Source organism: Cyrtonyx montezumae, unplaced genomic scaffold (assembly GCF_038088225.1).
Source record: "Cyrtonyx montezumae isolate F1298 unplaced genomic scaffold, pur_monq_1.0 scaffold_17, whole genome shotgun sequence".
Lineage (NCBI taxonomy): Eukaryota > Metazoa > Chordata > Aves > Galliformes > Odontophoridae > Cyrtonyx > Cyrtonyx montezumae.
This window is the reverse complement of record NW_027071903.1, coordinates 8,971,147-9,043,235: the sequence shown is the minus strand read 5'-3', so window position 1 is coordinate 9,043,235 and position 72,089 is coordinate 8,971,147. Positions and strand designations below refer to the sequence as shown.

General features: G+C 38.9%; 1 protein-coding gene across 1 annotated transcript in view; it reads right to left on the bottom strand.

Annotated features, from left to right (window-relative positions):
* LOC136046595 (cytochrome b-c1 complex subunit Rieske, mitochondrial) overlaps nucleotides 1-1,879 on the bottom strand; it is a 3,766-nt gene extending 1,887 nt beyond the window's left edge. The window contains exon 1 of the mRNA XM_065733203.1: nucleotides 1,612-1,879. Within this exon, the coding sequence (XP_065589275.1) occupies nucleotides 1,612-1,819 (208 nt within the window). The 5' untranslated portion in view covers nucleotides 1,820-1,879. The remainder of the gene's footprint in view (nucleotides 1-1,611) is intronic.
* Nucleotides 1,880-72,089: the final 70,210 nt, after the last annotated feature.

Here is a 72,089-nt window from a genome sequence, read left to right as displayed (position 1 = left end):
CACATTTCTCATTTATTAACAAGCTAGTAAGCATTACAGTTAACCTACTTTGAAAATTCTCTGTCACACTTCCCATTGAATAATACTTATTTAAGCTATGAATAAGACTACATGTCAACTACATTAATTATAGGTCTGTAGAATTTACATCTGGATGTATCCTTTATAGCAGACGGTCAGGTGAAGAGTGTAGTTCTAAGCAGTATGGAGCATCTGTCACAAGGCACAGCCATCTCCAAGACTTACATAAATACCCTGTTTAACAGTAACATGCTAACTGCTGCTTCGTGCCCACCACCAGAGATAAGGAAGCTTATTTTCACTCCAGTAGATACGTCTTTCTTATCAGATGTGCTAATATAAAAAAGTCTTGAGGTTTAAATACACTCTTTTTTAATACTGAAATAGGATCCTAGTTCTAAATTACAGATTTTCACACATGCCTCAAAAAACAACCCAGCTTGTAGCACTGTCATCAAAGTGATTGTCATTTCCTGTGTTCCTGGGGAAAAAAAAAAGAAAAAAAAAAGGCACCAACGAACAGATAAATGTGCTTTAAAATATCACTGTTCAGCAATTACTTCAGATTTTAAGAATAACGCAGGGCTGCTGATGCAGAATATCAAAAATTAGAAACAGCCCTCTACTTCTACCCATTTTCTTTGTTTTTGGAGCAGGTAATATCATTTAAAATGGTACATACAGCGGGTATAAAAGACTCACTGTTTTGCAAGTAAAGTAACATTTCAGAAATGTTTCTAGTATTTCATACCAAGTCCACAATAATTGCAGATCCTTCGTTCCTCTAATGTGCCTGTAGGCCTAACACAGCTCACTGGGGTCAGGATGTGCACACACACTAAAGGCTGCTGCTTTTGGTGTGTGGGCAACATTACATACCTTAGTATATAAAGTACATAGCATTAGGCACAATCTTGAACCCTTGCCTAACTGGCTGCTGTCAGATACATCTCGAGGCCAGGAGCTGGGTGTCCCGCTTGGTGGATATCTGTAACCTTGTCAGCAAACCACTTTCATTGCAGTGAGAAAAGATGCAATGTGCAACTGATGAAAAGACGTAGATGTAGGAGTAAGGAGTTTGACAGTGTGTGCCCTGAGAGTGCCACTGTCCTTCTGCAAGAACTACTGAGTGACTTTATCTGGTGTATGCTGTCAGAACAGTGCACAAACCAGGGGGAGAAAACAGTGACTGTTCCAACAGTTCTTTCTTAGAGCCTCTTCTTATGCACCTGAAAAACACATCTGTCTTCAGACCTCTGGCTTACACCAGTTAAAAGGTAAGACTCACTGAATAATACAGAATTCTCCGGAATCTCACCAAACGCAGAACGAATCAAATGCCCGCCTAAGAGTCATCACAAAGAAGCAAGCCTTCAACGCTCTTAGCTGCACCCTCAGAAACGTGCGTTACCAGGGCGGCTGGGAGCACAGCACTGCGCGCAGGACGCAGCAAACCATACCGCCCGGCCCGAGCGGCGCCCGCGGGGACGGAAAGGGCGAGGGGGCACCGCCGCTCCCCGCCCAGCCCCGGGCCCGGCTCCCGCCCGCCGCATCCCCCCCCCCGGCTGCCACCCCCGGCCCGGCCCGCACCGTTGAGGCTGGCGCCGGCGACGAGATCCCGCCGGGCCGAGCGGCCGCTCATCGACTCCCGGCACAGCAGCGGCCGCTTCAGGTCCAGCACCACCTTCTCGGCCCGCAGCGCTGCCGGCGCCAGCGCCTTGAGCGGGCCGGGCACAGCGTGCGCCGCGGCCGACAGGTAGAGAGCGAAGGGCCCGGAGCGGGCGGCCACGGACAACATGGCGGGTGCGGGTGCGCCGGTCACCGCCGCGACCTTCCCGGCCGCTGCGGCTGCGTGATGACGTCACCCGCGGGAAGGTGGGCGCGCCGCCGTCGCTCAGCGATGACGTCACGACGCCGGCGCGGGGCGCGGCAAACAGACCCAGCCCTGAGGGCGGGGTGCCGGCTGTGACGCCGGGTTGGGTGGCTGGGTGGCTCTGGTGCTGCCTTCGGCGGCGGGGGACGTTGGCAGGCGTGTACTCAGTCACAGCGTTTTCCCTAACGCGGTTATTGCGTGCCCCCGTGTCAGGAACTGCGAGAATTAATCTGAAATTATTGCTCGAAGTACATCTCTCTCCACGTCCCAAATTGTCCTTGTAACGTGGGCTAGGATGCAACCACAGCAATCCCATTTCCACCTTCACTCGGGCTGCTTTCATTCAGCCGTACAGAGGCATGGGACGCTGCTGCTCCGCAGCACCCGCAGGCCTGCACAGACAGCTTAAAGAGACGAACACTTGGACTGCACTGAAAAGTAATCAGAAACAAAACAGTGCTGCTGTCAGCTTCTTTCCCCTTATGCCGGTACATGGCATCCTCCCGGTGAGTTAAAAGCAAACCCACTCCAAGGGCCGTGCTGGAGATGGGCATTGACCAGATGAGCCTTGGCAGCTGCGGGCTGTGCACACTGAGTATGGGTGTGACCGTGGTCTCCTTTTGCGACCTCCAGGGAAGCTGTGGCTGGCTGTGGTCACAGGGCTGCAGCTGGGCTGTGCCCCGGTACTGCTCACTGATTTGGAATGTATTCTCACCCAAAGCTTGTTGGGATTAATTGCATGGAGAAGAGGAAGATAAAAAGTAATTTGAGCTAAAGCATTTTGTAGATGCACAAAAAAAAAATCTCTCTAACCACAGTTTCTCACCTACCCTGGATGGTCCATTCATAGCATCACAGGATCATTAAGGTTGGAAAAGGCCACTGAGGTCATCTAGTCCAACTGTCAACCCATCACCGCCATACCACTGAACTCTGTCCCTCAGTGCCACATCTGTCCTTTTCTTGAAAGTCTCCAGGGACGGTGGCTCCACCACCTTGTAGGGCATCCTGTTCCAGTGCTGTACCAGTTTTTCTGAGAAGAAATGTTTCCTAATATTCAACTTGAAATGTTCATGCAAGGTTGTGAAACACCTTCTGAGGTTTTATCAGGAAATTCTGTTCAGAAATTCTACTGTTGCTAACAGTGCTATGGCTAAATTACTTTATGATTGTGCGTTTTAAAAACTGTCTGGGTGGACTGGTAGTTTAGGGACTGGCTCTGCTGAGATTTATGTAAGGGTGTGACTTTTTCATACAAGTAATTCACTGAGTCTTTTTAACTGGTGTCTGAAATGTACTGAAATATGGTTGTTCTAATTAAGTGGGATGGATCATTCCTGTTCCAGTAGTATTGATCTATAATTTATTTCTTTCCCAGCAAGTTTTTCATAGCAAAGCCCAGGTATATAATGATTTGCCCAGCTAAGTGCACTCTACTGTTCGTAACTGTTGTGAAACAGTAATTATAGAACAGTGTAGTATTCTGGAGGAAAGGTAATATGTAGAAACCACTGGGGCTGTGAATCAATGTACAAGTGGAAGTAAATGATTTTCAAACAGGAAAGAGAAAATTAGAAGACCCATATGTCTGCCATTTTAACAGAACAAGTTTTAGAAGCATCGTTTCACAGGAAAAGACCAACAGAGACATGACCTTATTTTCTGTTCTCTATCAGGTTACAAAGTTATCATAATCATAATAAATACCTGATCAGAACCACACTAATAATAACAGAGCATAACATAGTTCTTCTAAGGCCGTCAGATTTTAGTGTACTCTCTAGATAACTGCTTTTTCACCATGAGATTGCTGGTCTGACCTAGTGCTTGCAGAAGGGTTTCTTACCAGTTGTGAGGTTTACTGTGTTTTTGTTTGTTTTGTGCATCTTTGTTTCTAAAGCATTCAAGGTTTTGACAGAGATGGAAACTTGGAAGTGCTAATTCAGCTCAGCTGTTTGGGGTGTGGCAGAGGGGGCTTCTCAGCATGTTATTCAGTCTGGGTGCTGCTCTGAGAGATTTCTGGTAGAATGTGTTTGCTGTTTCTAGAGACTTCTGGCAAAACGAGGTAGCTGTGGTGTGTTTGGAAAACGTGGCTATGAGTGTTTTAAGGACTTGAGATTGATTTTAAAATATTGTGTGATCAGAAGATGATTAAAACATGAACGTTTTTCAGCAAGAAGGCAACCTGTTCTCTTACCTGTGTCCAAAAAGGGGAAGTTAAACTTCCAAATGACTAAGCATATTCCTGTGCGTAGGTGTTTCTTTGAGAAGTGCTGCTAGGATTATGTTCCCAAGCAGCAATACCGAGTGAGTGTTTGCCAGCAAATCTGAAAGTTAAATGTCTGTGTGGTTTTGTGTAAACCCTCTAAATAGACTTCTGTGATTGCATTTGTGTATTCACAAATGTGTCAGACTTATGAAAATGTATTCTGCTTAATGCTTCTGTCATTCTAAAGTAAGTTAAAAACTCTTTTGCATTAATACAAATGCTATGATCTATCAAAGCTTTGGTATTATGCAATAGCTGCAGCAAATTATCATAATGATGATTTTGGGGATGTGTAGTTGTTTTAGTTGGTTTGGGTAGCTTTTTTACAGTGTATTTTATTCTTACACTTATGTGTTTTTCAGATATTAACTGCAGAATTTGATTGGCTATTTGCTAAAGGGTTGATCACCTTGGGCAATCTGATCTTACCAGGAGGTTATGTTTCTTTGAGTTTTTTCCTATACTGCATTATTTTTATGCTCTGAAAAGTCAGTGCTACCGAACTGGAGACTGCAGGATTTGCATTTGCTTTTTGGTTTTGCATTGATGATCATTTCATTTTTTTCTGAATAAGATTATTCGCAAAGAAAAGATAAAAAAAAAAAAAAAAAGCCCTCTTGTTGTGCATTGCTAGCAAAGCAGAAGGTACGTCCTGCTTCATCACACTGAAAGATGAGTTTTTTCACGCTGTACTGCAGAGGATGACCACAAACAAGTGCCTTATGGCCTAAGCAATTTACTCTTTTTTCGTAGTTGTGTTGCATCGTCTCACATCTGTAAGATGGAGAGTGCAGATGATGTAGCAAGTCCCACTGCATCCAAGAGCAGGCTGCTCAGAGACTCTGTGAAGTCTCCATCTGCAGAGATACTCAGAACCCACCTGGACACAGTGCAGGACAGCTTTCTCTCACTGGCCCTGCTTGTTGGACTTGATCTCGAAAAGTGCCTTCCAACTGAAATGAGTCTTTCAGACTTCTGTGCTAGTGGTTTATTAAACAGCAAGAGAAAGCTGATTACTCAGAAGCTTTTTGACATTCTTGTGAGATCTAGTGCAGACATTGCTGCCCTGACCTGCGGAGTGGGGCTGATGGCAAAGCCCTGCTCTGGTGTCCTCATGGTGCCATTGCTGAGCATGTGTTGACGATCTGGGAGCACACTGCGAATGAATAGTTTCAGGAAGTTATGATGCTTTCTTTCCACTAGATAGCCTTTCCTTTAGAGGCTACTTCTTGCAAGAATACTTTTTTATTATTATTATTTCAAAATAATGTTTCTTTGCACAGCTGAGTTGTAATTTTCTTCTGAAAACTTTCCAAGACAAGGGTCATGTCTTCAGTGTGTGCTGGGGTCTACGGCCTGTCAGCATTAGATGTGGAGCCATCTAGTTCATTCACAGTGCTGATGGAGTGGCTTCCCGTGTCTGCAGTGAGCTCCTCTGCCAAGTGTTCTTCACAGTGATGTCTTGTGCTGTGGTACTAGGGGAACTGTTAGATCAATACATTTGTGTACAGCTCTCTTTAAAAAGTAAAGTTAAGAAGATCTTTCAATAATTATATGCAATTTTTCTTTGAGTTGGTCTGTCACTGGAAAGTCAGAAAATGCAGTCCAAAGGAAAGTACACAAAAAATGAGGAAAAATGGACTGTGAAAGTAAGTAAAAAATGTACTATCAGTCAGGTGGTCCAACAGTCTTCTGCCACTGCCCCACTGAGTTGAAATAATAACACCTCGCTCTCTCTGTTTAAATCTGAATTCATTTTTTTTTTCTGGTGAAGGAAGAAATAATTTCAAGCATCAAGAGTAAAGAAGATGTCTGGCAGCAGGTTTTTATTACTTTCTGTTAATACAGAAGTAATAGGCAGGAGTTTGCAGTTTCAGTACCCATCTTACTCTAAATCTCTTCCATCTCTGTTTGACAATGCTGAGATACATTGCCTTGAGCAGGAGGGTGTGGAATGTCCAGCTCTGGCAGAGAAGCTTTCAACTTTTTGAGTATAAAATGAGATAAAAAGGAAGAAAGCATACTTGCCATTTCCCCTCCACCTTTCTCAAAAATAAGTAAATAAATAGAAAAAATCAAAGCAGATGAGGTTTTCCACTGAGCAAGTAGAATGAGATTTTCTGAGTCCATTGTGGAGAGGAAAGAAAGTAAAACCATTAAAGTGAATAAAATAAAAGCAAAAATTCCAAGCCTAGGCTTACGTCAAAGCTTTATATAATTGTCCAGATGGAGAAAAAGAGTCATATGTATATGAAATTGATAAAATCTGATCACAGGAATCAGAAATGGCAACAAAAGGTGTCCAACCAAGCAGAAGTCAATGGCAGTAATTGCCTGGGGTAGCATCAAGGGCTGCAAAGCAAGACAGCAGCCAGAGGCTGAGGATATTGCTGGGAGCTCATTGAAGGGCACTTGGTCTGAGGAGAAATATCTTCTCTATTTTGCTTTATCCTCACATTTCATGAAAAATCCTTCATACTTTGACCTCTGGAAGGGCATGGATTTGACTCACATGTGGCTCCACTTCTAATATTCTTTGCTTTTCACAACGTGGCACTGCCACAGTTTTATTGGCCAAACAAGCAAACAAAAAATGGTGTAGACCTTGGCTGTAAGTGCTGGGACAGATCATTATTCTGCCATCACCAGCAAATCGCTCACACTGGATAGTTAAGCATAAATTTTGCAAAAATGTAACATCTGTAACATGTCAGGGAGCCTTAAATTATTGATAATTGAAATAGACATCTCCGTAGTTCTTAGCAGTAGAGAAAGGAAACAGTAGCAGCAGAGCTAAGCATGCTGCTTGATGCAGGGCTGCAAAATCTCACCTACCACTGTATGTGCATTTATGCCACTATGAAACTAATGTTGGTTGAAGAAGCAGAACAAGAAGAATGAAGTAAAAAAGATGACAAAGGAACTCTTTTCTCAGTTTCATGGTGTATATTACAGCTCTTGATCAACATCAGATGCTCTTGTAAGCCTCTCTCTAATGCAGAGTTGCTGGACCTTGGCTTCTCACCGGGATAAAACCAGCAAGAGGCAGAAAAGGGCAAAGAGCTTTTTCATTTCCCCTTTCTATTCCCTTATAATAGGCATACAGAGACCTCATCTGTAGCCTTTTCTTCTTTGAGTGTTTAATTTGAATTATAGGACTTGATTTTAAGATAAATTATGACTAGTTTGTAACCTGTGTATCTCTCTTGCTTTCTGCTGGGTTGTTTCAGATCTGTATTCCTGTGAGGAACATCTCAATTAAAAATATCATGCTGAAAATAAATAAAAGCTGCCCTTGGCCTTAAACAGTAGTATTGATCTGTGCGTGCCTCGGGGAGTAGGGAACAATACATGTGTGATGCGTGCTCAAGTTGAGCTAAATGCATAGCGTAGTCTTAATTATATAAATGTTATTGGAACTATTACTACCCATTGCTTTGATAGTAGATTATGGAAATTGCCTATTATACAAAAGGTTTTTATTTGCTACACATTGTTTTCTAAATGTCATACTTATTTCTCTGTCCTCAGTGTGAAAATGACAAAGAAGAGGCCTTTCCTGTCCTTTTATGCATAGTTAGGAGAATCACTGTGCTTCTGTGGCCGCTCCTAGTGGTCCCCAGTGGAGTTCCTCTGAGTTCTCCAGTTGGTCATATTTTATATTTTTGTATTTAGTGAGCTCTCGTGCAATAAGTAGACGTGCAAATGAAAACTGCTGGGACAAACTTGGGAAGTGTTTCCTTCTAATGGGAAAATGAGCATGTAAAATGGAAAAAATTAGAAAACTTCAAAAGCTAGAGAGAGACTCAGTGCAATGAAGCACAAGATCGTGCAAGGTCATTTAGAGACTCATACCAAACATTTTTACCATGGCTTTTAGATTTCCCATAGGAAATGATAGGAGAAGGGAGAAGATCTACATATGTAGTGGTTGTTAAGATTATAACTGTGCTGTGTCTGCTAAGCAGATCAGTGGGATGCAGAAGTGTGTGAAGTTTTTCAGTAGGTGCATGTAATATTAATTTTATTATACATTAAGGTCACTGCACATCCCAGTGCATTGCACTTTGTGCTGATGATTAAATGTATTGAGAAAGGTTAAGCTAAACTTTAACAAATGATGAGGAGAGCTGCTAGGACACTAGGGGTGAGGCAGTGCAGTGCAGCACTATTTCTGAGAGCAGCCAGCCCACTCGGAGCAAGCTGCATTAACGGGCTGGGCAGCGCCAGCACAGCTTGCTCCCCAAATGCTGAGCTGCTTTCCTGCTGTGGGCCAGGCCCCGTGCTGCTTCTGGGTGGTTGCACATTGCCTAGTTTTGAAGCAAGCTATTTTGGTACTTGTTCTGGGGTCTCTGCTCAGTGCTCTGTATGAACATGCTGTATGGATATGCTCTATAAAATGCTCTTTTTGTCTAGAAAAACTAAGCACAGGAGCTAATGGGATTGTTTATGGTAACTGTGGTCCATTCAGTGTGAACTTGTGGAGAGGAAAAGCTGTATGGACAGAAGATGGTAATATGGTATGCATTGAAAGTGAACTTAATTGCATTTAGGCTGGGAATTAATGTGATTTTAGAGGTGATAATAAGGGGTCAAGACACTGAACTGTTTTGAAAGTTGAGTTTGGCAAAGTGAGAAACATACTTGCAGATTCAGTGGCATAGGATGTGCATATCTACTCACATATTACCTTGAGATCTCATGGGTTGTGTGTTTATTTGTGCTACAGTGGCTCTCTTTCATTTCTCTCTCTTTAGGATGCGTTTTGCCATGGCAGTGTTGTGAAGACATACTTTCTGAGGAGAGATCTGAATTTACCTCATCTCTCAGTTTGTGTCATTTTAGACACTGCTCTGTCACAGTTGGGAACTATGCTATGCTTTTTCTGCTTCTCTACACATTTACTTAATCACATGTATATTTCTATAGGACAGTTTCCTATGTTTAAAAATTGATGAGCATTGGAATTTTTATCCGGTCCCTCACTATAAGCACTGTAAACCAAATTAATCTGACCTTCAGTTCTTCAGGAAACTGTATCTTACTCCCAGCATTTCTTTAAGAGTTTCCTAAAAATGACAAGGTCCTTGCTTGTTAATTTTCTTGCTTTGAACGTCTGAGATGTGAGATCCTTGATGTCTTTAAACTTAACATAGTCTCCTGGGCAGCCTTCATATTACTCGTCTTCATTTTACTTCCCATAACAGCTGCAGATATTTCCTGTATTTGATTTTAGTGTCTTGTTACACTTAGCTGATTTTGCCTGATGGAACTTTCCCAAAGCTATGTCTATTTATGAAAATTTTAATTGCTATAGCAACTTGACTTACTGTGGGAGAAGTGTTCGCTGACTTTTGGACTGGATAATAATTGTGTGTTTATTGGCATGTACTCTCATTGAGAATTTTAAAGGGCTGTTGGGCTCTCTTGCTTATTCTTCCAGCTATTCACTTACACCTAAAGGACTAGGCAGCCACAATGTCCAGTTCCATATGTTTCCTGATGAGTAATCCCTTAGAGTACACTAATTTCAGTTACCTGAGTACGTCTGGTGCAGATAACCGATACTTCGACTCGAAATGATCTATTCCTGTCTGTTCTACTGATCAACTCGAAATGATCTCCTGTTCCTATCTGTTCTACTGATTAATTTAGTGATGGAGCCTTGTTTGCTTTCTTTATGAAAGACTGAGATGTAATCAAGCTATCAGGTGATCATATCGAAGCAGGTTGTTCATGCTTTCCTGTGCAGCCTACTCTACGCAAACTGCTTTAGCAGGAGTTGGATTAGATGATCTCCAGAGGTCCCATCTAACCTCACTGATTCTGTACTGACAGTGCACTGATTCAGTCTAGTTACCAAAGTATCCGTCATTGAGGACAACGGTATATCATGGTATTACCTTGCAAAAAGTTGCTGGTGTTCTTTATAAGAAGGGGTCCATGCACTCTGAAGTTGCCTTGCTGTGTAAAATGGATAACATGATCTAAGAGAAATGTTATTAGATGATGCTGAGCCATTTTTTCTTGAGTTTTATGTGGAGTAAAGGTTTTCTCAAAAAGCAGATAGAACAAGCTGTGGCGTGTTTCCAAATGGTTATAATAGTACCTGTTCTGAAAACTAAAGAGTATAAAGAGGTGCCAAAGGAGCAGGCAAAATGTTGGCTGACATTTTACAGTCCAGAATGAAAGCAGTGTAGGGTTAAGGCTGTCAGTTCCATTAATCTCAAACTGATATGTTCCTTTGCCATCATTAGCTTATGTGAGGTGCCTTCATGTCTCCCATCTAGAATTTCCAAAAAATAACACCAGCCCTGTTTGCTTCAAGAATGGAATGAAAATAGAGCATGAACGTAGTGTAGCAGGATTAGCAATAATTAATTCTTTGTCTAAATTTAAAATAAACAGTACTTTGGAACAAAAAAGTTACCTTGTATTCGGTCTAGGTCATTTCAGCCAATGTTATGACAGACACAGGAAGTATGTGTGGAGATGGTGAGTACAGGAAAATCTGGTGATGGAAAAATGCTGCTTTATATTTCCAGAATTTCACTCTGGAGGCACTATAAGCAGAGTGCTTTTATAAGAGCGACGTAAGACACTTTAAGAGCAACATAAGCCTCACTGACATGATTTTCAGGGTTTGTCTTTGCAGCAGAATTGACTACACTGCCATAATGGAATATATCTCCAACATAAGCTACAGCTCCTTGTGGCTACATTAGTGCTTTGTCAGCCACAGTGGAATCAGCTCTGACACTCAGCATGGTGGTAAAGATTGACGCCTTTCTGCAAGGTCAGACCATGAGACAAAAACCTGTGAATGAAAGAGGAAATAAGTTCAACTGACAGTGCAGAGTTGGTAACAACAACAACAAAAAAAAGTCATATTACTCTGCAATAATGAGTGAACTAGTTATTAAAATAATAGTAATTTTTTTAAGAGAGACCTCTGGCTCAAAGTTATCTTGGGGTATTTAGGAGATGAGCCTATTTTTTCAGCGGTTGTTTTGGTCAGTTCCTTTGTGTGGACATAAAACACAGTGGGTATAAGATCAGTGGATCACATTACAAAGCAATTCTGGGCTGGCTTTTTCTCAGTACTTTTCTTCTTAGCAGAAGATGCTATAAATCGGTTTATGGATAATTTGAGCTCTCTCCTATTATCCATGTAATAAATGTGTAGGATTGAGAACTAGGATGGAGAATGGAGCTTTTTTCTAGGGTTTTTGCATGTATGTTCTTCAAATTTAGTAATAAAAATGGAGGAAATAACAGTGAGCATTGACTTGCACCTAGTGAAATTCGCAGATGATACAATTGATACTACTGGGTTTAGGGTCTTCTACTTTATTTTGAATGGAGTACTTTATGAAATGTGAAGGAATGGACAAATAGATTTGGATTAACTAGAGTTCAACATTCAGCAGATCTTACTATGATCTTTGTTTTCATATAGATCTTTCTGTGTCACTTTGCAGATTTTTTTCCCTTTTTTCTTATAACTCTAGCTGTGTTTTCTTTTTTGTCTTGAAAATAAGGGACCTCAGTAGCTCTGAGGTCTTATATGTCCATCTCCATGTGGTTATATTTGTCTGGGAGAGAGTCTGTTGGAAAAATATTAGCTGGTATAAATTCATTTGCTTGAGAACACTCGAGTCTCTAAGATGCCTCTTGTTGGTTTGGTTTTGTTTTATTTCAGGTAAATACTGATAAATAATTGATCTCTCTGTCTATCTGGACTTCTCCTTCCATCAGAACAGAAGTGATTTTCCATATAACTTTTTAAAAAAGATTAAAGGAATGCACACAGTAAATGTGGACACACTGATGGCAGCATCCTGACCTAAGGAAGCAATTAAAAAATAAATCACCAATCTCAAGAAAGGTAAAAATCATTCTCAAAAGGAGTTGCTTCCAGAGCTTGAGACAGAGAATAAATTTCTTCAAGTAAAGTAAGTTAAGTACTCATTTGTGTGGAAGGAGGAAGGAGGGACCTTAAAATACTTAACGCACTGAATAAACAAGAGCAAATGCTGAAATAGCAAAATCCTTTCCTCTTCAAAAAAGATGGAAATAGGAAAGAACAGAGTAGGGAAATAGACCTTTAAATATTGTAATTTATTATCTTGAAGGAATTGCTCTGAAAGAAGCACATTCATTGTGCTAATGCTGATAGGAGACTATCTATGTGGGAGCATAGGATGAATATTCTCTGACTAAATCGTAGTGATCACTTGCCCACATAACGTTCCCTTTAAACTTACACAGAAGTGTATGAGCAGTGATGCAGTTGTCCTTGTGCCATCCGGTACGGTGACCTGCCTTTATTGTTAAGAATGTTTGAGCTGAAATACCAACTCCCTTCCTACTGTAAGTACTGTGTAACCATCCTGCATGATTTTAGGCCCTGACCCAGCTCTCACTGAAGTCTACTTTTTACTTTAATGCCAAGTGAATGGGACCAGCCATAGTTACTTACAATTTCTGTCAAAAAAGAAGTGTCAGTTTCAGTTAACCGGTGATGTCATTTCAGTTTGTAAAGTGGTCTGGCACTGTAATAGAGCCTATAAATACCAGATTGTATTGCTGTGGCAGTGCAAGAATCAATTTTTTTTCAACACCTAGAAGAATGGGGTCAGCCTGTGAGCCACAGCTGGCTTGGAAATGAAATGGCACCTGAGCTGGTCAGGGAGAAAGGAACAGACTGCTTATTAGAAGCACTGGAGAGTGGAGCTCGAGGCAGTAGGTCAAAGCTGAAATACAGCCACTATTGAGCTCATTGAGTTGTATGCTGACCTCACTGGAGGCAGAATTTCACTTGAGATATACCTGAATAAGGGAAACGCTTTTGAACAGTTGACATGTGTCCACCCTCTTGTCATCTCTCCTTCATTCTTCTCCCTCCTCCTCACATTTCATTATTAGAAATTGTTGGATAATTTATCAGTTCTGCTTGAGGCATGAAAAAACTTGGCAGTAACTCATTCCGTAATAGTTTCAAATCTGTGCTAATCATTAATTTTGAGTACAGATGATTTTCTTTTCAGCTGCATATCAGAAGAGTATCTTTCTGTATGACTAACAGGACTCATGGACATGACAAGCTGGGAAACCTCAGGGAGACGAGCAGTGTCACTGCATGTAACAGTCATCCAGGGGAATCTCTTTTTTTTCCTATTGTCTTCAGAACTTGTGTAGAACATTTTGGTCTGATTGCAAGACCACGTGAAAGCATCACAGAATGTGAGATCTAGATCTAGATGTTACTAGATCTAACAGACCCATTCTATTGTAATAGCAGAAGAGATCTGTCAAGCAGTAGAGTACATGTATGACTTGATGTTTTCATTTTCCAGTTCCATGTAGATTTGCACAAACAGCTAGAGAATTATAGATTGGAGTTTAAAGACAACTGTTAGTTACATTTTCTCAATACTCATATTGAAGATTTTATTCTAAGTGGTTCACAAAATGCATTTTCAAATTTTTAAATTGCTTCAAGAGTGTGAATCAATCAGCAAAATATAGCAATAATGAGTTCCTTTAAATAGTAAAAAGCTCACTAATTATAAAACTGATTACATAAAACAAGCTTTTTAGCCAACGAAAAGTCTCCTGCAGGCAGTGTCCTTCTACCTGCTCAGGAGCAGACGATTCTTATTAAAACAAAAAATAGGACAAAACTTTTTAATCTTTTTTAAGTTGTAGGAGAGAAACATGTGAGCTCACTCATGTTCCGTATTTAACATCATCTTAAACAGTAGATGATTCTATGGGTCTTTGTAATGACTGCTGCCATCAAAAATTACAAAAGAAATAGCTTACTGCAGACAGTACGTTTTTCCATCCAAAAGGAGGTCTTTCAGTTCTGAGTTTTAATCAGGGACCTGCGAGTGAACATGTATTTGCCATTGATTTTGTGATTGCTGGGATACATTTTCTGTTTTATTTTGCTACCTATCTGGCAGCAGGTGATGAACGCCATGCACCAGTGCCCAGCAGAGAGCCCCCAGTTCTCTGCAGGCTGAATATCAGAGGGCACTCGAGAGATTTCATCAACTGATTCTGCTCAGCAGAAACTACCAATGATCACACACAGAATGTGTTCTCTTTTAGTCAGATCTAACTGTGCTAAAACCAAACTTAAAATGAACATCTGAAAATTGCTCTGGATAGCTATTGAAAGGCCAGGAGATGATCTATTATTTATGGCACTGGGCTGAAGTTTGAGAAACCTATGGGCTTCTGGGCAGGTTGGGCTAATTCTTTTGTCTTTTGATCCCTCGTCTGGACTGTGCCTGGTTCATACATGAAAAACCATGAGGTGCCATGAGACTGGGACAAAATCAGATAACCGTGTAGACTTTAGGCATCAGGAGCAAAGGAAAGCAAGTCTGAAAGCTTTCCTTATTTTTTGGTCCTTAATCCCCACCTTTTTTTGTTTGTTGTTTTTTTGTCTTTCCTCAAATGAAATCAGAGTTCTTGAGAGATACACAACCCTCCTTCTCTTCTGAGAATTTGGAGGAAAGGAGAGGCAACAGTGGGAGAGCCTTGGGATCACTGCCTGACCTATGCCTAGTGTGTGCTACCACTCATGGCACTAGTGCAGCCTTACTGTTTCCTAAAAAACCTAATTTCTGTTGGATTTATGGCTATCACATGGATGAGATTGTTGGTATTATAGAAATAGCAGCTGTCAAAAAGCTCATTTTTGCAGTTTATTTATCTGATTAAGGAGTTTTTAATGCAGTTTGACCTTTATTCTGAGTCAACTTGCTTTTTATTTATTGTGGGTCAATTGGGAAAGCTTCATAACACTCAGTTCAAAATCTATAAGCAAGGATGCTGGAGGCAATGCTGAACACTTAACAGTGAGAACTGGCACGAAGCCCAATTTTATCTAGAATAAAAGCAAATGGCAATGTTATTGAAAAGTCAGTGTCTCATTCTAAATGTGTATGTGTGCTTGGCTTTGATTCTTGTGGATTACTCAGTTTATCAGAAATTCAGATCCTGATACATGTTTTAGTCAGAAACTGAAATGTGTACAAACTTCTACTCATAGAAATACCACAATCAAGGCAGAAACATATTTGTGCAGCACTGTGAATCGCTTTTTCACAGTTGATTTTGTTTTGTCTATGGGTAAAGAAATTCCGTTTTCAGTGATAGAAAACAGTATTTCTAACACAGTACAGTTCTTTAAACTGTAAATGAGAATCCTCTACTTTCCTTTTCTATGGGAAGATAGATTTTTTTTTCTTGAATATTGTCATTCAGGAGAAATTTTAATGGAAAAAAAGAAAATATCAGTTTTTATTTTAGTGGGATACAATTGTTTATTTGAACATCAGGCACAGAATAGGAATGTTTTTTTTTCAGGGAATAATATGTGAGAATTGTCTTATTGTACATTGTATTTAATTTGTTCTGCCAGCAGGTACTAATTTCATTCATTTTCATTGGTTTAAAGAATGTGTTTGAGCTAAAATATTATGCTCAAAGGCATCAGCAAGCAATATAATAAGAATGCACCTGTAGTTCAGAGTGAGGAGATAAAAGCAAAAGAAACTGTTATTCCTAAGGAAAATTAAAACGGAGGGAAGAAGAGATTTTTAATAATGGTTCATTTTCTTCCTTTTTACTATAAAGTGATAAAAGGAAATAAATTCTTGTTCCAAGGCTCAGACATAGTGTAAGGTCATTTCTGAGGATGTTATCTTCGTGGGAGAAGAAAATTTTGTCAGAAGTTGTTAATGTTGAAAGTATGGGAAGTTGATTAAAATATTACAGGAAAAAGACAGATTGTCAAGATGACAGGATAAGCCTGTATACCTATTTTCCAATTTTCATCTCGACATGAAAACACAGCGTGATACCAAGTTTCAGTGGAAAGAAACAGAATATACTGGTCAGCAGCTTGATACCATATTTTTATAAAGCAGATACTGGGTTTGATAAAACTGGCATTTCTAAATTAGAGCTTGTGTTTCTCTGCTGCAAGAACTGTTCTTGGGCAATGTACGGTTTTTACCCAGGCTGTGTGAAAAGTCCTGCAAACAGTGCTTTCCATTGTCCCTGTATGCAATACTGGTCACAGGGGATTTTAGGTAGTTTTTGAGTCCTAATATTTATGTTCTAATATTTCTGTTGGGTTAGCCATTCTTTTAAATAGAGGGGCAAGCAAGCCGAAAATGAAAGGGAGATGGCTGTTCAAACAGAAGGAACACTGTTGTGATTTACAGTGTAACGTGAAGATGAGCTCTTTTAGGAAGGATATGATAGGTTCAGTCACAAGTATCGATATGGATGCAGTGATAAGGATGAGCTGTCAGAATGATGAGAGCATGACTTGAAGACCAGATGTAAAAAAGGGCCAAATTTGATGTGCAGAATGAATTCTTCTGAGGCAGAGGTGTGGTTGTATTGGCAGGGCTGATGATGAGAGAATGCACAGAGATATCTATCTCTGGTCTGAAGCAGAGCACATTGCTTGAGAAATTAAAGAGGAAGAAAGCAGAATTCCATAACAGTAGTGTTAAAAATGCTGGTAGGACAGAATGATTTTTTTTTTAAATGGAGTTATTAGCATCAACTAATACATAACTAATAAATGCATTTGAATCCCTGAAGCTGTCCTGGCTTGAAGCACAACTTGCCTTTTTTGCCTACCTGTCACTATTGCATTTCATTTGCTTCTTTGCCTTCTTTCCCTCCCCATAAGCCATTTTCCTCTACCATTGAGGAATGAAATAAGAAATGTAACGTTTAGAAGAAAAGAATATTAATGGATGAGTATGACAGTTGAAATGCTTTTGAATTGTTCTATACCTTTTGTTGCTAGTAGTGCTTCATACCAAATTCCCCAGAGCCATGTGATTAATACAGTTTTCGTTCCTGTGAGAGAGAAGTATTTTCCTCTATGGAATTTTCCTTCTTTGCATAATTGCCTGCTTTGAATGTAACCGTAAGAGAAAAACCTGTTAAAGGCATCATCTCTCCATTCATGCGTGGTCCTTCTGCCTACAGTCCGCAGTTAGAATTTTTTAAAACAATTTGTGGCAGTTTATCAGATAGCTTTTTTGATGCAATAGTATGGCAAACAAGAAGAGAAGTAAATGCACCTCCCCTCATCCTCTAGTGTTGTGGGGTTTGTTTGGTTTGGTTTGGTTTGCTTTGGTTGGTTGATGCTTTGTTGTCTTTTTGATTTTGCTGGTTCATTTTTTTTACTCACTCTGCTCTGTTATGTGGCGTTGGTATTTTGGGGAGTGAGAGGAGTTGGTTACACAGGAGTGTATCTTGTTAACATGTATTGCATACATTCTTGTAAGTGGACCGTGTCAGCACGTCAGTCAATTCATTTCTAAATCCTCATTTAGAAGTCTCTATTTTGCACTTTTTTTTCTTCTTCTTTCTTCTCTCTGTCTGTATAGACTGCTTATGGCTGCCAGAGAATCCCCTGACCCAACTCTCTCCCTCCCTGGGAAGGGTTGGTGGTTCCCTGGTGGAGTTGTGCTGGCATTGTGCAGAGCATGCAGGCCTCTGGCTCCAAAGTTCTCAGCCCTGTTGCTGTGGTGGTCCAAGAGAGCAAGCAGGGGCTTCTCAAAAACGTGCTTTGGATTTTGTAAGAAAAGCTAGATTCTAGCTGGATGCTTGTGCAATGTTTTGGTGCATGGTGTTTCTGTGAATGGAAGCAAGAAGAGATAATTTGGATTTTCTCATGAGTTTTGATGTTATCTTTAATGATTATAGGAAAGTAACACACTTAGGCTAAAGTATATGTTTTTGTCTCCAGATAAATTATAACATCTAACCATTTTCTACCCATCCTGAGAACTATGTGCTGAATGCATCTTTCTTCTTTCACGAGTTCAGAAATTACTTGAAGAAAAATGAACTTTTTTTCAAACAGAATATTGGGAATGAATAAAACCCCATCGTTCCACTACCTTGAAATCATGGAGCTGCATTTAGTCAGATGACGTTTCCTTGTGCTCACTGTTACTGATGCGACCTTTCTAATCTGCACTATGATCAGCTCTATGCCAATTTTCACGACAGCATTTGGCACTGAGCTGCTGCACTAATGGAGCCTGTAGTAGTTCCTGAGCTGCACTGAAAGACTTCAGTGAATCTGACGAGTTGTTTTAGTTCTGTATTTCAAGTCCAAAACATTTTCTGTTTCCTACAAAAAATACCCCTCTGTCAACTAGAGGAGACTTTCTATAGCATATGAAAAATCACAGATTTTTGTTATGCCTTATAGTAATTTTCTGTTTATTTTTTTCTGATATTACACGTTTGTGAAGACCCATTTTGACAGATAATAACTGATTTAAATAGTGAGCATCAAACACAAAAGGTTTATGAATACTAAGAAAAACAAATCTTGACAAAAGGTGAACAGGCTCTGCAAGGGTGAGATTGTCTGCACGTTTCAATGTCTCTTTTAGTGGAATCACATCTTTACTTTCAATTTCCTCTTTAATGTAACATACTTTCTGTAAATATTACTGCTTCTGACAAGAACATCAATTCGTGTTATTCGTAAAGAGACTTTCAGTATTCAAGCAATGAATAGCAAGCAGGAAGAACAATTGCTTGCATTTTTATTTCTTAACATACTTTTTTTCTGCTAAAAAATGGAAGCAGAGTCAATTTATACTTATCAAACGTACTGCTTTTGCAAAAAAATCACTGATTTTAGCAGAAAACCAAATGCAAGGGAAGAGAAGAAAATCTTTTGAAGTACGTTCATTTCCTGCATATCTTATAAATGATTTGCCAAATAAAAATGACTTGGGGACTAAGATATTTTTGCAAGAGCTATAAAATTATTGGTTGTGAAGGGATCATTTGAACAGAGACTATATTGAGGTTTTGCTTGGAGTAAAAGGGTAAGAGGTGTGCATATGGATGTTCCTGTGGAGAAAAAACAAATCAAGTTTTGTCACCAACAGTAAAGCAGTACTGCATATGATTGTATGGCGATATCCAGTATTAGCACTTTGTGTTCTGCCTTTATCCTTACCCTGCACTTATCCATATGCTGCCTTACTTCACTGAGGTTAAGTGGGCCACGTGCACACTTCAAATCAAGTGGGTGCATAAGTGCTTGCTGAATTGGAGTCTTATTCAACTTAGTCATCGGTGTGAGTAAATAGCAATTTAAATAAAATTTGGGGCTAGAGTGGAGAGGTGTTGACACTATTAAAGAGCTGCAAATACAAAAAGAAGGGTTTTGAGTGTGGAAGAAAGCAGAGGGACATCATTGTAGAGCGTGCTTAGTCTGTGCAGGTGGAGCTCTATGGAAAGAAGATGCAGAGCATGAATGTGCCTTTCTTGTTTCCTCAGCCATTGCCTGTTGTGCTGTTTGCCTAAGTTCAGCCAGAGCTGGGTCTCTCAGAAATGGTGAATGCTTTCCTAAAAGGCCATTGTATGAAAGCTAAGGAAAGCTATTGAAGTCTGTAGAGAGTGGAGTAAGCTTGCAAACTCAGGGCTGGAATAGGAGAGCTTCTGAGTATTTTCCACTTTCTAATCACGATGAATTCCTGGTGCTTGTTACATCTGAGGATTTAAGTTAAAATCGGGAGAAAGATTGAAGTCATTCTGCCAGTGTAACGTGGCAAATAGCCAAGCCTGAGCAAGAGTTACAGCTGCATGAAACAGCTCAATGTGTTGTTACGTCTGCCTTCTTCAACTGAAGAATGTGCTTTGCCATGGCAAAGGTAAAGCCCACCAAAACCAGCAGTCTTTAAGAGTCCTGTTTGTACTGAGAGACAATGGACCACAGAGAAAACTGCTCCTGCCTTGTGAAAAAAAATGTTTTGTTTCTGGTCTTTCCTTTTTATTCTGTTTCTTTTCATATGCCTGGAAGTAGCTTACCTAAAAGGGATGAAATTTGCATTCATTTCTGCTTTTATCACTCTTTGTACACAAATATGCATGTAATTTTCCTGTATAAAGTGGAAGGAAAAATTGGTGTTCTACTTCAAATTCAATTTAATCCAGTATATATTATTTGATGAATAATAGCTAGCAGTATTGACAAGGGTGCATAAATACTCTGTGGCATTACTATAATGGTGACATTGTGGGTTTTTTTGTATCCTATTATGGATTGAAGGGGAAAAACAATACTAACAGTGTATTTTCCTTTCTATTTTCTGTTCATCTGTAGTAAAAAAAACAAAACAACAAAAACACAGAAAAACCCACAAAAACCCCCAACTTTTTGCATCATGATGTTTGGATGGAGAGGCTTGTACAGATTGAGCACACAGAACTTCTGCTTAATGATATTCACTGAAACCACTGGGCAGTTTGAGAGCTGCAGTCAGTGGGACATACTGTTACTCATTTTTATTGGGAGTTTGCATCACTGACAAGAGAAGTTGTTCTCCCTCTCTCATTTTTGTGTGAGTGTATGAGGTTACTGGTCACGGGCAGTTTTAAGTCCTTCTAAATATGCATTTCCTTTAATTCATTAAGAGACATTCATGTTCCAACATATCCATTACAATGACAAACTGACACTGTAAAATGAAAAAGCCTGCAATTACTCACTTGGTTTGTATTTTAATCAAAGCTATTGTAATATGACTCTAGAGAACCATAAATGGTGAAACAAAGGGGTTGGGATTTATGTTGGGACCTCTGTATACTGATGTCTAAGTAGAAGGAGCTGGGGAAGAACAAAAAAGCTGGATTTTTTTCCCTGGATTTTTTTCCCTGGATTTAGAAGGAGTAGTTTCAAGTGACCAAATCCAATGTACATACATTCAGAGTTTTAAACTTGTAAATCTTGCTGTATCTGACAACTCTATGCTCAGTAAGCAGCTGGAACAAAGATATGGCCAAATTCAAGAGCAGCACAGACCTGCAGCTAGTCCTTGTCCCTCTGTGCTGCTCACTCGGGTACATTGGAGCCAAGACCAGCCCTGCTGAGCATTCCCAGCTGATGGAACAGTGGCACTGGAACTGCTCCTGTGCCATCTTCCTGCAGCTCTCCACAGAAAATGCCATGATTGGTCGTGTTGGAGGTAGGGCGGATCACCATGCTCCCTGGCAGCCAGCACATCTCCAAGAGCAAGAGCTGTCCACAGTTTGAGTAGAGCCTAAAACAAGTCTCTGACCAGCTCAGGATAAACACATCCAATCGATCTCCTTTTTTAATTTCTTTTTTTTTTTTTTTAAGTTTTTTATTTCTTTTATTTATTTTTTTTATATAGGGAGCATTTAGCAAAGTCATGTTGGACCTAGAAGTTATCTCTATGTAGCTATCTTTCCATGAAAAGCCTTTAAGAAGTAAATTGATATAGAAAACACTTCTTCATACAGTGCGGTTGTTAGGCAGGTAGCAATTGTATCAGTTACTTCTGTTAAAATAAAATAGGTGTGTGGGGATGCGTGCTGGTGTGTAGGCAGGAGGGAGAAAATGTACCATTCCTGATTTGTGAATTCAGGAGGAATTTTCTCATTTTGTGCCAAGCAAGTCTGACTCATTGCTTGTACCTCCCAGGCTGCAGGGCTCTAACATCAAAACATGAGCTGCAATGGGTGAAGAAAGCAAGTGAGGCTCAAATGGGCCTGCTAGGAGGATGTGTTTCCGTTGCAGTCTGTGAAATTGGACCATCTGTACTTGTTCAGAGTACTGGGACCCAGCATGGAAACTGTGGGTAGAAAGCAACAATTTGCCCAAATGCAGGAATGGAAATATTTTTCTAATCACTCTTAGAGCCAGATTCCCTAAGTCTGAGCAAGAAGCTGGTTGGCCTCCCTAGCCACCAGGGCCCCAGTGGAGTGGCTTTCCCCTTCCTGGGGCAGGTGGTGGTGGTGGTGTGGTCTGCAGGGATTTTTCCCATCAGCCATCTTCATTCAAAATCCTCATCTGCACTAGATGGCACTGCAATTACACTGGTTACATCACCCATTTTTCTTACCAAAAAAAAACCAAAACCAACACTTAAATCAGTGGACATATGATGTGCAGTAACACTAGTGTCTTCATTTGCTTGCTCTTTTTGAATATTAATGCTTTACTGTCATTAAGAAAATGTTGTTACATATGGATATGTTTTTGTTAAGTTGCTTTTTGCATGTATCTAGTAGTCCAGAAGAGTTCTGAGTAAACAACCTTACCTCTAGTGTGTCTGCTCTGACTAGCTTGCATTTCAATGATCATTGCATTATACAACAGTCTTAAAGCTTGCTAATTTTGTCATTTCTATTTTAATTCCTAGCTTATAATTTTGATAGAACTCAAATGTTTAAATATTTTTTTGTTTCAAATATTCTATAATGGAACCTCTCATGCCTTTATTTGTAAATTCTTAGCAATCAGCAGAGCACATCCATGGCTTCTGAGTGTCCGTTCAGCTACTCAACTTGGATGCATTTCACAGTATTTTCTTTTTAAACTCTAAAAATCTGACCTTAACTTAGGTTAGAAGTCTTTGTACCTATGTCTCCTAAAGCAATTTTTCAAATTTGTCTGCTTGCTCAGCCACCCCTTCTAATTTCTAAATGAGTTTTACATCTCTCTGGCATTAGCAGCTGGTTTTGGTCTGATTAAGTTTTGCATTTTTGTGACGATTCTCATCCAAGTAGATCCCCTAGTGCTTTATAAACTTTATTAACTGGTGGAACATGCTACATATCCTTTGCCCTTGATCAAATTAATAAACTGGTAGAGTGAAAGACAATAAACGATTTCGCTGAAGGTGGCAGGTGAGAGTGGAAAGTATGTGAGATCGTATATGAACCACCTCAGGATTCTTCCTCTTGGATTGGACAAGTGAAATGTCTCATCTGTATTTTAATTTGCAAAGCCTCGTTATACAAAGTTTGCAAATGTAACTAAACTTTTCATGTTACTCTCATAGTAGTCACAATTACAGAGTGTTTTAATTTTGGAATTTCAAAAGCTGCCATAATCTTCCAGGTATCGTTAGTAGTTCTGCCTTTGGCCCCAGACCTGCCACACTGTGATCGAGACTTATCTGTTGGCATCCATGGGAATTTTGCATTAAGCTTCATAGCAGGATATGGCTTTTTATCTCTTTCAATTTGTCTCTTCTTAGGACTTCCTAAGCGCTACCCAGCAATGAGTTGATGCAATGCTTCCTCTATAATTCAGAGATAATGCAATAAGCACTTTCTTCCTTCTCATCTGCAAGATTTAGTTGTCTTCAGCACAGTGCTGACCCAACGAATTGTGGATTTCACTGCAATTGAAATCCAGTTTTCATTTAGGTGATAAAAATTCTGTGTTCATTTAAGTGATGAAATTAAATTATTTTATTTCTCTCTGTTGCATACAATGCCTCGGTAAGATGGATTTGAAGAGTATAGAATGGGAGGCAATCAAAGCAGTGGTACTGGAGGGGCAATGACCTTGACACAAGAGCAACATGCACCAGCATTTTTACCAGATGTCACAAGAAGTGTACTAATGCCCATGTGAGGTAGATTAACAATGCAGATGTGCTTTGTTTGTAATTTTAAGACTACCTGTTAAAGGTTTTATACCATAATATAAGCCATTGAGGATGCGTGTTCTTCTACCTTATATAATGTAATAAGGAATTTCTTTAAGCCAGCATCAATTATTAATCTATTTTTCTAACTCTTAATCAGATGGGTAATTTTTGAGGATGAATCCCCTAACCAGGCTATGTCTATGTATGGGAGGTGTAGGATTCCATGCTGTTGATTTTTAATATATTTTTTTATTAGCAAGGCTGGTGAAAAGTGGGATTTTGCTGTTGTGGGGTGTTCTTACTTCAAGAAAAGTAACAGAGTTAAATAACGGACAAGTGAATGTAAGAAATACATGCGAACCTTAGAGCTGGGTGTGAGCCTGAGGCAGTGGTGTTCTTCTGTTCCTGTAGGTATCACAAATCACAGATCATGATGCCTCTCTGGTTAAAAAATGAAATTCCAAATTCTGTTGTTTGTATGGCAAAACAAGTATGACTTGAAATGGAACAAGAACATTTTCTTCTTCCTTGAGTGTCAGATTCATGTGCAGACATTATTTTAAATTGTTATAAAGCTATTTGGTCAAATTGTTCTGGAGATATCACAAGAATCACAGAAATATAGGGTTTGAAAGGGACCTCTGGAGATCATTGAGTCCAACCTCTCCTAAGTAAGTTCCTTACAGTAAGTCATGCAGGAAAGTATCCAGGAGGGCCTTGAATTTCTCCCGAGATGGAGGAGACTCCATGACCTCCCTGGGCATCCTGTTCAGCCTGTCACTGACAGTGACGTTCTTCCTTGTGTTAGTATGGAACTTCCTGTGTTCCAGTATCTGCCCATAGGCCCTTGTTCTACTGTTGATTGCCATTGGAAAGTGCCCACTCCCATCGACACGACTTCTGCACTGTAGATATTTATAAACAGAGATAAGATCCCCTGTCTGCCTTCTCTTCTCCAGACAGGAGAGTCCTTGGTCTCTCAGCCTTTCCTTGTATGGGAGGTGTTCCCAGCCCTCTATCATCCTTGTGACCTTCTGTTGGATTCTTTCTAGTAGATCCCTGTGTTTTTTGATTGGGTAAGCCCAGAACTGAACACAGCACTCCAGATGTGGCCTCACCAGGGCAGAGTAGAGGGGGAGGATCACCTGCCTTTCCCTGCTGGCCATGCTGTTCTTAATCCTCTCCAGGATACCGTTAGCTATCTTGGGCACAGGGGCACACTGCTGGCCACTGGCCACCCTGTTGTTCTCCAGGACCCCCAGGTCCTCCTCTGCAGAGCTCCTTTGCCAGATATAATTCCAGGTGGGCCTTAGCCTTCCTTGTTTTATCCTGCAGGCCTTGACAACATTCCTATATTCTTCCCAAGCAGACAGACCCTTTTTCTGCATTTCATGGACCTTTTTCTTCCCTTTGAGTTTATTTGAATCATAGCATGTGTTCTTTTTATATATATAAAAACAAAGAAACAAAACGAAAAAAACCAACCAAAAACAAACAACAACAACAACAACAACAAAACAAACAAACCAACAGAACAGGAAACAGCTGTTTGCATTCCACAAGAATGTGGAGAGTATTTGATTTGCAATCATTTATTATTGTTTAATCCTATTCCATTTGCTTTATTTTATTTGTTGAAGCTGAGTTTGACAATCTGTGGGTATTATCTTGCCATGTAAATTAAAGCCATGTTCAAACACAAGTGAGGAACCTGACATTAAGTAACGTGCTAATTCATTTTATGTGAAAGTATTCAATTTGAATGAATAGCTAAATGTCAGGAATAATTAAATACAATTTTATGTAATTATTTTGTGCATGTTGGAACATTTAGCAAATATTTCTGTCAGTTTTAGCCATATATACTGTTTGGATCATTTTTTATGTGAACTGAATCACAGAGTCTAGAAAGTGTATGATGAAAAATGCAGTATTTAAACAACTTGAAAGGCTCTTAAATTTATCAGTGTGATATCTGCATTTGCTTTAAAAAATGATGCCATGTTTTGTGGAGTTTTCTAAAATACATTGATCTTAAATGCTCTTTCCCACTGAGAGGAATCAAATTCATGGAATTTGACTGTAACATATCCCAGAGTTTAATGCTGTCCCTCAGTTACTACTTCTTTGTATTTTAATCATTTTTATTTGTAAGGATTAGGAGAATTTCACCTCTGATAATTAAAGCTGACTTTCAGGAGCCCCACGGATTGAAGAATTAATGCCTAAATTTATGGGCCTGCAGTGTATAGTACACAGCATAATGGGAAACAAGTGATTTAAATCTGAATGGTGGACACTGAAGGACCCAAGCTAATTAATCGGCTTGTGAATGAAGCTCTTGAGGAGGCCCACTAAGAAATGATGGGCTACCTTATAGCTTCACTCTTAGCACAGTGCTTATATATTGAGCTGCGCTGTAAATCAATTAAATGTTCTTGCTAGCATCACATTATTAACTTTATGTGGTCTGATCATTTTCTTTTAGCTTTACATTCATGCTGCTGCCAGTTCTCCACAAATGATGAATTGCATTTTAAAATTAAAAAATTCTTAAAAAAAAAAAATGCAATGCTGTGCTATAAACCAGAATTTGTAATCTGTCGGCTTTGATGTGTGAACTGCAGTGTCAAACACGAGTGAGTGGGCTGGGCCTTGACATGAGAATGGGGTGGCACAAGGGGAACCAGCCCTTTATAAAAACGTGAGCTTTAATCCTGTGCAACGTTTTATGATATGTTAGGGAAATCTGAATATTTCAGGAAGTTCCTCAGTCACCCAAACAAACTTTATACTTGGAACTGCTCTTGTTTAGAGAGCCCATCCCAAGGAAGTGAATGAGAAAAAACCTACTTTAAATGCAGATGATTTGAATATGAATACACTCTCACTTTGCCAACTATAAGACACACAGCACAAGATCCACTCCAGCAAAGCTGTGAGATCATCTCTGACAAATCAAAGCCCAGTATGTTTGGCAATTACTGTATTAATGATAATTGGTAGCTCAAGGCAGTTTTGCCGTCTTGGAAACACCAGCAGTACCTGACTGCGTGACGTATGCACATCTAGACATTTTCCTGGTGCCTGTCTCTTTGGGGATTCAGTGAGCTTAGAACAGTTCAAGATGCCTTTCTGCTTTGCACAGCTTTCCTGATTTATGTCTTGGGATCATGCTACAACACTGAAATTGCAACTCCCTGTTCTACTCATTTTCATGTGTTAATTGTGCCATTTAACCAGCTGCTTTGTTTTTAAGTCTTCCAAATAAGAGTCCTGCTCTCCTTTGGATCCCTATTACCCCCAGGTAGTCTGTATAGATGGGAACTTTGTCATGACCTTTATCTTTAGCTCTTCACAAACATGACTTATTCGCTGTCTTGATGAGTAGAGGCCAGTGTACTTATTAGTACTATGCATTATTCATTTAATTATCACTTTGTTTCTTACTTGATTTTTAAAAATTTTGTTGTGCTTCTCAACCTTCTAGTTGCTCGTTTTTGATTGTAAGACTTTTTTCTCTCTTTGAGTGAAATATATTTGTGTTTTACAGCTAGGGGTGAATGTTAATGTAGTAGATTTATGGCTGCATTACAAAAGATGAATTCCCTTTTTGTTTTCCATCCACTCCAATGGGAATGAATGCTACTAGTAATGAGAAGTTTATAAAGAAATGTTAAACTTCATTTGCATGAAGGAAAAAGGGTGACTATTTGGTCTGTTGCAGTATTGTGTAATAGCCATTGCTATCTGAAATGGAGAACGAAATTTAAAAATATTGCATGCACAATCAAAATGGTACCATACAGTGTAAAAATATGACTGACATATTACTGAGCTTTAGGTGCCATTTGTTGCATCCCACATAAAATGCTCTCTTAACCGTTTTGAAAAAAAGTAACAGATTGATTTCTGTGACCAAATACACTTGAGTAGCACCCAAGCAGTTTGGAGCTGTGCAGATAGTTTTAGGTGAGTGAGTGTGCTGAAGGTGTTTGATTAGCAGAATTATTTATTTAGCTGTAGTCTACAGTGAAGTAGAATCCTTTGAATCTGGATTTCGCCATTTTTTCTTACTGCTGGGGTGTGAGTACTGTGCAGTACAGTACTCAACATGTGTCAGACTGGTGGGGTTTAGTCGGAGGCCTTCTCTATCCCCCTGTGTATTCCCTATCACGTATTCAATCACCTCTTTGAGCCACTTTGTAAAATTTACAGGAAGTCCGGAACTTAATTTTCAGAGGAAGAGGTTTTCTGTGGCTCGGTGTTAGCATGAGATATGGTTTGTGCTTTAATACACATTGCCCAGACAGCACTGGAAACATCACTTGGCTTCGTGTTCTGTACAATGGGTTCTAGCAATTGCCTGCATTGCAGATATATCATATAAGCTCACAGTCATACCTTTAATCTGTGGAACAATTATATTAGCAGTGAGGGAGATGTTAGTACCACAGAATTGTTATAGCTCATTTTAGAATCCATTGCCATATATCTATTTGCTTTTTTAATATGCAGACACTTCTTTTCTTGGTGAAATCCAGTGTCATTATCTGATAAGAGCAGCACAAACAAAACTGCTGGTAGCAAATTTTCCTTGGATGCACAGGGGCAGGGTGGCGGCTGGCTGGTGTCTGGGATGTGAGCAGAAGGCTCCTCTCTACTCATCAGGTCTTCATGTTAAGATGAAGCCTAAATACATCTGTGGTAGTTTGGGCTACTTGTCACAAGGGGAGATGCAGGGGGATTAAGTAAATGCAGATTGAGACTCAGCCAATCCTTTAGCACAGGCCACTGGAAAAAAAAAATGTGGGAAACAGTGGTTGTATTTTCCCTATTTTTCCTTTTATAGGGATTGCTTGACTAACACAAGTGGAGTTTTAAGAAATCCCAAGTTGAGTGAGGTGTGTGACAATAAATTTGACCAGCTGTAGCTGAACTGGCCATGTGTGAACACCAATTAGTGTGGTACATGGTAACATAATTAAAAGAATCAAGATGAAATTAAAACCAAGGAAAAGGTGTGCTGAATACCAGGTACTTTGTTACTCTCAGGCTTTAAAGCCAGGTGGAAGAAGCTGCAGGCAGGGTCTGTGCAAGAATCAGCTTTATTCTGAAAAGACGTGAACTGGCTCATTTTTATTTCTCAGTTCTATAGTTCTGTGCCCAGTGAAGCATTCTCTAAATAGCCACCGACAGCTGGTGTGCAAGGGATATGTTGACTTCTCTGCTAATGATCCAAAACAAACAAAATAAATACTGGTTATTGTGTGTTGCCCCACAGAAGCTGTCCGTGCTTCTGCCTTGCAGCAGCTAGTAGCTCTGCACCGCTCTGCGGCTCTCAGCATCCCCGTGATGTCCCAGACTCTCACCTCTCCTTTTCACGATACCGGCCAGGTTTGTACAGGTTACATTAGTGTCTGCAGGGAGGCACGGGGAGTCCTTGAATTCTTGCCTGTTTTTCTGAGCAACGTGCAACAAAGTAAGCAATGAAGTGGAGGTGGAGGATAGTTTGTATTTTCTCCCTAGTTCCCTGACTAGCGATACTGTAACATTAGGGAACAAGGAGGTGGGTGTCAGATAGAGAAATGTTATTGTAGAAGGGTGAGAAATATATATGTCCTGCGTAAGCCATCTGGCATGGCAGGCCTGTGTGTGGCTGCAGCTCTTGAGATATGAAATCCTTTTTCCAGCTGGTTGACTTTTGCAAGGGATTTTAAGTCTCAAAGAAGTTTTGGAGTAATAGATAAAATGACAGCAAAATGAGTTTTCAAAATTAAAGTAGTATGTCAAATTGTGCAAAGAAACTTTAATGTCAGCAGGATCCTCTTCTAGGTAAAACTGGAGTGCAGAAATAACTTCAGCGTACTATCAGTGGAGAAACCAATTGTGTGTATAGGGACTTGGGCTTGTGTATGAGGCTCTTGATTTCCAGGTCAGACTTTATATTCTACCCAAGTACTAGTTTCAAGTGCTCTGAATTTTTGTTACCAGGAATTAGGACATAGGAATACTTGCCAGTGCTTAATTGCTGCCCCTAGACAATACATCAGTACATTCTCGTAATAAAATTCACAGCTCCCTTTACATCACTATTAATCTCAGTGATGCACAACTTTAACAGTGTTTGGAGTCAGACCAAGAAAAAAAAGTTTCTTAGATTGGCAGGGCAAAAGTTTTTTGTAAGCCGATTCTTTTGGTGATTACTGAAAATAAAACCAATATTTTCAATCTTTTAAACTCTGTTTTCACTTCAAAGTTTTGCCATACTAAACATATTTTGTAAATGCCAGGTATTTGAGTACGGATTCATTAAGAAGTATAAAAAAGGCAGGATTGCTATTAGTGGTCAAATTCTCTTCATCTGGACTTGGGCATACTGACAGCATGTCTGTAGGTGTAATTACAGCTAAACAGTTTTCTCCCAAAGTGTAAATTGTATCTTTCTAAAAGTCAATCTTCCAGCTCATTTCCAGCAATGTTTCTGATACAATTTGTTGTAAGAAGAACAAGGAATTTTTGTGTCTTACTTTAGAAGATCTACGTGAAGAAGGGTGCCATCATCTGTGAGTTGAGGCATTTATTTCTTTTCCTATAATTTACTTACTTGAGCATGTGTTTGGTAACTCAAGCATTAAAACTGAGATTCTCCTTGGAAATTTTCTGTTACTGTGGATGTGACAGGTGGTCAAATGGGAATGCCAAGCATGTGATTTTCTTGGTACACATGTTAGCAATATCAAACTTGTCTTCCAGGGGAAAAAAAAAAAGGTACAGTGAGAAAAAAGACATTCTAGCAACTCATGAAGCATGAACAAGGAATGACAGATTAGTAATACATCTACTTAATGCTTCTGTTTGAATAGATGAACCACCTAAGACCCCTTTGATCTATTGTACTTTCTGGGCAGCAAAAGAATTATGCAAAGGCAAAGTCATTCCCTTCTTGTCACAGAAAATATACTTTATGTTCTGTTGGCATTGGTAAAAGGGTAGCAGGAGATGCCATACAGATGACTCCAACTATGATGTAGAGTCCTGAGATGCTATCTTAGAAATCACTGAAACATTCACTGAGATTCAGTTACATTAATGACGTTAAAGAAGACGCTCAGTTACTCTAAGAACAGTCTGTAAAGGGGGCAGGTGTGACATGCATTACAGCTTCCTTCAATTGCTCTGGTGTTTGCTTTTTTTCTTGAATGATGGTTTTGAAAACATAATTGGGAGATAAAAAAATCTCAATGAACAACAACAACAAAAAAGTCTAATTTTTGTAATTTTGAAACATTTTAATTCTTTATAGAAGCAGATTATTAAAAATTAACTTATGTCCTGAAATCTGATTTGGTTTAGCTGAGTGTGGGGCATGGTTTTCATCTCTGCAGCTACAGGTGAAAAAGGTTTTTTTTTTTTCTCCATGCATTAAGATGGAGCAGAGAACTCTGCTCATTCTGTTCCCGCTTTAAAATCCTTCTGCTGAGATTTTATCATACATTATACTTCAGTAGCAGAGACCTCAAACTTTCTGCTACTTTTGATAATTACTTAGTGGCGTATGTGGCTCTGGAACAGTGCCAATGCACTATCCCGTAAATAATTGCCAGCAGACAGATAGTTTGGAAAGGGCTGCATGCAACAGAAGAAGCATTTGATTTTCAGAAATTGCTCTGGGTTGTGTAGGATGCCCTGGAAGCAGATTGGAAAAGTTTGCAGTGATAGAACTGCTGCTCTCTTATGAACTCAAATTTCAGAGGCTGAACCATCTAAACCAGTTTGGAACATGCAGCACTTCTGTTAGTATCCATGTGGTGAGGTGAGGAGTAGAATGGCCTTGAGACAAAGAAAGTAAACAAGAGAAGGGTGGAAAAAACAACAAATAAGTTCTGAGCTTTGAATTATAATTGAAGATGAAACCAACTTGTTTCTGTAAGAACATAACCTTGTTTTTCTGCCCAGTATTGACCTTTTTTGTGTGTGTTTCCCTTATTGCATAGTTGCCAGGTATCTCTGTTGTGTGGTATTTCTCCCAGCAGTGCTATAAACCAGGTTTCTCCTAACAGTGAGCTCAGTGAAAAGGGAAACTGTCAGATCTGAAAATCAGCAAATTTAACCTTCCCATGCTATGTCCAAATTTATTACAGAAGGTTCTTTGGAACTGTGACTGGTTACAGAGGATTTCCAGCATCTTCAGAGAAAACCATCAAGGAGTTGTATAGACAGCTTTTATTTTAACCTCTTAGATGAAAGCATTAATGACACTGAAGATGCCAGGAATGTTTTAACTCTTCAGTTAATAACTGTCATATGCACATTGTCATAGATGTCAATAAGCTTTCTTCTCACTTATGGCTGTTGGGTGTTCAAACTGCTTGATAAGAATACACCAGCTCATTAGGAGTGCTAACAGTATTTTGTCTGATGCAATTGTTCTGCTTGTCTGTTCAGCTGTAAAGCAGGATGTTTTTACGGACATGAAACAATGCAAATGCTGTTAAGTTTCACATTGCAACGACTTGAACATAGCATGATATCTCAAGGCTTAATTTGAGATCTTAATCAAATCATTGAATCACATAAAATCATAGAGTGGCTTAAGTTGGAAGGAACCTTATATATAATCCAGTTCCAAATACAATGTCTTATCCAAATGCATGAGCTTTTGGATGAATATGCAAGCACTCTACCATTTAATTGGAATGTATTTGCATTAGATTGATTTCTTTCATTGGAATTTGACAGCTCATACTGGAATCTTCTTCGTGCTCATGCATTTTGCCAGTGTTGTGCTGGTATAATCAAGACTACAAATGGTGCTGACTCCAGCAGGGATCACGGTCTAATACCTGAGAATGCAGCAGTGTTTCTAATCTAGAACAGGAGCCACTTGATTAGGAGGCTTTGCAAGTAGGTTGTTAGTGATATGCATTGTAACCTGCCCAACTGTTTGGTACAAAAGTACATCCAACTTTTGAGGTTAGTATTTGCTTTGAGTGAATAGCCAGTTCAACATAAAATATAGTACACTATCAGTGCAGACTTTGGCGATGCCTTGGCCCTTGTCCTGAGGAACTAACACAGATTAGGTAAGGGAGGAAACAGATAATTAGGAGGAAACAGATAATTATATACAGGGATTCTTCACTATCACTGTAATAGAAAGCTATTTCTTGCATGCACAAGGCCTGCTATTCTACAAACCATATTCTTCTGTCGCATGTGAGACAGAATTGTAACATGGTCTTTGTATATATCTTTTGTGAGATATCAGAATCTATGAATGCTGAGCTGAGCAATCAGTGAATGTTCTGTGTATAGCCAGAGGGATCCTAAGCAGACATTTGACTGCCAGTGGATGAGAAGAACTTGTGTTTTCTGTGACTCTGCATCATCAGTTAGGAGTAGACAGCTGCATCAGAAAAGGAGTGAACAATTCTGAGGCTTCTCACATACTTGGTGTAGAATCTGTTTCTGCATAGAAGCTCTTTAATAATATCTTTCAAGCTGATACTATCTTCTAGAGGAAAATATAAATGGGAAATCAAAACATAAATCAATAGAGGATCACATTAAGAGAGGTTTTTACTATTGCTCTTGCTACACCATTAACTCCTTACCTTTGTGCTGCTCATGAGCAGGGCACTTACCTAGAACTTCCCTTCCTCTTGAAAAATAGGATACATTTTTAACATGTACCCAATATTTGACCTTTTAAAAAAATTATTTGCTTCACAAATACGTTGCTTTGTATGCTTCTCAGCCAAAGAAACTGTGTTAGTAAAGGTATGGTACAAAGTGCCCTTTTCACTATATTTATTACGTGGAAGTAGAATCATATTTCCAAAAAGGTTTGTGGGCTTTGCCATAAATGCCTTGTTTATAACATAGTGACATAAGCTGTAAAGATGGCTATACATAATTTTTATGTATAAAGACATTGTGACGGTACATAAACTGAACATTAAGCTAAAAGATGTCCATGTTGTATAAATTATAGAGTAGGCCTTTCACACATATAAGAGACAGTTATCTTTTGTGAGCATCACCCCTCGCTATAATGCTCTGTTTCATGGAAATAAAAACAGTGCTATTCCATTCAGTATCTCTCATTAACACATTCATTAGTAATTTAAAGGTGCTTAACAGCCTTCATAAGCTTGCAACACCTTTTTCTTTCAGTGTACCTTCACTTCTGTTAACTCCATGTGGAGATCTTTTACTAAATTACTGGCAGGATGGTTTCAGATGGTGCTAGGATTCCTGTTTCCATCTTCTTTGTTACTTACATTGCCAAAATCTCTCACAGTTGGTGTTTGTTGGTTTGCTGTGTCCCCTCCAGGGCCAGGGTTCCCTGAAAATGTGTAGGTGTACTTCCAGAAAACCCAGGGCCAGCTTGTGTTTTACTCTTGTCCTGATGCATTGCCAAGGGGCACATGTAGCCTGACACAAAATCTTCATTAAGATCTTGCCTTAAGAAATACTGCTTTCTCCAGTTGCTGGAGTTTTCAGAAGTCACAGGTGTTTGCTCGTCTCCATTTGCTTTTTCTGATTGGTATTGCACATTGATAAAATTTGTGTCAGCTTTTCAGAAAGATTACAGATTCTGAGAAAACTTGAAATGTTCTGAATTGAGTCTACTTGCTCTGTGCATTATACAACTTAGTCACCATGGTCTTGCACCAAGTGACTGCCTTCACTGTTTTCCCATGTTTCTCTTGAGGATTTGTATGCTGCATTGTGGTTTAGGAAGACTCAGGTTTGTGTTTATCAGCCATTGGCAGCTTCATTTAACACCTGAATGTTTGCTCCATTTCCTAGATAACTGATGATTATGGAATAAACAGTTCCTGTAACAGTGTGTTTTTTCAACATACTGTTGAAAGCTTATTCTTATATTCTGTTGTTTGATGTGTTGTTTTTTTTCTTCTATTTCTTAATCTATTTTTAAACCCAGTAATTCATCTTCTTTCCCATACACTGCACCTAGTAGTATTATCTCACCCATACATTTGTTTCTTTGGAGGCTTTTTTTGACAGTAAATTGAAAACGTGAATTTATCGATAGCAGCTTGCTAGCATAGATAATAAGAGTGATGAAAATGGAATAACAAAAGATCAAGTGCAAATGAGGAAGCAGAATAAATGCTCAGCATTTATGCTGGCTTGTGTCAGTCTGGGAGTCCTTTCCCCTCTTTGCACCTCTTCACTGATACATTTACATGAAGTTAGGTGAGGTTAATCAACCACCTTTTCAGCAGATGCACCACAGCTGTGTTTCAGTGTCTCTGCAGATACGTTCTAGGCAACCTGTTTTTTGTTAAACGAAGAAAATCTATTGAGGAGAGTTGCATGCTGAGCAGCTTTATGATCAGCACTGAGACAAAGAAACCAATTATTCTGTGCCATCTTCTCATTTTCTATCATTGCTTTTTTTTTTTTTTTTGCTTATATTCTATCAGTTTGTGACTTGATGGAGTTCACAGAAATATAAATCAGTTAAGTATTCTTTATGCTTATCTTAGGTGCATCAAATATTTTTACTATGATTATATTAACAGTTCCTGGAACAAAATTGAGCGTGATTAAAGTTATCAGTTTCTTAGCTGCCATTATGTTCGAATGTTCTGCTTACTTCTGTATCTGAAGAAGGTTCATACTTCTGTCAGCCTGTGAGCTAGCAATTGAAGTGCCATTAATGGCATTAAAGGATGTGTAACGTTGTTCCTAGAATTTTAGAACCACTCAGTCTTATAGCTGAGCCCGGGAACGTGGCTTCCTCAACTGGCAATTCATGTCAATTCTTAAAAAATGCCCAGAATAAGCTTTAAAAGTAGTGTCAAATACTCCTATTGCAAAGCATTTGTGAATTGGTCTCACGTTGTCTGCATGATCAAGACAGTGCATTAGGCTTTAATCTTTTTCTGAAACTAACTCAGGCTAATAGTTACCTGACAAATACTAAGACTTTCATTTTTATATACAATTCAATTGTATATCTTCATATCATCTGAAAGCCTGATATGACAATCTTTCTATCAGCAATGCTGATATAGCATGGCAATGTAGAAATAGCTTGAAACTGTTACAACACTTCACTTTCCGAGTTTTCTAGCTCTCTGTCTGACACTGAATTTTGTGCAACCTTTGGATGATGATAGATGAATTCTAAGCTGTCATTTGGACAACTGCAGCGACTGGTAAACTGGAGGCTTAACTTTTATTTTTGTTACATTTCCATTAGTGGTCTCATTCAAAGGAGGAGGAACTGTAAGAGTTATAAAGCCTTCATGACCTTGTTATGAGTTTCACATAACTGCTGTGTTTCAAAATAAATAGTCTGTGTCCTGGACACTTAAATAAAAAGGAATTTTAATATCTGTCCATGAGTTTTTGTAACTGAACGAAGGGCTGTGAATTAGAACACGTGTAGATTAATAACTTACTGTGCACGATGAAAGAATTACCTTCTCAAGTTATGCTTCTATGTGGGCAGATAACACTATTCTGTTTAAGTACAACAGGTGACATATACATCCTTGAGCTTATGTTGTGATCTTTCTTCATGGAGTGGGATCTCAGGTGTTGTTTTTCTCAATTCCTTTGGTAGCTGGGAAAGATATGGAGAGGATTAACACGTGGCTAAGAGGCTGGTGCCATTGGAGGAATTGTGCTTTTTGTTTTATCGTCAGATTGTTTATTCAGCACCAGGTCTGCTGGCAGCAGATGAGGCACACCTGTGTCAAATGGGGAAAAAGATACTGGTCCAGAGTTGGTGGGGGGTCATTGACAGAGCTTTAAGCTAGGTTTGAAGGGGGAAGGGGATAAAAGCAGGCTCTCTAGAGATGAGCCTAAGGGTAGTATTCCTGGGTCAAGGGTGTGACTGATAGCTCAGCTGAAGTGCATCTACAGTAATACAGACAGCATAGGCAACAAACAGGAGGAGCTGGAAGCCATTGTGTGGTAGGAAAACTATGACTTCGTTGCCATCGCTAAAACGTGTTGAGCTCATTCTGGAGTGTTGCAGTGGAGGGCTATAAGCTCTTTAGGATGGATAGGCCAGGAAGAAGGTAGGCTCTCTATGTTAGGGAGTGTTTTGATGTAGAGCTCAGTACTGGGAATGACAATATTGTACTCTTATGGGTAAGGATTGGAGGAAGGCCAATGAGTGTGACATCCTGGTGAGAGTCTGCTATAGATTTCCCACCCAGGATGAAGAGACAGATGAAGCATTCTGGAAGTGTCTGGTAGAAGTTGTGTGATTGCTAGTCCCTTGTTCTTGTGGGAGACTTCAACTTACCTAACATTTCCTGGAAATACAACACAGCAGAGAGGAGGCAGTCTAGGAATGTCCTGGGGTGCATGGGAGATAACTTCCATTCTATCTGTCTATTGATGTGAGACCTGGAACTGCAACTTTTCCATTAGCAGCCAGCTTTTCTGCTTTGCCAACACGTACTCTTCCAAGGTAGTTTTGGTGTTAACTAAGGACTGAGGAATCATTCTTTTGAGTTCTAACTGCTCCTGTGGTTGCTTCATTCTGACCTGGTTGTGTAACGCAAAGCTGAGTCACACAGCATTCTGAGGCTCTTTTCTGTTCATTGCACACTTTCAGCACTTTTGTTGACAGTGTGCCTAGAGGGAAGTTTCTGGTATCTTGGTACTCAATGGTGCAATTTTTAATTTACTCTTCATTGAGAATCAAAGAGATAAATGGCAAAGAGCCCTGTGAATTTAGAGGCACCTGTTCAGTACGGAAGAGCTCGAGGCAGCAGTAAGTATGCTATTAATATGAATAGGATCAGCCCTTATGCTCTCAGTGCTGTGATTTAAAAGGTGGAGCTTGATAACTCCACAGAGAAATATGATTTTAAAAATATGAGTAGGGTTGTGACCTCCTTCTCTTGGGCTGTGCTGGGCAGGATGGTCTAGTAAGATCAGCAAAGTCGTGCTCAGGAGCAAGACACTGTCCTCTCTTAGGGAAGAAATACTTCCAGCACTTGTTTTCTGCTGCCTGGTGCAATGTGTATGGCAGTCACCTTGTCACTCACCAGCTGTTGGATGCACAGTTCCCAGGTTCAGGACTTGATTTTCTTTTGAAGCCTTGTTAGACAATTGCAGCCACTTTCTTATTTGTTTTCTGGTATTCTTTCCCATGACTTTTGACTACTACATCATTTTTTCCTACCTGGAGTAGGATTCAATTGTCTCTACAGTCGAAAGCCCGTTTATCAGTTACCTGGTGGCCTTTGTTAACCCAGATGTCTGGTTTTCCTTTGAGCTTGCATTAATTTTAAGCAAATCAGCCTACCAGGCAATTTGGAAACGATGTTTGCCCTGCTGTACAGGATTTAGGTTCCTTTTGCTCACAGGATTTGCATCATTGCCCTTCAGGGATTCCTCATCTCGCTGGATACTTGGGCTGCCACTGGGACTCCATGACAATTCTGCTGGTAAAGCTTTCAGAAGAGAAAGTCAACTAGTACCAAGCTGCTGTGACAGATAGCTAGACTAATGGTGTATCTAAACCTGTTTGCTCCTAAATGATGCTGATGCCTCTGTGCTGCACTGCTCGCTTCTGTGAGCAGATAGATGGTTTCAAAGGCATCAGCCCTGACTTCGTGCACTGCAAGGCCCCTGTGTGGAGGGCTGGCTGTCTTAGACCCAAACCTGGGATGTGTGATGCACAGTCTGGGGTTGTAGACCTGTAATTTGTCACCACCTGTTTGGTATCTGCCATAGTATCTTGCCTCTTTTCAGCGGAAAGCCCCTACTTTCATTTGCACTGTGTTTTTCATTTGTATATGAGCTTGAACCTTATTTGTGCCCATCCAGTGCTTTTGCTTTGTCAGGAATGTTACTCTTTCAGCTGGCTGATTTGATGATTTAACCTTAGCATTAAGCTTCAGTCCAATCTGAAATACTTTGGAAATATTAAGAATTATTTTCAGAATTAGGATCTGACATCTTTTAAATTTTCTGCAGGCAAGAGCTAAAATGATCGTAGTGCTTAATAATAAGGTAGTGAGTTCATTAAAAGACATCAAAAATCCCTGCTTGGAATTGTTTAACGAAGGGAAAGAGTGTTACTGATTTGAAATAAATCTCAGTAAGAATCAATAGCTGTGTTTTGTTGTTGTAGGTCTTTTTTTTTTTTTGTGTGGTTTCTTTTTGTTTGGTTGGTTTTCTTTTTTTTTTTTTTTGCGTTTTAGTATGGAAAATAAATGAAGTATAATAAATCTATTAATAAATTAACAAATCTATTAATAAATTTAACAAGAAGAAACTTCTTGTTAAATACAGTTTAAATTTATTATGAAAAGAAACCCAGCTAATTTGTGATGGAGATTAATTGTTTGTGAACATAAGCTTTTAGTGGTGAGTGCAGACAATACCTTTTATCGTTGTCACTTGGAAGTAAAAAGCAAACACTGAATTACTGAGACATTTCAGCTCTGGTAAGTAATCTGAATATCATAGATGCAGCTCCAGGCACACTCTTGTGTTAAGTAGTAGAAATGGAGATGGAAAAATTCAGTATCTACCTGAATGAGGTAGGGGTTGATTCTTGGTCACATGATCCAGATAATGAGCACAGTGCTTTCCATTTACCCTGCTTTCACACCGAACAATGGAGTTCCCCAGAAGCACCTGCAAGGTATAAATAGTCTCCCACAGCAAATAACAGAGTTCACCAGTAGTTCAAAACATTTTTGTCAATAAATTCATTAAGATTTACATGAAGAATGTCATATGTTAGTCAAATCAAAGGGGAAGATGAAAAGAGGGCATATATTGGAGTTTAACAGAGGGAGATAGTTGCTCTAAAAAATTAGTGGCCTGTTACGCTGTATCATGAGGTTGATTTTTAGTTTTTTTTCTTCTCACAAATGCAGTGCAGGCACATATCATACAGCTTTCTACACATATATGCAGAATATTTCAGAAATGGTACACAACATTGTTTAGCATATTAATTTTGTTCAGATTGGTATCTGAAAGGAAATAGATTTATAAATAAATTTTTTCATGTCAGAAGTAAATAGAGGAATTATCTGAATGTTTGAAATGGCTGAAAGATGGAACTTGCCAATATTTGTAGTAATAATATTAAATATTGATTATTTTACTACATGATTGCCAAAATGAGTATTTTCATACTGGCACAAAATTGCAGCAGCTAATAAATTAACGTGACATTGGAACTCTTTTTACCCATAGGGTTTCATCATTCAGCATTTGTCAATACCAAATCAATTCATCACAGACTGACGACACTCTGTGACTCAACAAATGAGAAACGACCAGAATGTTTTTAGGCTTCAGAACTACTTCCCTGCCTGTATTTGAAACTAGGATGTAGAACACGAGAGCCTTCAAAAATTATTTTTTAAATTAGAACATGTAATAATTTGTGGTGTGAAAAATCTGAAAGAATACCCCTGAATTCTCCTCTGCTTCTGTGGTGACAAGCATCTGTCAGAGGCTGCAATTGCCCTACAGGCTGTCTTTTGAGCTGTAGTTTTATTAAATGCTCGCTATGGCTAGATGGAGACAAGCCAGTTGCTTTCACTTGAGATTTAGTTTGTGTTTTAAAGCAGGTTTACAGAACTGCTTGGCTAGGCCTGTAGCCCACTTACAGATGAATCTTTCTTATAAAAGATTTTTTTTTCTTGCTGTTAGAATGCAACCATATGGCAATAGTTTGGAATATGCGTGTGTGCTCCAAGGCACTCTGTCATCTTAAATTCTCTGCCATGAGAATGCCCTGTCATCTGAGCTGTTTGTGCGCTGTGTGTTCGATGGTTCTGTGAAAACAACACATAGAGGCACTTTCAGAAGTGATCCAAAAATCAGCAATGGTCCTAAGGGTCATTAAGTGATCAAACCAGATTTTGATTCAGTCTCTAATTAGGGAGACCTGCAAAAACTCTTAATCATATTGGCCAAACAGAGATTATATGTTTTGTCAGATGAGATAACATCACAGTAGGATTTTTTTTTCCATTGTAGTCTGAAATTCAGGAGAAGAGGTAATTGTTACTAGAAAAGTGTGCATGTCACATACTGAGTGATTTAGGGCCCAAACCTTGTGGTTTGACCAGGAATGCAAATCGTGAATCAACCTATATTCTAAGCATTCCGTAATCAAAGATTATAGTTTACACTCCTAGTTTCTAATCACTAGATTTAATAATATGATTTGTCACGTGTCAGCTTCACACAGTGTTTATTATTTACAGGTAGTATCTTGTGAGTGTGTGGTAGTTCTTTCTCCCTGTGGTGCCCAGTGATGTGTCTGCAAGTCTGCTACAACGTTTGAGTTACCATATCAGGAAATTTTGCTCAGAGCTTGTGTTCGCTCCTTGCTGCCAACAATCTCCTCCAAAAATAATACTTCAGCATATATTTTGTGAACTTAGATATGTGGTCTACCTGGAATGTCAGCTTGGCTTCTGTTAGCACTGCTGTATCTAGTGATTTTAGCACAGTTCTATCATCTCTTGCAGTGACTGGATCCCAGTGATATGGTTGGAAAGTTGTTCGTTCTTGATTTGGTTTCTACTTCCACTGGAGAAATGACTTTAATATCAAGTGGAGGCTTAATGGTGGCAATGTGCAGTGTGCGCACTGAGCTGTGCTGTGCTTTCAGGCATCTGCTTGGTCCTCTCCCTTCGTGTCTATCTGGTAAGCCATCTGAAACGATTTTTTGCTTCCACGATTGCCTCGTATCCCAGCACACAAGAGGTTAAGGTTGAAGATGTCTCTCTTACATGATGTGCTGAATAATCCTTCCTTGTCCCAGTTCAGATGGCATGTAATTCTGTGGACCTATTCCCCACTTACAGTTAATCATGCCAAATGTAATGTGGAGGAAATCCAGAGAGAGAGAGAGATTGATAGCATAAAGAATTAAATCGAAGGTTTTTCAAGATTAGGAGTTTCACTGGCCATAATTATGTCTCAGATTTCAGCAGATAGCTATCTTGGCAGAAGGATCATTCTCATGGCTTGCTACAGATCCAAAGTATTTCAGGCTTATGAAGTATTTGCTTGATCATAATTAGAAGGGTTGAAAGCAATTCTTTCTTAATAATATCCTGTCCTTTTTATTAATGATTCAAGAGCAGTTTTTTCCCCCGTCAAATGTCGATTTATCTTGAAAGTATTCTCTTGATTACACTTAATATCTGAAGAAAATATTAAAGGAAATAATTTAGTGTACACTATGTATAGCTCTGTGTTAATCCTTATATAAGTAGTTGTAAACCATGTTGCACATACAGAGGTTTTAAGTGGCTGAGCAGTTAACAGCAGTGTGCCCTTGTGGCCAGGAAGCCTGATGCTATTCTGGGGCTCATTAAAAAGAGTGCGGCCAACAGATTGAGGGAAGTTCTCCTCCACCTCTACTCTGCCATGGTGAAACCACATCTGGAGTACTTTGTCCAGTTCAAGAAGGACAGGGAACTTCTAGAGAGAGTCCAGAAGAAAGGCGTTGAACTAGATGACCTCCAGAGGACCCTTCCAACCTCTTTGGTTCTGTGATAAGTATGTAATGCATTTCAAATATTATACCTCCTCATATTTCTTGGCAGACCAAGTAAACAGATTAAACTGAAGCTCTGAGCAGTTACTTATCAACTGCTTTTGATGGTAATCTGGATTTAAATACCATCTGAAGGAGATTTCTGCTTGGATGAATGCTGACTGAGTAAGGCAGCTGACAGGCTGCTAGTAGCATCTAAGCTAAGGGCGGTGAGGGCTTAGAATCTCCTGACTGGAGCAAATATCAGGGAGCTGCAGCATATGAGTTTCTTGTTCAGTATTTTTCTTCAATGCTCATTTGAGCACATGCACTTGTTGTTCCTCTTAGTTTTGCTTCTAAGAGCTTTGTGTTGGAGATGTAGTAGTCACAGTGTTCCAGGCCAAAAGGTTAGAGCAGTGCAAAGTGTGGAGACAGAGCCCACAGCTGAGAGCTGCTGGGAGAACCCAGCTGGCACAGCCGTGATAACCTTCTTGTTCAGCAGCATGTCTTGTCTGGATCTGCTTAACCATAAGCTTTGTGATTCAGGCTTTTATTGTCTCCCATTACTTTTCAGGTACATCAGAAAGAGTTGGGTTTTATTTTTATTTATTTTAAAATGCCAATGGATTATAGTTCTGATAATTTTAAAAAGAACTACTTTACTGGATACAACTGTGGATCCATTGTGTTTGATCAGGTGGTACTTTTGGCTTACATTAGAAGTTCTGTTGGAGAGGGCGTATAGCTGTTCTCAGTTAAAGACTCCTGATGTACTTTTATCCAGCTGGGGCAACTAGGCCTTTGTAGCATTGAGATTAGATCTTCTTTGGATATAATTGTGAGGCTTTTTTTTTCCCCAAGCAGTTGACAGACATGTCTGGGAAGTAAGTGGTCAGAAAGCTTTCTTTTTTCTTTAGTTTGGGGATTTTCTTATGGATTTTTTTAAATCATTTTTGATATTTCTTTAATAGAATGGTGCAGTAAGTTCTGTAGAATAATGGTTAAGGTGTACAGCCTGAAGTGGAACAGCAAAGATGTCTTTATTTCCCTACGGCTTTTCCATTTCTTTAACTAATTAAAGATAATAGGACAGGTAGTCATGGCACCAAGCCTGCCTGAGATCAAGAAGAATTTGGACAATGCTTTCAGACATACGGTTTGATTTTTGTGTAGCCCTTTGTGCAACCAGGAGTTGGACTTGATGATCCTCGTGGGTCCCTTCCAGCTCAGGATATTCTGTGATTCTCTGACTCCCATTCTGCCAACTTGGCTTTTACCTTCCGTTTTTTTTTTTTTTTCCTTTTTCTTTTCTTTTGATTGTTTTTCTGAGAGCTATGGTGAATGCGGAAACTTTCTGTCTGGTGTACTTACATCATATACTGCAATATGTCAATATCTGCTGATCACATTAGACAATGAGAAACTTGTAGGTAGAGCTAACTGCAAAGCTTTCAGTGCTAAATTGTTGCATAAGGGGTTTACTTTCAATGATGCTATTGGTTTGGTGCTAGATCAGACTGGATGATACTTTTGCAGATGAGGAGCCCACTAGGTACAGAAGAGCTGGGATGGTGGTATGTATGGTAAAATGCTCTTCCCCTACTCTTGAATAATAGGCTTCAATCCACTTCCAGATACCTTCAACACTCCACAGTATTTGTGAGCCTTCAACACCCAATGTAATGACTTTATTTTTTGTAATGCCCGTAAAATATTCCCTGACAGTAATAACAACAATTTACTTTTCTATAGGAGCAGGAGTTATTCACCAGACAACCCTGCCCACCTGCCCCAGGTATTGTACTGCAGTCAGCCCTGATCACTCATCTAGTGGCTAGTTTTACCAAATAGTTTTGACCCATGTGATACTCTGCAGACTTTTGAGAACTGGAGGAGATAATACATTGTCTTGGCTAATCCCTGCAGGGCTGCCTTCTCCTGCTTGCATGCTGCCTGGAGAGGAGGTATCTGTCTCTGTCCCTTAGGCTCTAACTGCCATCTCAGGAAAAGCTGAGTTTTCTAATGATGATCTCTGGGATGTTATATATTACAGTCTTACCCTGCTAGTTAAACAAATATATGATACTTTTACTTACAGTGCAGATGTTTTCAGGAGAAAAGTGCCCATTTTTCCAAAGTCTTTCATGATGTAACTGCTTTCTCTAATGCACGTACATTCATTTCTTACGCCAATAAAAGGGCTTTTCAACCATAGATCTCTGCAACAACAGTAACATCTAGCTGCTAATTAGAAAACTGACATATGTTTGTTTCTTTCTCCTCTATATCAGATACCTGTCATTGTTTTTTCTTTTGCACATATCCATTCTTAGAATTCACATACAGCCAGAATATTTTCCTGTGCTGATCTGTATGCATCTGGCTCTTGTTGGTGTGTCAGACTTATTTTCTGTGAGAAGACAAAATGACACTTTTAGTTAGGACCTGCAGGCAAGACTACAAATATAGTCCACATGTATTCCTGCTGATAACAAAGGTTGGAGTCTAGTGTGGCCCTGCAGAGATACCTCAGTGTTTGGAAGAGAATGGTTCCCGCCTCTAACACTGTCAGGCAAGACAGAGAGCTCTGTTAGAGCTACCTGTTAAACCAGGACCCTGGGGATAATGCACGTCAGTAGGCAGAGGCAGGAACTGGCTCAAACTGTCATTCCATCCTCCTAAATGTCACCTAGATTTGTGCAGGGAAAAAAACCCACAGTGTGTGCCATCGTCGCAGGGTTGAACTGGACCCCTTGGAGTTTGGTATCTCCCTGAGCTGTATCAAAGGTACTCAGCCTTTCACAAGGAAAGAAACATCACAGAGAGAGCACAGGTATATGACTGCAATGATGCACTACTTTTCATATTCTTTGCTCACTTGGCAGTTCTCATAGTTAGTAAGATAAGCTGTCCATGCAGATGCAGTAATTTTTTGTGTAAAAGTGGAATGGACACCTACAGTCATGTGTGCTAAAAGCATTTGCAGTCTTACTCTTAGCAAGGCATCAGTCCCTGGAGTTAACTCCCTATTGAGATGGATTAGATAAATCACATATCTCATAAGTTAGAACAGTTCCTCAGTTAGGAGCAACATCTCTTATTTTCAAAATATTTATCTTAGTAGTTATCAAGACTGAAAATTAACTCCTGTGTTTTTTCAATGCTGAGTTCTATCATGCATCATTGGCCTTGGACAGGAAAGCAGGAAATACACCAAATGATCATACAGACTATTGATTCATCTCTGGCTCTCTTCCACATCCAAGGTTAAGGAATAGAATGAAATTACTTCCGTTTAATAATTTCTTCCATGTAATTTCCAGCTTTTTTTTTAACTATTAGTAAGATTTTATAGCACTGGTGCTTTCATGCCTCCTTACCACATCGTTAGAGGAGTGAATCCCAGAAACCAGGATATGGCAGTGCAATTGTGGGTTCCCTTTTCCTGGTCTCTCCCATCACATTTCCCCTGTTCTGGCTCAGGGCCCTGCACAGGCTGCAGTGGGGACACCACTCTGCCATGTGCCCTGCACCAGCTGCAGGGGACCCTCTCTGCTATCTGGAGCCCCTTCCTGTCTGGGGTGCTCACAGGACTGTTTTGTGCACTTTTTCCCTCCCAGCATTTACCCTTTCTCTGACGTTTCCACAGAGGCACCACTGCCTTTGCGGAGGCCTGAGGAGCCATCCAGAACCAGGTGTGGGGCTCGGGGCACCCCGGCTTCTCCTCACGGGGTCGTGCCTGCTGCCGGCGCCTGCATGGGGACACACAGCACTTAATAACTGAGCACTTGCGTACCTGGGAATGTGATGACTAACTCAGTGATTTGCTTTAAGGTTTTTGTACAGCTGTTTTCAGAATCCGCTGGTTGAAAGCCAAAAAGTTGGAGCTAACAAAGCTGAATAAAGCAGCAAATGCAAGGCTGCGAAAGAATCATCCCCAGGGTACATTTATGGCTCTCAGGGACCATAAGGTGTTTCCCATCTCTGCAGATACTGTGGAGCAGGGAGCTGAAGGCGCCCAACGTGAGGAGTGACTTGCTGCGGCAGCAGCCATGCCACAGAGGTGATGGCCATGCTGCTGCAGGTACCATGCTGGACAGGCTGCCAGAGGGGAGGGATGGCTTCCTTGGGTCCTCAGGATTTCCTCCCTGTGACTGCAGATGCAGTTATAATCCTAAAGCCAGCTTTGGTCTGGCCAAGCTTATTTTACTTGAGCAACCGCAGTATGGCGGTACCCAGCGGGGAACTGGCTGAGGTCACTGCTCTCCCTTTTGCAGTGGCCTCTGACAGATGATGTTGCTTGTGCATGTGCAGCAATGCTATTTCTCTTGTTTTCTTATTGGTAGGAGAGAGCTAGAGTCTGCCTGTGCTGCAGAGCAGATGAAAGATACTCATATAGCGGTGGTTTGGCAACTCCTCCTTGTAGATGGAGCTGATTTTGGAGGGGAAGTCAAGAGAGAGAATTGTGTTTGCTGCTTATTTTATCTACTCTGCTGTAGTTCTTTCCACCTGTCACCACTATAAACTTTGACAGAATATGCCACTTTAACAGAAGTAACTAAATTTAGCAGTTGCCTTTGAGAATTTAGTTCTTTCTCTGGTTTTTGGTATCATAACTGATCACATAGCAAAGTGGCAAGAAAGCAGGAAAGAGAAAATAAAAGGAGTTGCATTTCTCTTCACTTTGAGGATGCTGAAATCCTTCAGTGTGAGAGGAGCAAGGCTGCCTGGTTACATGGAGAAACACCTCTCTGCTTAGTAGCATTGCCATAAGCAATGCAGTTAAAGGCACATGCACATGATCAGCTGGCTCAAACCTCACTGTATGGGAGTTGTTGGGCCTTTTTTGGTGTTGTAGCCACCAGAATAAAAGTGATTTTTTTCTTGTTTTCTTTTTTACACCCCACCTAGAAAAAAAAAAAATCACATCTACTTTGAGGCTGATTTGGAAGCAGGTGAAGCATTTAGCAGGATAATGGAGTACTGATTAGAGCTAATTATACCTTGATTGACCTGCTTTGGTGATTTTATCTGTCTCTGTAAGGTGAGAGTTCTGTTTTTGTCTCTGTTTGCTCCTTTATGAGCAGACTGTATTTAATAATTAGCAGGGGGTGCCTAGATGAATCCCTTCACTATAAATGAATTATACTGCATCAGATTTACTTTTTAAGGTGATAGTTGATTCTTTTTTGCAGTGAGCAAAAGAAATTTTGCATGTCCTTTGCTTACATACAGAGACACGTAGATTATGCAGATTCAGTTGCTGTTGTACTGTTTATATTGAGGAAGTTTGTTTGATATACACCACTAAAATATAGCTTTATTTTTCACTCTGCTTTCAAACCTGTGATCCCACAGAATAGCAACATTTCACATTTCTATAATTCCTAGTCTTCAGCTTGGTGTGGCTAATTCTGGAAGATATAAATGACTAGAAATCCAATGATGTTATAGAGCCCCTTGAGATGGGGAGTGGAGCCATGGTGAGGGAGAAGCAGAGAGGATGTTTGGCAATCAAAACATAATAAACCAGAACAGAATTTGGTCACAATATGGTAAAGGAATATTACATATGTTAGGCACTGTAGGAAGAGGAATGCTTGTGCTCGGTTTCTCATCCAGAAGTTGTCAGTTCAGTGCACTGCTCGATCATGTTGTGTTACAGAAAAAGTTTGATTGAACCTTTAAGAATAGGAAATACTGAAAAAGTGCCTGTACCATTGTAAAAAAGTTCAAGCATGTTCACCCTTACCAGGGACAAAAATGAAATCTTGAAATGCTCAGTATTTGAGCACTGTTTCCAATTGCAAGCAGTGTTTTAGAGGTCTTCTGTAAACTAATGACTTCACCACATCCTGCCGACTTGCCATATCTAACAGGATGGTAGCACACCGGGTAAACTGGCTGTAACTTAAGGTGATATTTATTTTTTGCACTGTATTAAGTTTGTATTTTAATCAGTGATATTTAGAAGCTCATTGGGAACCTCAAGACAGTGGTTATACAGATGAGTTTCTATTTTATTTGTACACTGAAGTGCATTTACAGTAACAGCCCCAGTTTTTAGAGCCTCTTCTGCAAAGAGCTGGCATAATAGCTTGAGCTAAAGATAGACCATGAGAGTTGCCAAGACCTAACAAGGACTTATATTATAAAGATTATTAGCAGAATAAATCACTGCAATACTGCAAAAGGAAGCAGAGTCTACATATGTCAGTCAAAGTGATGGTGAAAATATGGTCAATTTTTTTTTCTTGGCACCTTGTGTAATGTTCTTGTGCAAAATAACTATTTTTCTTTTTGTAGGTGTGGTTACAAGATCAAATATATCAAAGGTGTTAAGAAATAAAGCTGAAATGTGTAAATGATAAGATGCATTCAAAATGCATATATATACTGCATATGTTGAGATGCATTTACATTTGTATGCATGCATGTCCAGTCAATTAATTTAAAGGTCTTTCTAGACAGTAATCAATTTCTCCTTTTCCTTTATGAGATCAGTGGTATGGGTAACAGTCTAACGCTTTTGTAGACTGATGCAGTCTATTTCTAGAAAGTGCTTTCTTTAAGGCTGTATCCAAAAGGTCACCACCCTGGCATAGAGGAGAAAAATAATACAGATCTCTTGCAGTCAGAGACAAATAGTTTTCCGCCTTCATACACATCTCTGCTACTAAAAGTGTACTGCAGCAAGGAAATCCATTTACAGTTTTCCTTTTACATAACAGTTGTAATGCCCTTAAGAGCCCCCAGTTGTTTCCATATTCTCTTCTCTAGTTGTCCTACAGTACAGCTGCAATAAAAAGCCTGTTTACTGAGAGCCAGTACTGTTCGGTGAAGTGTTTCTCAGCAAACATTATAAGTCAAAAGCATGTGTTTTGACAGCTTTGAAAGTGTTCTCAGATAATAATAAGACTCCTACTCTTTTTTTTTTCATTGCAAGAGTTCTTTAGCTAAGTGTATGTACCTTTTTACAGTTCTGTCTTTCATTGGTCTAACTCTAAGCATACTTGTGAAAGGAAAAGCAAATGGAGATAGATTAGCCTCAGAATTGCCACATGTCTGACTGGTCGTAATCTGTGCCTGGGGGGTAACTGCTTACACCTGTGCTAATTTCTTCACCACTGAGTAATTAGTAACACCTGTATCCTCTGCACAGGTATAATTGATTACTGGGCTGTTTTTCCTATTGCTCCTCCATCTTAGATCATTTTTGTTTTACTTCTACCTATGTGTCCAGCAGCCAAGCTTTGCACCCCACAAAGATTTCTTTCCCGTTCTGAGGTAAGGAGGACTCTATTCTGTTCTGTCATTTTCCTTGTCGGTGTTGGCCCAGTCCTGTGGTTAGGCTCTAGAAATGCAGCCTCCTCCCCAGACTGGGAGTCTCCCTGAGTCTTTCTTCTTTCATCCTATGCCTGATAGAAACTTGCTTTATGTCCTCTGCATCTTAACCAGTATTCTGCCTGAAGATCTGTTGATGTAACTTCCTTCTTGTATTTTCCTCTTGTTCACATTGCCAGTTTCATTGTCCATTTGTTTCTTCCTATGTACTTCAAGTGCTGTCACTGACTTTCTTAGCTTTTATTTGGAGACGGTAACAAATTGTCTTCTGCTGTCTGTAATTTTGTTTATACTACTGCAGTTATTTTGAAAGAATTTGTTTTGTCTTCTGGTCTTCAGCCTTTGTGTGGGACTGTCTCATGTCAGTTGGTATTGAGATTGTTGAAAAAATATCCTTTGTTATGCTGGCTTTGTACAATATCCAGTTTTGTTCAGCTGATAAAAACAGTGCTTATTCCTCTTGTTCTTTGAAGCAGGAAAAATTGTAATGAAAATCTTGATCTGTCCTGGTCCAGCTATTCAGTAACACATAAATATTTGTAAGTTAATTGGTTCACTTTCTACAATAATCAAATGCATACTAGATACTGTTTCTTGGTATAGTGTGCTTGGCAATAGATGTATGTCGGATCTCAACATTTTAATGTTTCATTATTATCTACAAGAAAAGCTGGATGTTGTGTTGAATAAGAGATGAAAAAAACAGACCAGTAGAACAACAGGATAAATTGAAATCTGTCTGAGTCAACACTGCAGGTGCCTTTTCAGGCACATATTTATTAAAATTATTATTTTTTTAACTTGTTCATTTAGCTTTAACATTTAGGAAGTTGAGTTATTTTTTAAAGTATATTAAAATATGTAAGAAGACATGAGTACGTTAAAATAGTCCAAATTTAGGCATAGGGAAGAAACAAATGTCATTCAGTAAAATGTCAGCCATTATCATATGCAACCAACATAACGAACACATAATATTTATGATGTAGTTCTCTCCTCTTCTAATGATTGCTGATGTCAATGCTATTCTCCACATTGAGTATAATGGAAAATCTCAGCAGCTTTTTCTGTTTTGATAAAGAAATAAATTCAGGCTGTGCACTCAGTCTGTCCCCTAGTATCTGAAGGCAGCATTTTTTCTGACACTGTTAATAATGTATTTCCTACCTGAGGAGCAGAGGTGAACAGCTGACCTCTGTTTTTCTCATGCAGTGGAAGCGCTTAATGAGTACAGCATGAATGCTTACTCTTATTTTGATATCACATTTTGAGTAAGGTGTGATAGCATGGATTACCACGAGCATTGCATCCCATCCTGTTTGTGTATAATTCACAGGGCTAAATGTCAACTAAAAGTTTGCGAACACAATTGAAGTGATGTTTCAAAGACATTGTGAACCGATGCAAAAGCAACACTTAGCTCATTCTTAAGGACAATGCCATACATCCGAGCTCTAGAGTAGGAAATGTATCTTTTTACTGTTCTGTCATTAACCAAGTGTGTTCCAACTTTAGCCATATGGTTGGTAATTAGAATAACAGATGAAGTACAATAAATATGTTCCTTCTAAAATGGACAAATCTGTAGCTCTTGTACAGGTAAAATTATTCCTGTATAGTTAAGTGCTTCTATAAACAGTGTTTTAATTATGTTCACAATTAATGTAATCAGTAGTCCCACACTGATAGCTATGTGCAGTTTTGTCTATTAGGAAGGAAAAAGGAATGATGGAGCTGGTCATCTACAGTGCCATCTGTGTGTTACAGAACAGTGAGAAATAGACCAGTTTCCAAAGTTCAGACTGTGGCATCTTTAGCCAATCAGGAGTGAATGCATATAACAGTCAGAGTAATGCTAATTAATATTTACAAGATATCTGTACGTGTGGCTTTCTTTGAGTGTTTCCTACTATACAGAGGGCTTTTTTAATGTGAGGGAATTGTTTAACTACCTTGTGAGAGGTGCATAGCTGGGGATCAGACAGTGGGCATGCAGCTCTTCCCACAGGTTGGCATGGGTTTGCCCTTGGTTAGCAGTAAAAGTCAGTTAAAAGAGAAAGGTCTTTGCTAACATATGCAAAGCGAGGGTAACATTTTAGCTAGACTCCCTGAAAGCAAAGTGTTGTCCTTCCCGGCTGCCTTCACACAAAGGCATAAGAATTAACAGGAAGCTGCTAGAAAAATTGGAAACCAGAGACAACTCTGATGGAAAGCAAATTAAATATCTGCTTTCAGTGTCTTCCTTCAGCAGATAAACAGAACCCAGTCTCCAAGGCTGTCAGTCCTGTGCTTTCAGTGACTTAAATTAGCTTTAAAGATGCTTTAGAATTTCAAAGAGCGGTGTCCTTCACTACATGGAAGCTAGCTGTAATTCTGGTGTAAACCAGAATCAGATGATAAACAGACCATGATTTTTTAAGTTTTGTGATATTTAAATTTTTATTTAAGTTCACGCTATGCTAATAAGATGATTTGGAAGTGGTATGTGTTGTAAACCCATCTTTGTTCTTGTATGTGTCATTCCTGTTGAAATCAATATGTTTAAGTAAAGGATGCTTTGTTGTTGTAGAAGCAGCTCTTCTGAGTGACTACAAATGTAGCATTAAAAGCACCACCAGATTACTGAGTTTTGTAGAATGAAAAGATCTTTTCTGATATTAAATATAATTTTCTTAGATTTTGGGTGGAAGGAGTACTCAGACAACTGTTAAGGCAAGCAGGAGCTGTGCTGACTTTCAGGTGATATCCATTAGAGGTAAAGAGGCTTCCCCTAACTCATTCCAGCTGTGAGGCTGTTCCACTATTTAATCAAGAAACGGCAACTGGGTAAAGTGAGCTCCTCATAGGGAACGTGCTCTGTTCCCTATGCAGGAAAACTTAAGGGTTTTTTATTCAAAGGGTATGAAAAGCATAGCAATTTCTTTCAGTATTGCTCCTATGTCACTGAGAATCTCAAGGGTTTATCTCTGTTTGGCAGGATCTTCTGAGTGTTTCTGTGCTGTTACGGTTGCTGCATCACTGACTTGGCCAATGGAGGTGAGAACAGACTTAAAAAATGCAGAGGAGCCACAATAAGTTGTGAATGGAAGGCTGTTTAATGAGCACCTTGGAGGATAAAATGTGAATTTGGACTGATCTTGAGGTGCAGAATTAGGATCAAGCAACCAATGTAGGTAAGTGTAAAGAAAGAAATGAAAGGGAACATTTGGCATGGTAGTTGGTCAGCAAAAACAGATCTGGTGGCTATAGTGTGTGTGTCATATACATACAGAATGTGTGCCAACAATGCAGTGTTACAAAAAAAAAAAGTTATTTTTAGTTTGGGAGATCATTCAACATGAGGGAGGATACTATTCTGTCTTTCTTGGGATTTTGGTTCCTTCAGCTAAATATCAGCTTGCAGTCCTGAGCTTCACCTAGTAAAACAGAAACAAAGTAATGACAGAAAATAAAATTAATAATAAATAAATAAATAAAAGGTGCAATAAAATGGGAGTGAGATGTTCTGCAAATTAAGCTTTGTGGGGAGCTTGGAAAAAAATTAATTTCCTCTAAGAAAAAAGGAAAAGAAGACTAAAGGGAGACCACAATAGCAACTAACTTGTCTGTAAAAGATGCTTTAAAGAAAAGTATTATTTCTTTGTTTTACTATAATCTCTTAGAACGAGAAGTAATTAGCTTTAATTTTAGGAAAGAAGACACAATGCAGGTATTAAAAAAAACTTTTTCTGCTGTAAAAGTAGTGGAGCAGTAGAAGCAGCACGTATACTGCCATGTGCCTGTCCTTAGAGATTTTCTTAAGAGGGTATTAGGAGAACATCCATCAAGAGTTGCTACAGATATTCTTGACTTATGTCATAGCACAGGGAGTGGAGCAGATGATTTATCAGGACCTTCCTCAGACTCTTCCTGTGTCTCTTGCCATGGATTGTAGCTTCTCATTTTTACTATGTTTTGATTCCTATGATACAAAATTGAAGTAGTTCAAGAGAATCCAAGGGCTGTAGTAAGATCACACAGTGAAAAGTGTGGTGGATACCTCAGGAAATTCTGTTGATGTGCTGTAGTGGAGGTATGCCTCTCTTAATGAAGGTGGGGGTATTGCTGCTGCCCTTTCAGCTTCTTCCCTCCTACTCTAGGAAGAGTGTCACAACAGGCTGAGCAATTAAAAAGCAATCAACAGAAATAAACAAAAACACCAAGCCTCAAATCAGTATGAAAAGTAGACTTTATTTTAAATGAAAAACTTTTTCTTACACATAAAAAGTGACAATATAGATTGTCTGGTCTTGATTTGATTTATTAATAACATCAGTGCTGGTGATAAAATGCTTTCTGATTATGGTATAGAGTCAGTCATGTTCAAGAGCTAGTACGATTTCACATACCATCTTACTCAGATGTGCAAATCTGTCAGTGTGGTGGGTTTTTTTCCTTTTTTTTTCTTTTACTTTTTCTGGAATTTTGTTGTTTTATATATTCATTCAACAAAAGTATTTGTCCTGAAAGTTCTTGGCTGTTTTCCTGTTCACTCCTCAAGTACTTGTAACGAAGGTTGCAGCCCTAAGTCTGACTTCGTAACAGTCATGCAGTTTGCAGACTTGGGCACTAAATCATGACACTGTTCTGTAGCAAAGTAGTTTCTTGTTAGCATTCTTTCTCAAGTGTTCAGAAGCTGATTGTTTTCACTAGCTGAAAGCGATTGCTTATAACAGAAACAAAATGAGACCTACCATGAGCTACGGGAATCCCATCCTGTACCATGTGAGCTTTTCTAGCACAGGTAAGGTTTTTTCCAAAGTTGATGTATTACGGCTTTATAGTTAACACTGGAATGTTTGGAGTAGAGAGCTGCTAAAGGGGCTTGAAATGAGCTTCTGTAAGAGCAGAGTTTGACTGAAAAGGTACAGAATAATGAAGTCTGCCTAAGCAATGAATTATGGGTCACACTGTATTATCAAGAGAAGAGAATTAGTACAGCTCGGAAGAAAAGTGAGTGCACAGTGTGACAATAGCCTGGGGCATGTCTAAGAGGAACTGCTAAAATGAGATTATTTGCAATGCACAGTGCGGACATAATAAACACTAATGGGCTTAAAACAGGAGAAGGAAATGGATGTAAATAGCAGGAAGGTAAGTCATGGTAAAAACGCCAGCTAGGCACTTGCATGGCTGCTGTTCATCATGCTTGACCTCCGTGATTAGTCAAGAAATACAGTATGGATTTTAAAAAGATCTGCAAACACCATCCTACAGGGCTATATTCACTCTATCTCCTAGTCTGATACTGCATAGAGCAGGTGATCTGATGGCTCCTTGGTCACTGGAACAAGGATGTGTTGCCTAGTAAAAGCAGGACAAAATGCAAAGCAGCACAGGGTTTATTCCTTTTTTTTTTTTGTATGTGGAGTTTAACCATGCTGCTATCTATCTAAAGGAAGGACCTAAGCAATGAAAGATCTTTTCTAATTCCCGTTGTTGCATTGGGTTGGCCAATGTATCTTACTGTATACAAACCTTTGGAAATATATATTCAAGAAAAAAAATCACTCCGAAGTGAGAGCGCACTAAAAATACATTGTGTGTTTTATTTTGCTGGATTTGTATCCTGATATGGGCATCTGCTGTCTGTGATGGTCACATAATCTCCAAGGCTTGCTCCTGAATCAAGGTCTGACTAGGCACGGTTCACTGTAATCTCAGACTTGTGTTTAGCAAATAGCTGCAGAAATGCATGTTTGTGTGTACATATGTATATCTGTGTGTATATGTATGAAATGGTAGGTGGTACTTGTTGCCAGCTTGAGCACTTCTGTTTCTCTGCTGGTAAACTTTCAACCTGGAAGTGACAACTGCCTAAGGCGTGTCTTTCTAATGTTGTTCTGGGAAAAGGAAGAAGGCTTGCTTGTGTGAAGGATCCAAGATATTTTTAAGATTGAAGCAAAAAAAAAAAAGCAAAGTTGGTACATTGTCACGGCTAACCAGAGATGTAAAGAAAGAAACAAAAATAGTCCTAAGAAAAAGACAGTTTTGACCACAGGGATGCTCTGAGAAACTTGATTTCTCCGTCCCCTTCTCCCATATGTCTTTGTGAGGCAGCTTTCCCATTGAATTCAATAGGGATTTTATCCAAACAGAAATGCTGTGAAAAAAATGGCATATTTTCTATTGTAGCAGATGTGCTGATATTTACATCCTATTTTCATAAGTGTAATGACTAGGGCTAGAAGGTTTCTATCAGAGCTTAAAAAATATGAATGAAACAAAAGCAAACAACAAACCTTCATGTATAGTCATTGCATTGTAGTTTTCACTGTTGCAGAACCAGTGCTCCAAGTTTATAACTATGCTCACTCATTTCAAGATCTTGATACTATAGATATTTTAATTTCTTAAAACTGAAGTTTGTGAATTTCAGGTAGTCCTTTTCATGGCAAGTTTTGCTGTTGTCTTATCTTTGAACCAGAGGGGTCTGATGTTTTCAGATTTAGTTCATGAGTTCTTAGTAGTGTAATTTGTAGTTATGTTTGGATAAGTAATATTTATTGTGTTTTTTTCATGCTATAATGAATTTTACATTTATTGGTTTAAAAAAAAGGTTACCTTGTTTCCACAGTTCTTATTTATGCCTTAGCTTTCTATAGAGCATCTCAGTGTCCTTTTCATGTCTGTCTTTAGTAATTAATAGAAAAAACTCAGCAGGACACTGTTAGCCCAGCAGCTCCCTTCATAAGCAAAACTGCTTACATCAGTCAGAGAGATGCATACGTCAAGTGAGCACATCAGAAAGCTGAGGAGATATTCTGTGGTACTGGTATAAGAAGTTGTTTATGCTGAATATATTGCAAGTGCATTTAGCAATGGGCACCACTAGAAGCTGTGTAGTTTGCTGTGCTATTCCATGTGGGGAAGCTCTCAAATTCTGTGCTGCCCTTTAGTGCATTCCCTGACTGCTCTTAATATTGAGCTCTGCTCCTCTTGCTTTCCACAGAATTTATGTGAGGTCTTTGGGCATTGTACAGGTAAGTTAAGCAACTGCCAAAGAGAAAAGAGTCCTTCATAATTTTCTGGTTCATGGACCACTGTTACAATACACAAATTAGTTGTATGCTGTAGTGCAGTGACTCACTCTAGGTGCTATTACCATTGAACAAGTTGCTCAGTTACATTATATAACGCAATATCTAGAGCTTAATGTTTTTTTTCCCCTAAAGTTTGCTCCAGCCTCTGTTGTATTTCTGTTCTTCTTAATTTGAAAATGAAATGTGGTGTGCAGGTCTGTGCTCCATTTCCTGTTCTCTGGTGATTTTTTTTTTTACTTGAGAAGCTCTTTACAACAACTGACAATCACTGCAGATTCCATACGCAGTGTTTGCCTCAGCCCCAACCTCTTTAATTCAAACTTTTTTAGGATGTGTTTATCCTAATTTTACTTGGCTAAAATTGCTCACTAGACAGTGGGCCAAATCAGATAAGATGCTGATTTACTTATTTTAGAGCTCATAAACATGATTTAAGATAATGATTGTCTAGGGCTTATTTCTTAGTACTACTGCATTATTCTATCCTTCTAGCCAAAGGTTTTCAAGATGGAGCAGAAGAGCAGAGTATAATTTATATGTTTTCCTGAGGTAAATTCAGATGTTTCTGTCAATTCTTGCTTCCAAGATTTTACAAGGTCTGTAAATTAAGTGCTATAGATGGAGTTGTTGCCTGCCTGCTTTTGACAAGGAAGTCAGAGCTGATGGACATCGATTTGCCACTGGGAACCAAAACCATTAATTGAAGCTGTGGTGACTAATCCATTACTTTGCTTTGCTTTGCGGATCCTGACCTAACAGTTGTCGCTACAATCAAAAATTCATTCATGCAAATACACCTATTGTGATCAAAGTAATCAATTTTTTTCTTGTTCTGTAGTTGGCAGGCTCAGGGTTAGAGAAACCTATCCACATATTGCTGAATTGCCAAAATGAGCTGACTGCTCCCGGGTGGGGGGAGGGGTGTGCATGTGCACACACACGAGCTGGGGAGACAGGATGCCAAAGCAAAAGAGTGTAAAGTATCCTTAATGCTATCACCTCTAATCGTGGCATGAAACAAGGCACGTTATATAGATCTTCAAAAGGAACACATAGGGGTTGCTGGTGGTGAGTGGGTATGGTGTTTTTGCTGTTGGTTTTTTTTTTGTTTTTTTTTCCTGGATTTATTTAGCTTATTCAGAACCTGCAGATACAGGAAAAACTGCAGTGGAAACAGAAGAGTAGTCCAATGAAATCTATTTATTTTGTACTTAAAAACGTGGGCTCTCAGTCAGACTTTTTCCATCTATGACTTCTTGTGGTGTAAGGAAAGAGCATTTACTCAGGAAAGGTTTTGAGAAGGTGCTTTTAATCTAATTCATATCAAGTACAGGGAAACTTTTCTAATGGAAGCCTTTTGAACATGCATGCTTCTGTGAGCTGATATTTGAGGAATGACCTGAGCATCCCAATAAAAAATTGCTTTATTGCTAATCAGTAGTGCTTTTGTTGATGAAAATCATAAATGTTTGCTCTGTCAGGTTCATGCTGACCTAATGGGTAATAGCAAATAACCTTAGTTCCTTTAAATGTGCAGTGTTAGTGCTACGTTAGCAGGCAGTTCATGAGATTATGTTCTGTTGCTGCCTTTTTTTATCCCCAACATACTGATATATTATCTCAAAGGCTTATTTTGTTTTGAGATGTTGGAAGCTGTACATTTTTGTTACTTTCATGTGGTTTTTTTTTGTTGTTTCTTTTTTATGTTCATGTGATTGAAAAATAGAAAGGCAAAATGTTAAGAGGATTCTGCTGTTTGACATGAAGGAGTACCTTGATTTCGAGGAGCAACTGTGTAGGGATGAAATATACTTATGTGTTCTGTGAAATGGTATCTTCTGATTCTACACAGCATTTGGTAGCTTACTTTATTTCGGAAGTCATCTTCATAAAATAAAACCTGGATTAATTCTTTCATGGGCTCTATGGGAAGGTCCACAAGTAATGCCTCCTATTTATTTCCATGGGAACTACAACTGATACAAAGAGCACAATAATGCTAATTGTTAGAACAGATTCTCAACTACAGAACACTGTTTTTCTACACATCAGCTGTGCATTCTCACCAGCAATGAAGAGCTGGTGGGCCTTTTGGTGTTAAATTCTTATGATGATGGTTTTTGAAAATGTGAATATGGGGAAAACAGATTCTTTGAAGGGATTTTTCCTGGCTAAGATGTGATTTAAGAGAATAAGATAAATTTCAAAGGTGAGGAGTTTTAGTAGATATTTATCCTTGAAATTCTTTATTTCTTTGACATATGTTAGTAAGAAGAGGGCTTGGCATCCTAACCCTAAGAACTTACACTGCTGGCATTGAGAGCTGTTCTTCCTAATCTGGGTTATTACTCTGGTTGTTTTTTTTTTAGGCACTCTAACAGTGTGATTGTAGGTGGTGGAATGCAACATACCTGATTTTGTAAGGTGAGGTTGCTACAGCAATCAGTCTGTGTGTGTATTAAAGATTTTTGAGTTCTTATTGAAATTAGGGCTTTTTTTTATTAAGCAATTCATTCATATAATGAATTTCAAAAGGAAGTTTTGTAAATGGTATCTGACTTACTGTCTTTGTTCTATAATATTTCTACTGTGTGTGCAATAAAGGCTATTTAGTGCTTTCCAGGAACTTTAGCACCTGGCCTTCTTCCAGCATGTTTTTCATAGCCAATGTTCTGGAATAGGTGGTGATTATGTATCTGTGTAAGTGATTAAACACATTCTCATTACAAGTGAAGATTAACAAGGTTTTTCCTTATGGCCCAGCATAACGAGTTCCTCATCAGTGTTCTTTAATAACTTATCTATTTCTCCTTCTCTTCCATTTCATTTCTGCTCAGGACATTTTCTGACTCTGCTGACCACGTTAATCTTCAGTAGTGCCTGAGGGATTTTGCTTGTCTCCTTTGGCATAATCCTAAATTAGCTCTGTTCACATTTGTTCAGTATATGGCTCTGTATTTAATAGGACAATCTCTGTTCTTTTGGATAATTAGTATTCCGGTCTTTTCTGAGACTGGTGATTTCAAGTCAGAACATTTGCTGGCATGATATTAGTTTTTACTTCCTCACTACTAATACACAGACCATTTTGTCAGCAAAGCCAGTAGTTTGACTGTTCCTCCTGTAGTGACAGATCGCCTGGTAGATAGGAGTGTTACATTCCATTTTCTTTAGTAAAGCTGAACGAAACAAATCCTTCAGTTCCCATATCGATGTTGGGACCCCTTCCACATTTTATCCAGGTTGGGCAGATGCAACTTTCTAAAAATATCTTTAGTGCTTTTACTCGTTTATTTTTTATATTTTTTATTTTTCTTTTTACTTCCTAAAACACCCTTTATTATCTCATTTGAGAGATGATAATGCATACTTAGCACATTTTAAAATGTGGAGGTGGTTTTGGGATGATGTCCTTATCAGTTCCAAAATTTTGTTGATGTGTTCAGGATGCAGAAGTTCTAGATGTAGAATGGGAAAATCCCAGGGAATTTAGTTAGAAGTGGCAACACTAGGAAGGAAGTTTTAGAGGTCTCAAGCAGTATGCTGAGACAACTGGTTAGAGGAATCATCAGCTGTAAACACGTTATCTCTCATTGCAATGAATGGCTCCATAGAGCTACCACAATCCATTGCAGTTGCAGTGTTCCTTAGTCAGTTTGTAGGTGAGTGCCCATAGTTCTAGTACATTGTACCAGTCATCTTAGTGCACATTAAAGCATTGACCACCTAGAATGAAGCTCCTTCCAGTGAGAAGGGAATGAATATATTATGGATTGCAAGGTAGAAGCCAGGGGAATAGAGAATGAAAGCAGGACATGAGGGAGCTGTGTATGTAGAGCCAGGGGTGTAGTGCTATCCTTACCACAAAGGGTTTGTTGAGAGGTCTCTTCGGCCTTAGTAATTCTTTAATGTTTTTGCATCTCTGTTCAAAGCTGAACTTCATGTGCTGCTTTCCAATTTGGACATTACTATGCTTTGCACTACGTGATTTTTTCTGGTTTCTGATCTCTTCTTCTTCTCTAGTGCTCTTTCAGTATTCCTGTGCAAGAATCTGAAGCATCTTGCATGTTCTCTGATGATTATCTTCCTGTTGAATCATTGATTTTCCTTACCTTACCCTCTACCCAATACTTCATTTCCATTTTTTTTCCTTTTATTTTTTCTCCTCCAAAATGACACAATTAGTTTTCTAGAGCTAAATGCTGTTTATTCTTATGAACTACTAATCAACACAGCCCAACAAAAGATGTGTATATACATACATATGCAGAAGCACTAAATATTAAAGCTGTGCTTATAAAATAATATATATTCTTTTATTCCACTTAAATCAGGATGCCCATTCATATAACAAAATATTGAGCAATGGGTTGCTTTAATTTCGATACTGCAGAACTCTTCATCAAGGTGGCAGATTTTGTGCTGCATTTTTTTTTCCCCTCATAGTGAATGAGGTCTAGAAATACCAAGTATGTAACCCACTAGAAAAGAATTCCCTGTAATGTGTATGAAGTAGTCTGCTGACTGCAGAGCAGCTGGGATTCCAGTAGCTTTCAGAAGCAGCTAGAACTGCAAGGAATTCTAACCTTGTGGGGGATTAAAAAAAAAAAAAGGAAAGAATCTCACAGCCCAGAGCATCACTTGGGTGTGATGTTTCAGTGCATAAATGATAAAATCAGTAAACTATTGATTTCATAAATAGGACTCATAATGGAAATTATGAGTAACAGGCTCTCATGTGTACAGTACTTAGGAACCACAATTATGAGTTTAAGCTTTCAGTAGAAAACTGCTGTCCAACTGGTCGGAATAATCCACAGTGCAAAGGGCTGAAGTCTCTAAGCTTCAAGAGATGTTGAAAGAGATATTAAATGAAATTCAATTACCTAAAGCTTTTACGTGTCACAGAGGATTTAGAGACATATCTAAGATATAAGCCTTGCACTGTGTGTGATCTGTACTGCTACTAAAATCCACCTTTGCTGCATTCAAGCTTCTTTGCAGCATCCAAGAGAAAAAATGGAGGACTGTCCTTACAAATCACTTAACTGGAACCTGTTACCACATTGTTTTGTTTTGGTTTTTTTTTACAGCTCACATGGATCTGCCTAATCATTCAGATTCTTTGAATTTACTCTAATTCAAACAAGCTTCAAACACTTGGACCTCCTAATAAAATATTTCCCTTAGAGTTTGTTCAGACTCAAACACTGCCTAAGCTTGCTTTCAGTGCGGTGCATTGAAGAGCCCAAGATTCTTCCCTTATTTCATGCATGTGCTGAAGCACAAAAAGCTGCAGAATCATCAGCCCTACTGTAGGTAGGTGAAGTTAATTGACAGTCTGTATTGTTTTGATATGTGTTGTAGCTATCAGGGGTTCTGGTCATGGATTGTTGTCTCATTTTGCTCCCAGTTAACATTTTTGTTTTCAGATGTCTAGAAACTAACTAGATTTTTATTTTTTGAAATGAAAACATCCATGTGTATGCTCCAGGAGAATTCTTTGCTTGTCCTGGAAAGATGCAGAATAGATGGTATGATAGTTTTCAAGCTTACAGGAATATGCTGTTTTTTTTGCTATAATGAATGGGAGTTATTTCTCTTTCTGAAAACCTCTGGTAGGTATTTACTTTGAAGCAGTTGCTTGAATTTGTTAACAAATCCTTGGTTGTATTGGACACCTGTGTTTAACTGAAAACCACCCCCAGTCTAACCAAATTGCAAGTAAAAAGGAAGGTAGGGTAATTGCATTTTGAAGATACTTGTGCTTTCTTAACATCTGCTGATGAGTTGGCAGGAGATCTTGTGTAGCTTGCTTACGTTTCATCTCACAGAAGAGGTGGAGACAGATGCTGCAGGTAACCTGGATTAGCTGAAATGCAGTTTTCTCTTGCCGTATTCTCTAAGTGGAAAATTGAAATGACCAGGACTAAGGGAACTGATATTTGGAAATCCTAGGCCGTGGGCTAATCCTCATGTACAAACAAGACTGCTCAGACATGTTAGATGTGTTTGTGTTCTCTATGCACTTTGCGTGTCCATGTTTTCTTGTGTGACATTTCATGGGCAGCGGGTACAAACAGAGAGGAAGCTGTCGTAGCTGTTCTGAACCACTGGATCATGTTCACCTATCAGCACTTTTGTGAAGTTCTGTCAACCTCAGTAGGTCTTCCTGTGCAAACGAATAGCTTCTTAATGCAACAAGGAGTACCTGTGAATTTAGTGTTATTTTACATTCATTTCCCTCACTCACAAAGTAAGAAAACATCTTTTGAAAACAAAATCTAATTAATCTAAGCATATAGGATGCCTGTTAAAATTTGCCTGTCCTCGAATGTCCATTTATCATGATTATGACTGAACAAGCAAACTGAGAAAGGTGCTGCTTCTTCATTTGATGCAAAATGATGATTTATTACCCCGTTTTTTAGTAATGGTTAAATCTAATGGACATTTCTGCATGACAAATCATTCATTTTCACAGTAAAATTAGACATGTTATTCTTCTGTGTAGAACATTTCACAGCAATTCGCGGAATACAGAAATCTTCAGTAATTAAATAATTGCAACAGCATTAGCTGCATATACCAATCTAAATAACACAGGTACATATTAATGCTTTAATATGATATAAGCTCCTGTTTGTAAAGTCATGCAATCTGAAAAAGTCAAAATATTTACAAGCTATGCTTTCCTTCACCCTCATAAATTCCCTTTCACAGGTCTGAAAAACACTTACGATGATGAATAATCCTTCTCTTCATTCATTGTATGTACATAATAGGAGTAGCATAAATGTTAACAAGGTACAATTACACCATAGGGAAAAACTGATAGGATGTGTACTCAAGGGAAGGTACTACATTCTCTTTATACTACATGTTCCATCTTTAATTAGTTGATTCTATCATTAGTGATAGTACTCCCTGACTGAGGACATTTATGGATTGATGTTCAGTCTATTAAGTGAGCTTGATATATAAGTTTTGTTTTCTGGAGTGCTGTGGGCTGAAGATTTGCAAGGCATACAAATGCTCTGACATCTGTAATAAAGTGTATTTAAAAAGATTTTTATTTTTTTAGAGAGATATTACTACTAAATGTTTGCTTCCAGGCAGCTCTTTACAGAGATCCTCCTGAGAAATTCCTCAGTACAGTCAGCTGCCAGGTTAGTCTTGATGCTACTCTTCTAATACAGGAGCAGAAGCTTTGTGGATTTCCTAAAGGAGAGTTGTTCTTAAAATATTGTGACTCTAGTAGGAAAAGATGATGTAAATTCTGTCATAGATTTCTATGAAAGTCTGGCTGCTTTATTATTCTACCTTTGTTGTAGAAACATATGTTTTAATCTATTTCTAGGCTCTTTTACTCATCAGGAAAACTTTAGACAGACGGCGGTCTAATTAAACCATTTGCTATAAACCGAAACAATTAAACCTTTGGTTGTGGGGTTAGGCATTTGTGTTAGAGCTGGGCTTTTTTTAAGACCTTGTGCTTCAGATGTTCACGTTCTGGCCTGGCTTTTCCTTGCACATTTATTGTTGCTAGTAGCAGCACTATGCAGTTACCTTACGAGAAAGCCAGTCTCAGGAGCTGTTTTAGTGAGTGCAGGGCTATAGAAAGGTTCCTACAATCAGGGGCAGGGCAAAGAAGATTAACTCCTGAAAAGTGGATGTAGGGTTTCTTTGTATGGACTTGGACAGTGTAGTATATAGAGATCAGAGGAAGTTCTGAGGTGAGGGCCAGAGACTGGGTGATGATCTGTCCTGACAAAGATAATGTTGATATAAGGGTTATAGTAGTAGGACTGAGAGAAAGAAAGGACAAAAGAAAAACTTGGAAGAGAAAACAAATGGGAAATGTACAGTTCACTTGTTCCTAACTTTCACAAATTGTACAGGGAGAGAAATCTCTCAGAGTGGGGTTGTTGTTGTGAGAGTTTTTCAGCACCTGTGGACATTCTGTAATGTAACTTCCTAGTAAATGTTATTGCCTGCCTCTGATGGTAGTATTGCTGTGTTCTGTGATGAGCTGTTGTATTCTAAAGCAATTTAAAAATCTTTACCAATATTAAAAAGAAAATTACTGTTATTTAGTTATTCTTAATGTGCATTTCCTAATCAAACAGCTCCTGAGAAATATCTTATTGCCATCAGCAGAGAGTTTACCTGTGGCACATTATTGAACTTCCAGGCAAGATGTGGAATGCACAGTATTAATAAAGAAAAGAATCTATACCTGGTGACAGATCACTGAGCAAACATGGTACTAGAAGAGATCTGGAGGCCTCTTTGCAGTCTCTATGGCAACAATCAAATGTTTGTACTTTTTTGGGGGGGTCCTCGGGTGGTTAGAGGATTCATTTTGCTTTACATCTTACACTCCATGGGTTCTTATCACATACATATATAAGTTTTCTGTAATGGTTCTTTGTCGTGATGATGGAAATACACATGCTAGTACAGACAGGTCTGTAATTACCTTAGAGAAGACGTTTTTCCTTTTTAACTGAGGATAAGCTCTATTTATGTCCCCAGTGTTTACATATATATATATGTAACCATATTCGGGGTGATGTTTTAGAATTTGTTTCATTTCTACACTGAGCCAATTCTAGCTGGCTGTTGTTGTTGTTTGTTTGTTTTTGTAAACAAAATTCCTGTTTTTAACTGAACTATTCATCAGCATGTTTTAAGACTTTTCAGGACGAGAAGATCTTTTGCTTGTCTGTAAAGTGCTGAGTTCAGTAAATAGTGAGGAGTGATAGTGGGTCTGTCCTCTTTCTGTTCGCTTTTACTGTAGTAACAAAAGGTGTGAATTTCTCAGTGGCTACTGGACCACATTCTGTTGCTGTTCTAAAAGATATATATCTTTTTAACATTCTCCTTTCTTACTTGAACTGAGCTGGTTCACGTTTGCTATGATTATACAGATTTTTCAGATTAGAGTTTCAACATCTTGGCATAACAGGTGTTATTTGAAATAGACGTTTCAAGCAGAAATATTTTTTAAGTGTACAAGAAGCAACAGAAAAATCAGTCAGAAATTTGTAAGTAATCAGAATGTTCTTCTTTAAGATCCTACAATATTCACTTATAAAAATGTATCTTCCCTCAAGCAAGGAATAATTTGTGTGTTTTGGGGAATTTATGCCCTGTTTTCCCTTCCCTTAGAGCACCTTTGACTTTAAATAATGTTTACAAAATTGGAAGAAAATGGGGTGACACTTCTCAGAATTTTGACAGGATGCTTCACTGGTCAGTAGAGCAATGCCCAAGGCATGTGTCAAAATTCAAAGTTTTGACATGCATTCTCAATGCCCAGATTAAGGAACATATACTCAATGTACTGGGTCTGTTTTTGTGTGTGTGGCCAAGTAAATAAACTCAGCTAAAGCCAATGGTATCTCATGGTGGGGCAAACTTGAAACTGCGGGAGAAAATTAATCTACACTATGTTTTAAAGCTGACATACTTATCTTTATACGTCAGAAACTACTCTTTTCTGTGGCAGTTTTAGTTCAATTCATGCCTGAAGCTACACTTGTTCATCAATGCACTGTGGGTAGCTGTGGGAATAGCCGTGCAGTTAATCAGTTGTTTTTATAGGTTCTGGAGCTTTTGTGCTGTTTTCACTGCACTGGGAAAATTATACGTAATGTTTTGGAAGCTTTATGTCACTCTTTAAAATATTGCCTTATGGTGAGGCTAGTTATTCAAAATAAGCTAAGAACATTTAAAGAGCTCTTTGCTTCTTTTCCTGATTAACTGTAGGACGTTATTTTATTCTTCCTAACAGAAGCTGATTTTTACCTTAAGGCAGTATTAAACAAAACAGAGAAGGAAAAAAAAAAAAAGTGTTGCCAAGAATTTCTAATCAATGTTGGGGTATGCCTGTTGGTAAATGCTCTAAATCAGAAGAGATGACTATGAAAAATTCCAGAAGTTCTTATTGTGGTTCCTTCCTTCTGAATTGTTAACCAGATGTTGGCTGAATATGTGTCAAAAGTGACTCCAGAGGGTACAGCAACTGATCTGTGCAGTTCAGTACTCAGTGTGGTACAGAAATTTATGTTGATGGAGTTGTGCTTTGTCAGTGTGTGCTTCAAAAGTAAATATTTCATGAGCAAGTGCTCTTTGCTTCAGTAGACTTTAGGGAAAACAGTTCGATCTCCAGACTGAAATTACAGTATTTTCAGTCCTTCAAGTTGTAAAATACTCTCATTGTGTTACAAATTCTGTTATTTGCTGTACATTTGTGAACTTTCGTACCTAAACTACTTTTTGAAGAATGAAAAAATATTGAGGGTGGCTCAGTGATAGACTGTCTTCCTCTCCTATTTTTTTCCATTATCAACATTTCCCCATATTCACAAATGCATTAAAACATATTTAGCCAAATGTGATACACTGTCGTCAACACTGAGGCAGAAATCTCAAAACTGTATGCAGCAGGCAAGCAAAACACATTTAAAAACACGTACCTTGATTCACCAGTTAGCATCAGACACCACAGCAGAACTTTCATTTACTAAACTTAGTTGTTTTTATTGTTGGGACTTTACAGTTGTACATTATCACTACTGTCTTTTTTTGAATGGGAGTGGAGTCAGTCCTAAATGCAAATAGTTGTAGAACGTGCCTTGAAGAAGTCTAGGTTTTATTAAACATACAGGATTCAAAGTGGTACATTAAAAAACTTATTGCAATTCTAAGCATTGTTCCCATTCTCATTTTGTACAAATCTGCTAAATGGGCTGTTTCTTAATATAGCTATAAAAATTGGTGGTGGTATACACTTTGCATGGCTAAACTGTAGCTGTTGCAAGTGGCTTCTTTATCTCATTCCCTGTCTGCTGAGTAGCTTTGCTGAGAATCTCTTTCTGTTCATCTGATTGATCCTAGTTTTACCTAAATCAGTGGATAGAAATATTGAATTTTACAACTGATACGTGTTGGAACTTCAAAATGAGTTTTCATATTATGACACAAAATAAGAGGAAACTGTCTTTGCAATGCCTTTCATGTGCTTTTGCAAGGCTGCCATGGGTCAGAAGTCAGTTCATAGTTACAGGATGAGCATTGTGTGATGGGATTTGAGTTATGCATAGGAGCTGGAAACGTGATGCTGCCAAAGAATCCAACAGGGGAACTGTTAATAGGTGAAAACGCTGTTACATTAGATTTGTCTTTGAGTTTTTGCTATTCAAAAAGTTCATCCGCTGCCTGTTATAAATGCAAGATTTCAAATGAAGAGTTCTTTGGACTCTTCCTTTCTAGAACTGACACTGCAATGAAGTCAGTTTGAAAGCTCCAAACAGATGCAAATTATTGCTTAAATCTCCCCCAGGAACTGGAAACAAGACTGTGGGGAGGACTGGTAGGCAAACCTGAGTTAAGGACATTTTATAAATAAGCTAGCTTGCGTTTCAGTATGTGACTGTTGAGTATTACAAGTCTTAGGCATGTTTTTCTTCAAACCACAGTGTATTTGCACTCCCTCCTCCTTTTTAACCCCCCCAAAAAGTTATCTGGCAGCAATTCATGAGTTTTTGTAAGGGTTCAGATGTTACAGGAGTTAGGGTGTGTTGAGACATGGTGAGGATGATCAGCCAGTAGCACTGGCTTATAGTGTGTGCTAGTCTGAAAGTGGAAAGTCTTAGTCACAACATGAAACTCCTTGCATAGCTTCATCTTGATGGACAGGGAATCCTCGGGCACAGCTTGTACCTCTGCTGCAGGGCTCTCTCCAGCACTCCTGATTGCAGTGTTTTGTTCTAAAGATGTTAACAGAAAGGGTGCCTGGCATCTCTGTTGAGTCCACTATGTGCCAAAGATAGGAATCTGATTTGAAATGTCTTTATTCATGCTACCTTATGTATAATGGTTTGAAATAAAAATCTGTGTTTTACCATACCGAGTAGCCGTTGCTGGTGATGAGTTGTGTTTACAAGTGACCATGCAACATGATGAGCGTAAGCAGTTTTCTTGGCTGCCAATGTTTGTGTTGCTCAGTGGGACTGATGTAATGCAGAAGCTTTTTGCTGAATTGAGGCTGCATCTGTTGACATGGAAAACTTACAGAATATGGAAGCTTTCTTCTCTGTATCTTCTCAATTTCTTATCTATTATTCTCTTTTCTGGAAAAGCATCAACTTAAGATAGATGTTTCATCCTTTCAACTCTTTGGCTTAATAGAAATCAATGATAAGTTCATATCCTCAACTGGAACAAATAAATCAATTAACAGCAAAAAAAGGGTAAAGTCGATATAAAGCATAAAACAGTGTTGACCTAATTAAAATGTCTTTTGCACTTCAAAATTACTTACCACCTAAAGGTAGTGAATAGCAGTTTCTCATCCCTCAGGATGGAGTGGAAGAATAAAAAGTGGATTCCTTTCTCCTGAAACAGCAACTTTAAAAGTGTATACCTGATCATTTAGCGATGTGAGTACTTGTGACTGCAGGAAGCTCTGGAGGTTGCCTTTCCTTTACTATTTGGCCCAAATCCTGCTGGTAAAAAAAACGTTAATTATATCAGACCTGAGCAAATTTTCCAATAATTTCAGGCAGTCTGCATTTCTAAAGTGCTGTTTCTCCTCCTTCAGCACACACATACTTAATGCAGCTTTTACTAAAACTTGCTGGGTCTTGGCTTCTCTCTCTACTTTTTTATAATTGTTTTGAGCAGTGATATAGGAGCGGGCACTTCCCCATACCTCTCTGTGCTAGGAGCGAGTTATATTCTTGTTTCTGTTCTCTTACCTTTTTCACACTGATATCTCTGGATTTTTTTTGTTAGGTAAGAAAAATAAGGAAGGAAATATGAAGCAAGAAAGCAGTCGTGTAAGTAGTTATGTTTAGTATTATTTGTATTATGGTGATAACAAAATAAATAAAAGCATCAACATAGCCATGCTACAGCAAAGACGTATTGTTTGTTCTTTCTGTGCTTGCTGTTGTAATGTAATTCTTTTATCTTTGTTAGCTTCTATGTCAGAACAGTGACTTCAGGTTAACATTTCCATTATTATTAGCAAACTGTATTGATGTATGTATTTGATATGGGAATATTGGTTAGATCATCCTAGCATCTCTTGCTCTAGTATCTGTCTAAATAAACTTATTTTCTGATTAAATAGTTTGAATTTGGAAGTTGAGATCCAGTGAATTTGCGTATGATCTAAAGTCCTTTAAGTTGATTTGGATGTTTTTGTTGGTGTTACTAAGGTTTGTGACTATTGATTCATTTTTATTATTATTATGAAATGCCCACTGAAACTGCTTGGACTTGAAGCATGATTGACCATTGCTCTCTTAGTCTTCAAATACTTTTTGATAAATGATCTGTGCCAGCAAGTTAAATAGTTTAAGGAAGTGTGTAAAACAGAAAATGTAATTTAATGTATGCAAGTAAAAACGTCTTGCCTTTGCTGTTGCAAACTAAGAAGCCGTGTTTTAGGCTATCTAGTTCAGTGGGAGTAGTTTTTTCTTGTTTTTCTTTTGTTTTGCTCTGTGTTAGTCCTTTCACAAAATGGAAAAATGTTTCTTCTGTATTTATTCACCAGAAACGTTGTCACAAGACTTGTGTCTAAATGTTACATGACAAGCAGAGCATGGGGCAGAGCTCTGCCCCACTGGCTGTCAGCTGATTGATCCCTGAAGAGCACCATACTATGATGTGAATGGACTCTCCTTTATGGGTCCTTTTGCATTCTTTTCAGTATGTAGGCCTCATCTAAAATATAGACACTTCATTTCCGTTCTTAGAAATGCTTTTCTAACTTCTAAAGTCTCCTCTTTGCCATTTATTAGATGTGAATTTCATGAGAAACCTTTCTCATACCTGATAAATGCACGTATAATGTGGAGGATAGTTCTGATTTAAGTGTTTAATAATTAGCTTCTTCTAGTGACTCCTGTCAATATGAGGATATATGCTCATTTCTGAGCCCTACTGGTTCTGCCTGTGTTAAACATTATTAGATCTACTGCTGTATCACAAAGCTGAGTGCCTTTTGGTTGTTGAAGAGCATCAGTTGTGCTCCTAGAGCATTTTGGTTTGCTTTTATTTTCTGACAGTGTACCCACTTACACAGTTTAAAACTGGTTTTTGTTTTTTATGTGAACAAACTAGCGAATGTTGTGAGGCTTGAAATACAGCTGTCTGCCAGCTCAGAACACAATGGCAGTGTTAATGCACCCACAAATGTGTTCACAAGCTGTGGCAGGTGTACAGGGAAGCAGCTTAAGGAGTCTGCTCTGCTCCTGTTATCTGCTTGGGCCAACTTTCAGCCCAGGAAGTGCAGCTCTGTGCAAACTTCGCACCAACTGTGCAACGGGTAGGCATAAAAAATGGCATCACCAGTCTTTGCAAAAAGTTTTGAGATTCCTGAATGCAAAGCTGTAGCATGTGTATTTCTCATTTTGCTTTTAGACTTAAAAATAGATATTGAACAGATTTCTTTAAATCACTGATGTATGCTGTTTGTTGATAAGATTCATTGAAACATGCTAATCCCTGCTTCTTGGGGAGCCTTATTATCTCGGTTAATGTGTTTACCCATGTATCCCATTGACTTCCTTCTGGGGTGACAGCAACATCAATATTATTATATACTGCTGAATGGCACAGACGAAAGTTTCAGTGGAATAAGATTTTCCTGGCAAGAGCAAGGCAATGTTGTTTGCTTAAAGAAATTAGTCTGTTGACACTGTTAGTGGTGTTTAAAGTAGATAGTTAGGGATGCCACTATTTGTGAAGGAATGTTTCATAATTAATTGGAAATACACTTGAGGAAAGCCACACTGATAGGATATTACCATAAGATTGGTTTGTTTTACTGATTGTCACGTTGTGTGTCTAATTGTTTGTTGAATTGGCGTGGCTCACAGATGCATTTAACAAATCCCACTTGGATTGCCTTGGTTTGCATTGATCTTTCCAGAGACATAGGAGGGCAAGATGCAAACGATGTGGTTTAATTAGGCAACAGCTTTATTAATGTAGCTCATCTGGGAACCATTCAGCAATAACTCATAGAGTACAGGTCATGGTGTCTTGAGTTACGGCCGGCTGTTGGAAGTTTTCAGTTGCTTCCCCAGGCTTCTGCTGGGTACCCACTGCATCCTCCTTGTGTGAGTATTAAAGTATTTGGGGTTTTGGGGGGGTTAGTGTTGAACTAAAACTCAATTCCACAGCTTCCAATTATTTCTCAGCCTGGATCCAATCTCCCCATGGTAAGAATGATCTGCACTATGTAACTTGACAAGGATGCTTTTATTGATTAGGTTATTTGCTCTGCCTACAGCTTTGGATTGTTAGTAGTTAACAGCTATTATGAAGTATGTTCCCTGAGAGAATAACACTATTGCTCCAAAGTTACTGAAATCAGATATCATTATGGTAAGCAGTGACTGATTTTTCTTGTTGCTTTTTGCATTGTAATTATGTCTTTTGGTTTTGTAACCCTGTAAAGGCCTGACATAAG